The following is a 72,089-nucleotide window of genomic DNA, read 5'->3' on the forward strand; positions in this document are numbered from 1 at the left end:
AATTGGGAGAAGTGGTAAAGAGGGGAGTGTTTTCTTCTAGATTTGTGCTGCTAAGAGAGAGTGTAGGCTAAGCATATGGCTCGCAGCCAGAAAAGGCATCAGATACTATGATGATAAAAGCCTGGTTAATAATATTTAGCACCGACAAAGGGCTTTCAAGGGAAAGACAGACTTTCATCCTGGGAAGCACGGAAGATGCCTCACCTGTTAGCCCCATTGTTGGAGGGCAAAAGTACCCTGCCATGAGTTCCTCTACGCTTTCAGATGCCAGGTGTGACATGGATGGAGGAAGCCACAGGTTTCTAAAGCCGAAAGAGCTGGCAGTCTAATTGCCTGTGAAATGTAGTTTTGGCTCCCAGGGAGTCTCTGTGGCGGTAAACAAACAACAACAACAAAAAAATGAGCACGCTCACCTGTTTGGTACCTGGGAGAAGGGGCAAAGTCTATCCACCCCAAAGGAGAGGAGAGAAAGTGTATTTACCTGTGCCTTTCCCCATTTGCACGCTTCACCGTGTGACAGGTCGTCTCCGTCTGCGGACAGTCCGATGACACTGTCGCGCTCGCACCGGTGGCAAATGCCGTTTATAAGCGTGGAGTGACTGGCTCAAGGTCAGCCACAGCCTGCGGCAGGGACGGAAACACTACCGGGGGCTGCGTGGGTGGGGTCCCACGGCTGAGCTCGGAGCGCTGCCCGGAGCCGGAGCTTACTCGCCCGTCCTCGTCAGGGTTTTTGGCTGAGGGGACAGGGCCAGGGGCAGGTTTTCACGAGGGAGGGGTGGGGGGAAAAGAAGGGCGGGGACGGTGCCACCCCTTGGGCGAGCTCTTGCGAAGCGCCTGGCCGGGGAGCCGCAGTCCGCAGCGGGATCCCTTGGGGGGTACCCCACTCCCCACCCCCCCCCCCCCCACCCCCCTTCAACAGCCGGACGCCGGGGCGGGGGGCGAGGAGGGGAGCGAGCCCCAGCCTCCGCGCACGTCCCCGGGCGCGGGTGTGTGTCTCGCCGCGTGGGTGCGTGCAGCGGTCTTGGATCTGAGCGCGTCCGTGCAGGCGCCGCCTGGCTCTGCGTGTCCGGCTCCGTGCGTGCCTCTGCTCCCGGGTGCGTGTCTCCGCGCGCGTCTGCGTGTGCCTGCGAGTACCTCGCTGCCTCTCCCTCTGCGCGACCGCGCGCGTGTGTGCGCGTGTGTGTGTGTGTGTGCGCGCGGGTGCTCGTACGCTCCCCCCCGCCCTGCATCTCCCCCCGCCTCCCCTCCCCTCCCGTGTCTGTGTCTGTGCGCGGCGGGGAGGGCAGAGCCGGGCGTGCCCGTCCAAGCAGCTCGGTGCCCAGCACCCCCGCGACCGGGACCGGGGCCGGAGCTTCAGCCGCTCCGGGAGCCCCGCGGAACCGCCCGGACGAGCGCGGCCGCCCGGAGGTGCAACAGGAGGCGGGCGGATGGCGGCGGGCGGCGGGCGCTGACGGGCCGAGGGGCTGAGGCGGCGGCGGGTGGGAGCGGGGCGGGATGCGGGCGGAGGAGCCGCTGGCGCTGGCGGCCCCGCGGGCGGGCGGTGGCGGCGAGGCGGAGGCGGAGGCGGCGGGCGAGGAGCGGAGCGGCGGCGGCGGCGGCGGCTGCTGCAGCAGCGAGCGGTTGGTGATCAACATCTCGGGGCTCCGGTTCGAGACGCAGCTGCGGACCCTCTCCCTCTTCCCCGACACGCTGCTGGGGGACCCCAGCCGCCGGGTGCGCTACTTCGACCCGCTCCGCAACGAGTACTTCTTCGACCGCAACCGGCCCAGCTTCGACGCCATCCTCTACTACTACCAGTCCGGGGGGCGGCTCCGCCGGCCGGTCCATGTGCCCCTCGACATCTTCCTGGAGGAGATCCGTTTCTACCAGCTGGGCCAGGAGGCCATCGAGACCTTCCGGGAGGATGAGGGCTTCATTCAGGAGGAGGAGAAGCCCCTGCCCCAGCACCACTTCCAGCGCCAGGTCTGGCTGCTCTTTGAGTACCCCGAGAGCTCCGGGCCGGCGCGAGCCATCGCTATCGTCTCCGTGCTGGTCATCCTCATCTCCATTGTCATCTTCTGCCTAGAGACCCTGCCCGAGTTTCGCCAGGAGCCCAAGGGCACCCAGCCTGGCTTCGGGGAGGCGGCGCTGCCTGGTGAGGAGGCGCTGCTGCTGCCACCGCTGCCACCACCGAGTGGGACTCCGCCACCCCTGCGCCCTGCCATTGGTGCCGGCCCCTTCTTCACCGACCCCTTCTTCCTCATCGAGACCCTGTGCATCATCTGGTTCTCCTTTGAGCTCCTCGTCCGCTTCTTTGCCTGCCCCAGCAAGCCCGAGTTCTCCCGCAACATCATGAACATCATTGATATCGTGGCCATCATCCCCTACTTCATCACCCTGGGCACCGAGCTGGCACAGCAGCAGCAGCAGAAGCAGCAGCCCGGCAGCAGCAGCAACAATGGGGGCCAGCAGCAAGCCATGTCCCTGGCCATCCTCAGAGTCATCCGCCTGGTCCGGGTCTTCAGGATCTTCAAGCTCTCCAGGCACTCCAAGGGGCTGCAGATCTTGGGGAAGACTCTCCAGGCCAGCATGAGGGAGCTGGGCCTCCTCATCTTCTTCCTTTTCATCGGGGTGATCCTCTTCTCCAGTGCTGTCTACTTTGCAGAGACTGATGACCCCGACTCCCTGTTCACCAGCATCCCTGATGCTTTTTGGTGGGCGGTGGTGTCCATGACCACTGTGGGCTACGGGGACATGTATCCCATGACAATTGGTGGCAAGATTGTGGGCTCCTTGTGTGCCATCGCGGGTGTGCTCACCATCGCCCTGCCTGTCCCTGTCATCGTGTCCAACTTCAACTACTTCTACCACCGAGAGACTGATCACGAAGAGCAGTGCCAGTACACCCATGTCACCTGTGGCCAGCAGCAGTCACCCTTCTCTGAGCCCAAGAAGGGGGACAGTAATCAGTCTCTCAGCAAATCTGAATTCCTGGAAGCAGAAGACCTGGAGTCCATGAAATATTCCAACTTCATTCCTCCCAACAACCAGGGTTATAAAGAGAAGAAAATGCTGACAGAGGTGTGATCAGATTTGTTATCCTGGGTTCAGACACGGAGCTGCAAGTTGCTGCACAGCCGTCTTCCTGCTAGCAGCTGGATCTATTCAGCATTTAAACGCCAGACTGTGAATTGTGATACCGTAAACAGAATGATTGTGATAATGGGCTTTTCTGTCCCGATTTGTTGTTTCTCATTACTGTGTGCAGCCATAAATGTTCTTGCTTTAGTCGGTGGAGTGCTAGCTGTCATCCCCCACTCCCTTGTGAATTTCTTTCTCTTTTTGAAGACTGATTTAATCCAATATTTGCTCTGAAACCTATCCTTTCTACTCCACTAGCAGAGAAGCCCTTGCCACTACTTCAGCTGAAGGATTCAGCAGGGAGTAAACAGTTAAAGGGGCTACAAACATCTGGCTTAAGCTGTGCCCTTAGTTCCTGCGCCAGCGCAGTGCCCTTGGCTGTGGGATCAGTCACGCCTGCCATGCCATTGCCTTTGAATAATGGAAATGCTGTAGCCAGCATCACAGTGAGTTCTGAAGCTGTAGGGGAAAGTCAGCAAGCAGATGCCTGCCTTCTTTGCAACCCTTGGCATGCTAAAGATCCTCTTGGTTTGTGTTTCAAAAAAAGGTGCATATATCTAAAAGCTCTTTGCTATTTGTGACTATATAGCGCTTGTCAAAAACAGGCTTATAGAAATCAACAGGCTTGGTGAAGATTCTGTGTTTTGAGCTTATTTCAGCCTTATTTATGCCAGTGCCCTGATGTTAATTGGCTTTTACAGTACCAACTTAATCTCCATAGTGGTAAGTGCCTTCTGATGCAAGGCACATTTGAGTAAATTCATTTGTTGTCTCCACAGTTTATCTCAGCACAATAGCGTTTAATGAGATGTACTTTATGCTTCAGATACCCAGTTCTGTATTCAGGCATGTGAGAGCAAATGACTCCACTGCGTTTTTATTGAAGCATTTGTATAGCTGATGGGAGTTTGCACGCTGGTATTTTGTTGACATTGCTGAAAAATCCTGACCACAGACGACTGCACTTGTACTGTCTGAAGATTGCACTGATTTAGCAGGTCACAGGCATAAATTGCCCCAGGGTAAGTGTGTCAGCATTTGAGATTTAGACTGGCATGGATACAAACTTCCCTAAGCCATCTGCACAAACCCAACAGCATATCCCAGACCTTTCAAGGGAGGGGAGAAACAGCTAGCCTTGAAGAGATGCTTTTGCCAAGGGACCAGAGATTTGCATCTTAAAACGCACATTTTGCTTCCCAGATAATTTAATTTTTTTTAATCAGCTCTGCCTTACATCTGACTTTAAAACGTTTCAAATGCTGCCAGTGGATGAGAAGGAGAAATGGATGCTTTCAGATTCTATTGGTAAATTTTCCTACAAGGAAGAGTCTGTCTTGTATTAAATCTAAGTGTATATTCTGCATTCACATGTGTGCATGTGTATGAAAGCAAAGGCAGTCATTAATGCCTTGCATCATACTGTATGATATGCATATTAGAATGTACTACATATTGCATGTGACACATGTAATACATAAACCAGACATAATATCAAGACGCAAAATATATAGAATACATATTATGTATATGTATATACTATGCTTTTGGACCATAAAGCTAAAAATGCTAAAGGCATATACTTTAATATAGTCGGAGCCGGCTGTAGAACTGGTTGTGAGATGGGATCTGTTTGCATCTTCATTACCCTGTTTGTGTTTCATTGTCTTGAGATCTGGCTCCGTGCCTAGAGTGCTTTTATTGTGGCCTCTCCTCATCTGGGCCCTGGTCATATGGTAGAAGCTGTTTGTGTAAATCCTAACTGCTGCCTCTCTCCAGAGTCCCGTTGTCTTCTCAAAGGTTTTTAATGTGCAGGGTCAGTGCACAACCATCATATTTAAAACCTCTGTTCTCTCTCACTGAAGTTGCTAGCAAAATGCCCCTTGTCTCAGTGACTGCAGGTCAGTCTGGGAGGCACAGGTGGGATGTGGTGAGGGCTCTATAGCTGAGAGGAGTTTGCCTGAATGCGTAGGAGCCTCATCCTCCTTTGGTTCGTCGGGACTGAGGCAACTGCCTGTGCAGGTCTGGGCCTTGGGAGCCGTTCTACATCCCTCGAAGCACGTAACCAGCTGGTGGGTAAGTAATCCTGGTGACTGAGCGGGACCAAGGAGGGATCAGCACGGTGGCATCTCTGTTGATTTGTGTAAAAAGTTGTCTTGGTCATTGAGTTAATTCACTAAAAAGCTGTTTTTGTTCTTAGGTGTGTTTCAGGGTCACTATAATGGAGTCTTTTCTGTGAGTGCAAGAGGGTGACTCTTCTTCCAATTTTGTGTTGTTCTAGCAGATGTACTAGAAACTAGCAAGAGAACCTGCTGTTTAAGAGGGATGTTTCAAGGCTGCTGCTGTCTCTTAGCAGAATGCCCATGTATGGGGTTATTTTATGCCTGACTATATCAGCTGATGAAAGTTTCCCCAAAGTAAGATATAAAAAACTCAGGTTAAGCACAAGTTCAGGAGGAGGCATGAGGCACACTGAGCCTACGTCAGAAAATTCCCGTGATTGTTTCTTCCCTTGGGCCTGACCCCATTGCTCCTGCCAGGCAGGAGCCTTCCCTTCTTAGAACAGGTTGTTCTCCCGACCAGCATGACCGACGGCTGGGCATGGAGAGTCCAGCAAAAAAAAAACCCAAAGCTGTGAGAGAAATTACTGGTAGCATAATCTCAGCATGTCTTGTAAAGATGCTCTCGTGAAGAGATTTCCTGCTCTCAGGTGAAATCCAGCAGTGAGTTTCTAGCTTGAGTGTTGTCTGCACGCTGACATGTGCACGCATGCTCATGCATACACAAAACACCCGTCTGAAGGAGCTTTGCTGCAAACAGACAGCTTTGTACAGTTTTTGCAAGTCACATTTTTCAGTTCTGAAAAGAAAATGCAAATGGAAATGTGTAAAACACGAGTGGTGTTTGCTCCCTGCATTTTCTGTGTTAGAGCGAAGAGAAATATAAAAAGCCAACAGAAACTTGGAAGCTGTAACCTAGGGACTTAGGTTTAGGCGTGTAAATCCCTCCCTAAGCATCTCCTGAAAAGCAACGCGGTGACATCCCAGAGTCATCAATACTATATCTTATAGAACTTCTGGAATTTGACTTTTTTTATTAAGGAGCCTTCAGAATTTTTTTAAGTGACTGAAGTGACATAGCGGTACCCGTGCCATTGACTTTACAGAGGACTCCTGTCGCCAAATCATGGAGATGATTTCAAAAATCTTACCTCGGGTTCTTGGCTCTTAGCACTTGCTCCTGGATGTTCGAAATACAAATCTGTCTGTCTAGCTATTGCCTTCTGAAGGCAGAGCACATCCTCGTGAAGCAAAGTAGGCACCTCCAGGGACTTGTTTCCATAACAACCTCCCAGACTGTTTCTCTCTGCCCTGTGACTTTGGCTACAAGCAAAAGCACTCGTTGAATGTTTTCAGTTCTCGGATATTAGTACCTTATCTTTACAGCTGGTTTCTTTCCTTACCGAAGACGACCCTGTCTTGGGTACATGTACAACTGTCTGCCCAACTCCAGACAGCCAGTTACCATTATTTGAAAGCAAGTGAGTGCAAACCGGGAGGTGGGAAGGGATTTTACCTGTATATCCTTGCACACAGAGAGGTGGGAAGTGTGTGAAGGACAATCTGAGCACTCGGTCAAGGAGCTGAGGGGCAACTGGCCTGTGAATGAGAGTCATCTAGGAGCCCAGTGACAAGGAACACAAGCTAAAGCAGCACATTAAAAAAACAAAAAAAAAAAAAAACAAAAAACCAGAACCTCCTCTTTCAGCTATCTCACTAGAAAATAATTTTGCTCCTGCTCTTTGCTATTGCTAGTGTTTAGAAGAGACTATTCCTCCTTCCTGAATCCTTGCCTGTTCCGTGACAATCAGTTCCCCACATAATGTTCCCACAGGATCTTTTGCACCAAAGCAGGACAGGGCAGAAATCATCTTGTTGGAGGTGGGGAAGGAATGAACGGAAGAATTTTTCTGAGGACATGTTTTTTAATCTGCAACTCATCAATCACAGAAAAGACTGTAAGCGTGGAAGGCATGAAGAGCTGTTTTGTGATATTTCAAAGTCTACATTACTGGTGGATTCCTGCATTTACCTCCAAGATGAAATCCCTATTCTGTTCCTGCTTAGAAAATGTTGCAATTTGGGATTTCTAAGCGTTTTTTTTTTGGTTTGGCCCTGTTCCTTTTGATTCAGCTTTCATGGATAAAAATTCACTGCTACAGCAGCTGTGGAGGTGAAGGTGACTGGATTTGGTGTCCTCCTCTAGGCCCTCTCATTCAGCGTAGAGAGATCCCTATGGAGATAAAGAAGAATGAGCATAAAGGAAATTCAGGGCAGCAAGAGACAGGGTAAGGACTGAAGTGTCTTCCATATTGTGATGGAAAGAACAGCATCAACCCTAAAAGCAAAGGAAAAAACAGTTCCAGTGTCTGCTGCTATAGCAGAAATAGGTAAGGTTTCTTTTTCTTTTGTGAAATTAATAACAAAGAGTTTCTTGCAATTAATGAGGAAGGATTTCCTAATTAAGATTTGCAGCCTAAAGGGAGAATCTGGTTCTAGGTGAAGAAAGAAAGATAATTATAAGCTACAAAAATATAGTATGAGCCAGATCCTCACCATCTGCTGATTCAAGCTGGCAAAACTCCATTTAGTACAACTACCTTGGTTTATACTGGGTTCCAACTTCAATCTTCTACATCAAGTCAAAACATATGTACTATTTGTTAAAATGCTTATTTTTATTTGTTCTTTTCTTAAGGTCCTGTTTACACCAGGGAAAGATCTGCAGATTACAGCAGGAGTTAACCACGGCTTTCCCAAAAGCTCTCATCTGACTTGAGTCCAAGTAAGTCTACCAAACTCAGCAAAGTTAAGCTTCTCTTTAAGTTTATATTGACAAAAACAAGAGCAGTGGCATTTTGTTTGTTTTTCTCAGCGGTGGAAATGTGCAGATAAATTCATAGAGAAGTTTAAATGAGATTCTGCCTTCAGCTGCAGCCCAGCAAGCACAAGATAGCCCTATTTACATTGCTGTAACTGAAAGTCCAGGCTAAGCTCTTCATCTCTGCTCTTTGGAGCTCGCACTCTAGACAAATCCTATTCTGAAGACATATTTTGTAGCCATATTATCAGCAGGCTCACAGTCCAATCCCTGACTTGCAGTCGTCTGCTTTACACATAAAGTTAAGGGGGGGAACAGGTGCTTGCAGGATGAAAAGACTTAATTCTCTGGTAAAACGAACCAGTGAATGCTGAGTGTCCTTAGCTGCCACCAGAGACAGTTGGGGATGAAATTGCCCGCCTGTTACAAGAAGGAGCTCTTCTTGTGCAGGATCAGTTCCTAAGTGAGGCAGGGAGATAAACTCAGGAGAATGTTTTCTGCGGAAAGAAGACAGGAACTGCAGTCACCTTGATTCCCAGAGTAGCTTATGCTGTTAGTGCATGTCAATTCTATACGCCTTGCCCGACTGGCTGGGTTTTCACTTGCTCCAGGGGAGTCTGTCTGGAGCTTGTTGGCTGGCACAAGAGCTTGGATGCTACAGCATAGTTCTACACTCTGAGAAACACATAACTGTCATCAGTGTGAATTTTACATTCTTAATCCTTCACTGGTAAACATTCACCACTGGAATTATCCATGTTGTCTGTAGTGCAATTTAAGAGGGGCTGAAGCAATATATTGAACTTTTCTGTGTACTTCTTCTTAGTGAAAGAAAGGGAAGGATTCACAGGAGGCAAAGTGCTCATCAACTTCCATGCTCACCCTAAAATACTGAAGCCATGTTGCCTATTCATTAGAGATAAGACTCATAGGAAACCTCTGTCATCATACAAAATATCATTGAAAATCCAGTAAGTCCTTCTGTGGTTTCAGTTTCACTAAACGGGTATAAAGATACTTGTTCAGTGGTGCAGTTTTGGAAGCCCTTAGTTAAAAAATGCTATAAATCATAAATGTACCAAAATTACCAATTAAATTACTAAATTTAATTGGTATTGTAGCCACCATTGTTTGTTTAAGTAAAACTGAGGTCTCAATTCTGGTCTCAGCCTGATGTTAGATAAATGTATCCTTAAGGATACGAATGATGTGACTCCTAATTTAAGTGAGAGAAGAATCAGGCCCAGAGAAGAGGGCTGTAAATGCAGATGTCTAGAATAGATCTCTTTAGGTGTTATAGATAAACATTGGTCCATTCACCTAAAAGGTTGTATACAATTTTACACCAACAGAAGATTTAGCTTTTAGAGTTGATATTGGTTTATTCTCTTACATTCTCTAGAGAGAAATTAAATAGTATTTTACAAGAAAACTGGAACATTACAGTCTCCTCTTGCTGCTTGTTGATGCATCTGTTGTTTTCAATTAGCTTGATGGCATCCATTTTCAGGAAACAGATGCTGCCCTCTTTTACATGGGTGCAATTCTGGAATAACTCCACTGACGTCAGTGAAGTGACTCCAAATTTATCCCCAGTGAAAGCAGAATTGGACCACAGACTTTTTGTTTGCTTATCTGCTGCGGTGCTCTCAGGAAGGTGCACCATTAGCATACCATAAGGGGAAGGTGAGCGCCTGTCTGCTGTGCCACGCTCAGCTCTTTTGTGTCCCTGTCATCACAGCCACGTGCCTGGCTGGAGCAGAAGTCAGGCTGGTCTGGGGGGTGTGTGGCCACCAGATTCCCCATGTTGAATGGAGCAGTTGCTGGTCCTAGATTCTTGCCCGCTTTCCCATTTCAATTTCCATCAGCCTCCACTTGCTTGGGTTTGTTTTCCAAGGAGACAGAGATTTTTAAGCTAAAGAAATGTAATTGCAAGTCTTAAGTAATATAATGACAGAAGGGTAGCAGAGGTAGACATGGAGACAAACTCTACCCCTCCTACTGTTTTTTTGCTGTTATGGCTATGTGAAAATCGTTGCAGTCCTGGCAGGTTGGCTATACATCTGCTGGCTTCAGAGTCTCTATTTTCAGGGAATGCTAAGTTTAAACAAATTGAGCTACTTCTCTCCTGCTCTAGCTCGGCTGATCTCAGTCATGCCTTCCCTGAAGCTGGACAGAAAGCTTCGTATAAAAGCCATTAATGTGCTGTATGGAAAAATACCACTTAGGATGGAGCAGATGAGGGTAAACAGAAGAAACAGAGGCCATAAAGAAAGAGTAAATAGGAAGTGTGAGACAGGAGGGAGATTCTTACAGGAGTTCCTCAAGGATTAGTCCTGGGATTATTTAAAATATTAGCAATAATGCTGAGACTATGAAATTTAGCAATGAAGCAACCTAAGTGTCATCATCAAGACTATGGATTAGGACACAGAACTAGATGACTGAATAATTGCCTTGAAGAAATGGAAAGATATGCACAGAAATTAAAATCGTGATGGGGTTTTTGGTGGCAAGCTTATCAGTTAGGGAAGACAGACAAAAAGAAGGATTGTGGGTGCTAAGATCAGCCAGAGTGCCAGTGTCACTTACTGAGCCACCAGAGTAATGCAGCCATAAAAACTGCAGGTGTGAGTCTTTGAAAGGCTCAGAAGGAGCACGTTCAGTACCACCTGGGAAATGTTAATTCTGTAAGGCCTCATCTGGAATGCTCTGTGCATTTTTGGTGACCTAAATTTATTCAGGAAGGATGTATGGAAGAACAGCAAGAATGATCAGGTGAATGGAAACTGCTTTGCAAGAGGTAGCTGGAAGAGCCTGAATTTTCTAGGCCAGCAAAAGGTTGACAAGACGTATAGTTACAAAAATACCAGGGGCAGAGTAGTCAAAAGAGGTAAGAGCTCTTTAAGCTAAAAAGCAATGTTGGTCTTTGAACAATAGAGCATAAACCAGATGTCAATAAATTTACCCTGGAAAGAAGAAGGTGATTTGTAATATAACAGTCAAAGAAGGAGAAATGAAAGCTCATTGCAGGTTGAATAGGAGAAATTAAGGCAAAAAAAAAAAACAGTTTTTTTTTTCAGATAGACTTTTCTAAATTTATGAAAGGGATAATATGGAAGTAGTTACATGTAATTGAAATAGCCTAAGTTCAGTGACTTTGTCTACTAGAATTTTCTCCTACACCTGAGATGTATTTGAGATGCTAAACATGAGAAATTGTAAGATCCTCCCTTATTTCTTCTGTCCTCCAGCTCATTTGCCATACTGCACCCATTGAGCTACAAAATGCCAAACCCTGTTGTCTTTGTTACTTAATACTTTGTGTGTGTGGATAGGAAAGAGAACTAGAGGAGGAGCTTTGAGTCTTGGAAAATGTTTTTTCTCTATGGGACTGGGGGAAGAGAAAGAAGTCCTAGGAGTGGGGTGGGATGAGGCAGGGGATACCAGATCACTCTAGGAGCTACTCTGGGGGCAAAGAAGAAGTTCGTGCCCTTTAAAAAAACACTAATCTCTGTTCGCTGCTCTCCCCCTCAACCTGGAATCTCTGCTGATGTTGTCTGGTCCTTTCTCCCTATCCAAAGCTCTCTAGCTCTATGCTGACCTTCCTCCTTCCTGGGGTCTCTGGTAATTCCTCACTACCGTGAGCTCCTCAGAATCATTGGAACAGTGCATTGCACCTAGATTTGAGAAAAGCCTTGAGCCAGCTCTGCTGCAGCTCAGCCAGGTTATTTGTTTTGGATGCAGAAATCAACAGCAATGCATAATCTTCAACAACTTTAGTTGAATGGAAGGTCAGAGCAGTTGATAACAACGGCCACTCTAACCTGAAGAGTAGTTTCCTATTCCAGTCACTGTTCTGACAGAGACAGAATAAAGCTTCATTAAGAAGAAGGAAACTCTCTTACCTCTTTCAGTTCATTTCATCCTGTGGGAAAGTCACAAAATATCCCCTTAAGCTCATCAGATAGAATAGGCATTGACCAACATGGGAACTTCACCCATCCATCTAACTCCATGTCACAAAAGCACCAAATAGAATTCATCCTTCTACTTTGTCCTTGAGCCTTCTAGATTGTTGCTGCTCTTTGTTCACTTCTGTCAGGTAACCATCATCTTGTGATTTGTATCTATGTTTTGGCTAGCTAGTTCTGCTCTTCAACTTTCAAACAGCTCTGATTTTTCTTCTTTAAGTAGAAAAAAAAAATAAAAAAGCAAAGCAAAGGATATTTTACGAATAACCATGCACATTATGAAAGCATGTGAATACGGACACTACTTGAGCTTTATCAATGACCTTAGAAGGATGGTGCACACAAATCCAGTTGTCCGTAAATTGTTTTAAGGGCTCATCTCAAGTACTTGGCATAATTTCCTGAGTTATGGCAATAAACCAGATTAGAAAGGAATTACAATGAATATAGAATCAGCCAATGAGTTTCATTTGAACCGTGAAAACAGTGTCGCATCTGTTTCTGAGTTCAATTCACTTTGATGGAAGAAACCACCCTCAGCATATGTTTATGTGCTTCTTAATTTACTGTTACAGCGTGTGCTCTGCCATTGCTTGCAGAGCATTTGGTCCTGAGGTGTATAACATATTAATGGTGAAGATCCTCTGCAGCAATCACCACACAAACACAAAGCAAAAAGCTGGTCAAAGGGCTTATACGGTTAAAGGTTAAAATTGTATATACATCTTTGGAGCTTGAAGAAATTTCAAGTGGTGAGAGAGCATTATTGCATTTAGATTTTATAGTAGGAACAGAATAAGGCACAGTTAGCTGTGGAGAGTGGTAGGAAAGCAAGGGCCTAAATGAACAGAACCCATAACTCCTTTAGTACTACAGAACAAATCTTCATATGTTTGGCCCCGGCAACCATGTTTTTCAGCAAGGAGGTGTTGACTTTGACAGGGAGTACAGTTAAAAAGTACAGGAGCAAATCCTACAAGTAAATTATGTAGTAAAGTAGATTCATGTAGTAAGTAGCATGGGAGATGCATTTATTGTGATGCTTCAAGCCAGTCTGATTTATTTGTATAAAGTATTTACACTTTTTTTTTTTTTTTTTTTTTTGGCTTTGCATTGCAAACTAAACAGCTCAGGAACACTCTATCCAGTGTGTGAAACACTAACATGCTCTTAACTTGTGACCAAGTTCTGACCCTGTTTGCCCTTTCCATGCTTCAGTTTTAAACCTTCTTTGGTCAAGACCTGCATTCTCATAATGGGTTTATATTTTTAAGAGTAGTGCTGTCATTAAGCATTAAGGAGCTCTATGCACAGACTCCCTTGTCAGTGACGGAGGAACAGACTTGCTTTGTGTTTGAGTCCCACTTCATTATTGGTGCATAAAATAGAAGGGTGCAGAGTAGATATTTACCTATTGGTTGCGTTTGGTGTCAGACAGCCAAACTTAGAACATCTACTTTATTACAGTAATTTTTCTTTAGATAAGTGCCACAAATACATAGTATATTTCTCAAGCTCTGAATTATGCTTATATTTTAATGTGCCAGAGATAGTACTGTCAGGACTATTCCTTTTAGTACTGTAGACTGTGAGCTTTCATGCTTGCGAAATAACCACCACAAAGCAATCGATCTTCGTAGTCTGCCCTTGGAGATGGCACAGTGACTTTTGGAAACATTTGGGGGGATATTGACTATTTCTTATCCATTAGTCTGCTATTTGATGATCTATTACATTTTTCATAGTGGGCTGCAACCTTTTCTGTAGGACATATTTCCACAGAAAGATGCCTATTCCTCAAAATCAGCAATATTTGTGAGAGGAGTTTCATTTCAGCTCATTTTGATATTCTTTAGAAAATGCATGTTTGGAAAATTTTGTAATGCGCATGATTATTTTCTTAATGTTCTGAAAGTTTTTGCTTTTAAAATTTTTTTTTTAAGGAAATGTATGTAAACAATGTAGAATACAAAATTTTGCATTTATGTCTTTTTTTTTACTTTGATCAGTAATGAAAGATATGATGTGGATTTGTTTTGGTGGTTTTTAGTTTTTCTTTTTTTTTGAAGGGAGGGGATCGTCCTTGGTTTAGGAGAGTTTATTTTTAAGAAACTTTCTCCCAAGCCATGTAGTGGTAGCCATTGGTTGTTCCTGGTTACTAGCAGTGTGGCTCTAGTATTAGTGCCAATACTTCCTTGAATTCAGTTAGGTGATACTCAGATGCTCCAAAGACATTAAATGACAGACCAAATGATATGGATACTACAGCATATATTAGTAGAGACAGAAGGGATGTTCCAGTTTTTTGGCTATTGCTGAGGCCAGTAGTTCTTTCCTGCAGCTGGAAAACCTGCACAGGTAAAAAATTTATTTAATGAGTCCAGACTGCTTTTAGAAAGCAGTCTGACTTGCTAAAACATGTCATTATGAATTCTGAGCTACCCCTGTTTTCACTCAGCGGGTAGTCTTTTAGAATATTTTTCTTTATTCATAGATTATGTAATAGGAAAAAAAAAAAAAGTAAAAAGAACGAAGAAAAAAAGAAAAAATGTTTGCTGATGATTTTCGGGGTGTATTGGGATGAATTGGTAGAAGGTCCTATCTGCAGTGTGCTGTAGCTCACCTCCTTATTTATCTTTTTTCATTGGCTCTTTAAAAAAAACTGCGCAGATTTGTGAACTGCCATTAACACTTAGCTAAGTGGATTTCAGAGATGAGTACTGAGCTCTTCTTTGCATAGTAACCATTAATCAACATTTCCATAGAAGATGTCTGAATATATATTGATCAAGCCAGCTGCAGCTGTGATATAGCTGTGATGGGTTTTGGAGACTGATGCAGCTTTCCTCTCCATCCTCCATCCCCCAATCCTGCAACCTAGGTAGCAAAAAAACCCACCCGCTGGTACTTCTGACCCTGGCATTTCTGCTTATTAGTAAGATGCATCAAAAGGTTGTGTGAAGTTTTTCGCTAGTTAAGAGATGACTTAATAATGAAGGTCTTGTAATTAAATATTGGACTTGGAGTCAACGGTCCCCAGTATTGTCACATGGCCTTTGGATGTCCCCCACAGCTCAGTACCACCGCAATGAAATGGAGGGACAGCACTGCCCCATTTGGTTGCTCCTTTTCCCTAAACCATTTAGAGATGGAGACCTTTTTGAGTATGCTCCATCTCTTCCCTAATACCTATATCTGTCAGGCACAGTTGCAGACCCCTGCTCCCTGAGGACCGTGTGTTGTATTACTTTCACAACAGTAGTAATGAACATATGGACAGTGAGCATCAAACAAACACGGAAAAGCATTTGGCCCTGCACATGAGACTCATGGAATATCCACATGCTAACAAGTCCTGCTGTTACCTAGCTCCATGTTGGCTCTGGGCCAATGCTTTGGCCATGCTGATCTGATTTCTGTTTTTCAGGCTCAGACACAAAATATTCAGTGCAACCCCCTTATTCATGAGTCTCTGTTCCCTTGCAGGCTGCCTTATAATTAAAGGCGTGCCAAATATTTCTATCTGACAAAGGCCAGAGCTGACTTACTGCAATGTAAATTGAAAGCCCGTTGAATGCGACATGGAGATAAGAGGCTGACATCAACTTGTCACAGATAGTCCAAAAGGAGTAAATTTATGCAGGTTTTTCTTTTTTCACCTCTTGAATTGCTATCAGGGACCAAGGTATTAAAGCAGCAGAAGAAAATACGCTGTAGATGGAAGGAGTTCACCATCTCTCTCATAGATTTTCATTAGCTCTCCGAGCACGAAGGTGATTTGGATGCTAGCAGCTCACTGGTACTGAGCAGTCAAACCTCCACTTTGAATCTGGCAAGATAATTCTTTACAGATTTTCACTGGCATTGTTAAGAACTATTCCTCCTAAATGCTATGCTAGTTTTTGTTCCTTTATGGTCTTTCAGAGCAATACGAGGATACATAGAATAGCAATTTTGGCTCCTCATGGTTTATATTTAGTCATATATTGGTGATTCAGAAGCAAGCACAGGCAAAAAGGCCCAGATGAATCCTCTTGCAGATTTCTTCCTGTCCTATAGTGTATTTAGGTTCCTGAGTCACATATTTGGAGAGAGGCCATTGCCATGTCTTTGTGTCCACTATGACGCACAAAGAATTTTCTTGATGGCCGAAATATTTTAACACCCCTACTGATGCAGAGAGTTGGTTTCAGGCAAATGGAGACAAATTCTCAGCTGGTATTCATACATCAGCACATTTTTCTTCTGATGCCAACTAGGCAGGGTGGTACAGAGTGTTTCAGAAGTCTAGTTTTTCAGCTGGTCAGTTTTGCATATGGTTAGGAAATGAGACCTGATATCTTGAAAATTCAGCATCTTGAAGCATAACTGAGGTTCCCATTTGAAAGTCTTTGAGTTTTGACTGTCAGATTTGCCACAGCGCTATACCCATCTGTGGACAGACTAATGCTCACAGGCACATTCTGGGTCTGGATCCAGCATGGATCTGACATTTCATTTTTTCCCATGCCTCAATTTCCCCAACTGTATAAGGGAGAGTCTTTTTTTCCTGAGTATGCAGTTGGTTGTTTATCAGTGATAAGGATCTATAGGAACAATCAATGTATTAATTGGTAAGCTCATTTTTCTCCAGAGAATGCCAATGACCCTTTTTCCTACAGGGAAGCACAAGAGGATGGTGTGAGGCAGGGCTGGGAAAGTTGAACTTAGGTTTGCAGCTGGGGCAGCTGGGTACTGTGGGACCTCCAGTCAGCTTCTCTGCAAGGATGTTTCTGATTTCACATGGTTGTAACCTCCATAAATGGCATCATTATTTTCACAGTTGGAAACAGGATAAATGGGGTGTTGGCCCTCTTTATTTGCCTCAGTGACGTTGCCTCTGTTACTATTTCCCTGTGCCCCTACACCTCTTTCCATGCTTTCCATCAGTAACCATAAACCTGACTACTGGGTCTTCAGGTGACTACAGTGGGAGTGTAAATACTTAACTAATCACTCAGATACTATAAATTTCACTCCCAGAAGTCTGGTAGAAAATAGCATTTTTAAAAATGCCTGTTAAAGCCTAAACGCGCCATAGTCATCAGGAATTTTTTCTAGTGATTTGAGTGAAACAGAGTTGGACCAATAGCAGGCACACTTGAAAAGCCTGCCTCCTGCTCTAAGCTGGATTAGTACTTGACAGTGAAAAAGCTACAGGAGCAAAGGAACCTTTGAATCCAAATAACCCACTTCTGAGGGACTGACAAGCTGTAAATGAACTTGCTGCTTGTATTTACATTGCTGTTTTTGATCACAATCCTTGTCTCCAGGTGATTGTTGCTCTGGTGACCCCCTGAGAATATGACCTGCACCACGCCACTTCCATCCACACCTCCATGCATGAAGTCCACCAAAGCAATGCCTTCCTTCATGGTGTTTTCTTTTAACTCCATGACTTCATCAAAGCATGGCAACTTTCCTATAAATTAATGCAGTTGCTTTCAATTTATTAATGTTTTATGGTGCCAGCCTGATGTGTCTCAGCTATGAAGGCAAAATTCAATATTGCTGCATATGTGGGGCCACAGCTAAGCCTGGGGGGAGGAACAGAGAGAAAGAGAGAAAGGAGAGCTGAGCCAGAGGGGCCCTGGAGACCCTTGGGAGGAGGGGAGAAGTAAGGAGTGGAGATGACTATTACCACTGCCACAACCATGGCAGCAGTTTCCTTGTCCCCAAGCCCCTTTCCACACTTCCCATCAGCAGCTGCAATCCTGGCTTCCTAGGGCTCAGGTACAAGCAGAGCAGACAGCAGGACCATGGCTGTTTTGCTGTCCCCAGCAGCCTGTTGTTCCTAGCAACTGTTGTCTTTGACTCTGCTGTAGACCGAGCTCTAATATTTTGTTGTGATTTTGTTTGCTGGCTCCCTGGATATATCCACACTACAAAAAAACCCCCAACATTTAAAACTGCAATGAAGGTAAACCACTTCAGGCTTTAACAAGGGCTAGCAACTGAAGTCAAAGCTGATAACGATGGTTAGACCAAAGTTGAGTAAACTCAAGTTACTTCATCTTCTCAGCTACTTTAAGCTGAAATAATTGACCTTGGTGATCATTTTCAAATATTTTAATAAGGACAAGCATAACTTGTTGAATTTTATTTTAAAGCCATTAACTCCGCAGTTCTCCCAGAATATTTTTCTTGAAGGGATGCTTTGTTAGTCTAGGGAAAAATCTAAACCCTGTGTCGTAGGATCCTCAAACACCGATGAGAAGGGTTTGAAATCTGATGTACAGTCCAGATGCTAATGTCTGTGATTTGGCTCCATCTTTGACCCATAAATGGGAGAGGATTGCAAAACCGTGTGGGTGTTTTATCAAATAAGCTGGAGCATATGTGCCAAGTGTGTCCATGCATGTGCCTGTAAAGGCTTGTGCCCCCTCCAGTCCATGTTGGGTAGCTGTAGGCTACGCAAGCTCCAAGTTTTTGCAATGATCTTAAGTGGAATGCAAATGATGTGGGAATTAGCAAGGCTGTTAACTAAATTTGGCTTTGTATGATACTTTGAACATATAAAGTGTGTTGTAAGCAATAGCTGATATTAGTTTCAGGCTTACCAAATACAATTTCTCAGTAGTGAAAAGAAGCAGTTGTTCTGGAGGTTGCTGTGTATCTGCTAGGCTAACCCTTTTTGGGGTTAAGCTTACTGTTGCTCAAGCAAAATGCTCACAGAAAGCAGATGGTGATCTTTCTGAGCAAAGACACAGAGGATCAGCTGGTGTGCTGCCATGGGAGAATCTGCAGAAATATGCTGAATTCTGGAAAGCCTAAAAATTCAAGAGGAAAACCTGTGATGTGAAAAAGGCTGCCTTACACTGACTGTAGCTGTCGGAAAGAGCCACCAAAAGCCAGCGAGGAGTTTGTGGGGTGGCACAGTGCCATCCTGTGGGCCACGGGGGTATTTGACAAAGCAACACTTGGATGCGCGACCTGCCCAGCAAAAAGGTGTTGGCAGCTTGTGGCAGAGGTAAGTGTGGCCACGAAGGCTCCATTTGCCTGCCCTGATTTTTAAAGTATATTTAAGTGGTTTCCTTTGCTACTGGAGAGCTACCTAGGTAGCCAGTGCTGGGGTATGTCATGAACCCTCCACAACGTTCATGAAGCTCTACACCCTGGCTGTGCAGGGGATGGGCTCACAGGGCAGAAACCTCTCCTGACAACGGAGATACGGCCTTTTTTATTAAACTGAGCATGGACTGGCACTTTCAAGACATGCAAGAGAGGGCATCTGCTTTTTGTGCAGTGGGCAGGGCCCATGCTGCTGGGAGAGTCCCCTGGCCACCAGGCAACAGAGGAGGCTGGTTTAGGGGTGCATCAGGATGCTCTCCTTGATGCTGTAGCTTCGTGGGACATAGGATTAATGATGCAGAAGATGAAATATGGCTCCAGAGCACTCCTATGAGCATGGAATGAGACCTCCCGCTCTTTGCTCCTTCCTTCTTTCCTGGGTGAGATTTTCCACCAGCAACCTGGCGGATCTGCCTTGTTTTGTCATTTTGACAGTGCATCCTGAAATCACAGTGCTTTGCAAAGACCATGTAAATGCTCAACCCTAGGGGCACCCGGTGGCCAAACTGCTAATGCCTGAAGTTTTGGGGCTCTCTCTGGAGGCAGCTGCAATAGAGGAGAGCACAGAAACAAGGTGTCTAGTATCCTGGATGAGTACCCTCACCCCTGATCTGTTTTAGAAGAGGAAGGAACTGCCCCCTCTGGCTCTTCCCCTTCTGGTGTGATGGGAGAGGAGGCAGTGGTAGTCACCGCACTGGGTGTGGAGCACGGGCTGATGGCATGCTCAGAGCTGGACCTTTGTCTTAAGTCTTTGTGCAATACATGTAGTGAGGTATAGGCTGGTGCGGTTATGCTGGGGAGGCCTGAAGGATAACACAACCTGTCATTTGCCACAGGCATGTGGAGGAATTCAGTGATTTCTGTGGTTTGTGTGTCTCCAGAGCTTGGTGACAGCTGAGGACAAGCACTTAGCCTTGCTACATTGGATTTAAGCACGTAGAAGGGAATGGATGTGGAACTTGGCCACATGACCCATTTTCTGGAGCAAGTCAGTATAGTCTTTGCACAGTGTCATAAAGGACATTAAATCTAACGATGTCCTTATAACTGCTGATGTCAGAATGAAGCAGAACGTTTGCTTCAAAGTTGAGATTCCTCAGGGGTGTTCCAGATGGCTTCTAGGAAGAGAAGTGAGAGCTGCATATGTCCAGCACTGTGTGTGGGTTAAACTGGGGTTTTAATCTGAGGAAGTATTGGGAATTTCCCTGAATATTTTGATTCGCTCAGCCAAGATAAAACTACAATGTCATGTGAGGCAGTGTTGTATGTTTCCATTTGAACTGTAAAATCAGCTGATTTTATACGTTCATTGCATACGTTTTCCTTTGCTGTAGCAGGACACTGGAAGGAGTTTGTAGCTTTATCCTCTCATTAGAAGCAAAGCTGCTCACTTCACAGTTCTGCTGCTCTTTATTGCTTCTGTTTTAAGATGGATACTATAAGTACATTGGATCTGGTTTGTTTAATCACCTCTCTCTTATCCTTCCACAGGATAATAGCCTGGATGCCACATGTGTCTCTTTTATCATAATGGAACCAAGTAAAACTTGCTTCAGTGGAGTTACATCCATTTGAAGTAGCTTCCCCTACATTTTTGATATCCCCAGTGTTTTCAGCTATGACAGCGACACTCAAAGCTTTAAATTATTCTCAGCTAACCTGCCAGTAGTTGTTCCTATGTGTAGATATCCCTCTTACTTACACATACAATGGGATTGCATCTGTCATCATTGATCAGGATTCAAGCGTCTTGCATGGTAGCAGGAGGCAGCAGATTTTTTTTAAAGGTTAAGAATATTGCATGATTTCCAATCATAAATGTAGGAAGTGTCTGAAATGGGGTTGAAAAATTGCACAGGTGAGTGTAGATTCCCATTCCAGAGCACAGTCCATTTTTCCTTGTCACTACTTTCAGAAAGCCTCACTGAGGAGTTAGGACCTATTTACTATGAATTTGGGCATCAGTATCAGGCTGTCAAAATAAAGGGCAATAGGGGATAGAGAGGTGGGTCCCCAAAATTAATCCTTTGCATCCCTCTACACATATATAAGGCCCATCTTTTTAAAAATGGCAGCAACTTAGTAGGTTTTGTTTCTGGATGCCTGCACAAGACCTGCATTCTGCATTTTGAAATTCAGTCCCTTTGGAGTGTCAAGCTAAGCATCTAACGTCACTGGCCACTTTGGAAATTCTTGGTTTAGTTTTGTACTTTATATTCAAATAGTGTTTAAAAGTAAGTAAGCAATAACTAAGTAATGAGTAAATCACAGGCTGGCAGAGAGTACTTTAGTATTTCATCTACCTTATACTTCAACAGTTGCCTTACTTCATTTCAGTTCCTATTAGATACTTTATTACTTTCACATTTATAGTATTATAGGCATAGAAAAATACTCTTTGGTCCATCTGCCTTCTTCTGGTCCAGTCAAAATCTCTCCTATCACATTCTCTGTGTGAGTGATAGTAATCATTATTTTAATGGTGCTTTCAAACACTATTGCAAACCTGGATTTGGCCCCTGGTTTCATGTCAGTCCTTCACTGCTCTATTATACTAGCTAATCCCTCGCTTATTGGAAAGATTTAAAATTACAGTTCTGCTGTCCTGTGGCCATACTGTTTGGGTTTTTCACAATATTTTCAATGTTGAATGACTATGTGGTAATCAGTTATATTTCTGAGCTGCTTTCAGGCACCTGCTTAATGTTGTAGTGTTTGATCCCTGTGGTTACTTTGTTTATAAAACATTTGATGAAAGGTGGTCCAGAAAAATTTAGGTTTGGCCTTTTGGAATTGCAAATACTACAGGAAAATTTTTCATGCTAAACTCAAAAACCTATTTATGTCATCTTTATTTTTATTTATTGGGGTCATTTCTATTGCTGTTAAGTTTTGCATAATCCTTACTTTGGACAGGCAGATTACATTACATACCTTAAACAAGCAGTACTTCCAGTGCAAGAGGAGTCTTGTTTGCTCCTAAGGAGCTTTACTAAATGAATTTACAAACCACAAAGGAGCAGGGATTTTCTCTCTGTAGATCAGGAAACAAACTATAAGGAAGTATATTTTATAACTTCTAAGCAGTTGTTGGGTTATTAATGTACACGGTGGATAAAAGGAGACCCTAGATATCAAATACTGAATATGTAGACTCTCATCCTCTACTCTTTTCCCGTGGAATGTCTTTAATGACTTTGGGGTAGAGCCATATCAGATACATCAGTATAAGGGGAGAATCAGACGAACAAAACCCACTGTGATTGTTCACTCTGGAGGAAAATCCAGTGGTTTTTCATAGGTTCAATTCACGCAGCTGTTGCAGACATCTGTCTCTGCCTGTGGATTGCTTGATGGGGTCTCTGGCTTGTCAAACTCCAAGCAATCACTAGTATCCATTTATTCTTGCACTGAATTTTTGGAAAACTATGAGCTAGCCTTATTCATGCTCTGTAACCCCTGGATTAAAAGCTTCCATCTCCAACATGTAAATATGCAGGAAAAAGCTTACATGAAAGAAAATTCAGTGAGGGAATTTTGCTTTCAAGATTAGCATAAGTTTAGCCTGCAAATCAGAGATTTCTCACAATTTTGTTGAACTCAAATCAAGCAGATGTACATTTTGTTGGTATATCTGGCTTTTTCTTAGAAAACTTTTTGAAGAGCAAACGTATTTTACAAATCCTTGCTTGTAATATTTTACACGTTGTTACATAAATCGTTGCTTAAATATGTAGCTTCTGTGTGAGTGTGAATGTTTATATATATTAATATTTATATAAGCATGCATATTGATGTATTTTATATACCACTGCCATTTCCTCCTTTCTGAATCTAGATAGAATTCTTGATAAATCTTGTTCACTTTGTAGGCTTTGTCCCGTCTCTGATGTCTCTCCCACTTCTTTCTTTTTCCTCCTGTGGTCTTTAGCAAAGTTGCAACCAACCTTCTGGCCCAGGGCTTTCTCACTGGCATCCTCTTTCTATAGCCTGTTCTTGCTCTTCTTTTTCTGGCTACTTGAACCATTGTCAAGCAGCAGCAGGAGTTGCAGAAGTATGACGGCTAGAAAGTGTATGGTCATCATGGTGGAATAAGCTGCTTTCACATTCCTGTACTGAGTGGAAAAAGGAATTGTCTTGGTAGAAAATACTATGTAAAAATATAAACGATGTAAATTCCTTGTAATGCATTTAGGCAGGTACACAATTAGCTTTTTTAAGCTCATGGCTAGCCCTGTCAAATACTCATGCAATTAAATTAAGTCTGGACCTTTTGTTTAGGACTCAGGAGTCCTAAAATGATTAATTTAATATCACGTCCTAACCAGATATCTGTGATGGGCTGGACACCAGGTGCCCACCAGATTTGCTATATCACTCCCCTCCTCAGATGGACAAGGGAGAGAAAATGTAACAAAAGGCTCCTGAGTCAAGATAAGGGCAGGACAAGATCACTCACCAATTACCATCACAGGCAAAACTGACTTCACATGGGTAAGTTAGTTTAATTTATTACCAAGCAAATCAGAGTAGGATAATGAGAAATAAAACCAAATCTTAAAAAACACCTTCCCCCCAACCCTCCCTTCTTCCCGGGCTCAACTTCACTACCAGTTTTCTGTCTCTTACCCCTTTGCAAGTAGCACAGGGGGACAGGGAATGGGGGTTGCAGTCGGTTCATCACCCCTTGTCTCTGCTGCTCCTTCCTCCTTAGGGGGAGGACCCCTCACCCTTTTCCCTGCTCCAGCGTGGGGTCGCTCCCACAGGAGACAGTCCTCCAGGAACTTCTCCAGCGTGAGTCCTTCCCGCGGGCTGCAATTCTTCATGAACTGCCCCAGCGTGGGTCCCCCCACGGGGTCACAAGTCCCACCAGCAAACCTGCTCCAGCGTGGGCTCCTCTCTCCACGGGGCCACAGGTCCTGCCCGGAGCCTGCTCCAGCGTGGGCTTCCCACGGGGTCACAGCCTCCTTTGGGCACATCCCCCTGCTCTGGGGGGGGGCCCTCCCAGGGCTGCAGGTGGAGCTCTGCCCCACCGTGGTCCTCCGTGGGCTGCAGGGGCACAGCCTGCCTCACCGTGCTCTTCACCAGGGGCTGCAGGGGAAGCTGTGCTCTGGCATCTGGAGCACCTCCTCCCCCTCCTTCTGCACTGACCTTGGTTTCTGTAGAGTTGTTTCTCTCACATATTCTCCCTCTTCTCTTTAGCTGCAGTTGCGCAGGGTTTTTCTCCCCCTTCTTAAATGTTACCCCAGAGGTGCCACCACCGTCACTGATGGGCTTGGCCTTGGCCAGCACTGGAGCTGCCTTGGAGCCGGCTGCATCAGACATGGGGGAAGCTTCTAGCAGCTTCTCACAGAAGCCGCCCCTGTAGCTCCCCTCCTACTGAAACCCTGACACACAAACCCAATACGGTATCATATAAGCCATCTGAATATATGGCAGAACAATACAGTATCACATAAGCCAATACAGAACGCATAAGCCATCCTGTGTAAAGAAAAGTGCAGTAGGTAACTTCTAGGGGTATGTTAGACTAGCAGAATTGAGGCTTTGCACTGTTGACATACAGAGGGAAAAGAAATGTAAGTACGGCTTGAGTTGAAGAATTGTGATGTGACTGTTCAGATTGTAACAGACTTTGACCAATTTAGGAAGGCCCAATTGCCACATTTATTCCAGTCACTTCTGTGTTCTCTTTCTTTCTCTTTTGTTGTGAAGGACTGCAGATATTTTTAATAACTTATGAATAGCCCTTTAGGTTTCATGTGTCACCAGCACAGATGGACCTTGCAGACCCAACATATTTTCCATTCATTGCCTCAACAAATAATTTCAGATCTGATTAAAAAAAAAAAAAAAAAAAAAACAAAAAAAACCCACTTACAATTTCCCTTTCTCACTCAGATAGACTTTTCTGACCCTGGCACGGAGAAAGAAGCGTGTAAGCCAAATTGTAAATATAGATCTGTCTTAAAATGACTTAAAACTAGACACCAAGAAAGTGACTATGGGCATTATCAAAGTCCCAGTTACAGTAAAGGTCAGACCTTGGTCTCTGTCCTTGGAGCAGCATAGCACAGCAGTGCATCCTACCAAACTTTGCAACCTTCTAATATTTATCTTTCATCTCATGCAAGAAGAGATGTGTAAGATTCCCAGGAGCTGTAAGAAAAAATCCTCCATAAATCAAATCCAACTAGGCGTCAAGGTAAGCAAAGAAATGTAGCACTTTCCATTGTAGCCAGCTGCAGTTATGTTGACAGGGTATCTCAAATTCAGTCCCTTCAGACATTCTCATTAAGAAATGTACCCTTAGGTTGACATGTCTCAACTGTGATCCATGCAAAATAACACAGTCGTATTGGGCATTTTTTTAACACATAACACTTTTTTTCTTGCTAGGCTGGATTCTGGATGCTGCAAGGGTGCGATGTCCGGATGCTTCAAGAGGTTGTTGCATCTTCTTGCTGTAGAGTTGGTGAAGTTTCCCTGGGTGCAGGGAATACAACATTTATGGACAGAAAACTGGTTTCCTTGCTTTGTGGTTTTCTTGTTGCTGTTGTTTTTTAAAAAAGGGTTAAAACTCTTATGTCCAGGAAACTGAAACTAGATGTGAACAGGGGTTGGAGGGAGGAGGCAGGGAGAATCCCATTAAGAGTCAAAAGTGTTTCATTTCTGGGAAAACTAAATAAAGCAGGATTCAATTGCCAGTGGCTAAAGAGCAGCAGTTTATGAGCTGAAAAGCCCCAGACAAGCATCGAGTCCTGTGGGAAGCTGCAAATTGACACAGGGCACCTCCAAAAGACTCTGTTGTTAAAACTTATTTTAAACCTTTTTTTCAAGTGGAGTATCAAGTCCTGGCAAATGCGTAAGGTCAGCCCTTAGAAGAGAGAGAATCAAACAGATGGCCAAGGTCTGTCCATTTGTCTGCCTGTCTTTTGGCCTTGGATTACTGTGCTATTCAAAACTCTGTTTTCATAACTCAGATAAATGGTAGATGTTTCACATAGCTCTACAAGTACTAATCATCCTGTTCATGCATAATATCTGATATCTAAGGGGTGGGCCCAAACTAGGGATAATTCTCATTTACCTATGAAGTGTCTTGCTTTAGCGTACACACAGTCAATTCTTGTTGTGAACATGAGTCCATTGCCTGCTCTAAAGGAGGTAGTGACTTAGTTTCAGTGGCTGTAGAGCGTCTCACTGAAATAGCACTGTTCGTAGTCTTTCATGTGTTTTAGAAGGCACAATAGCCAGACAGTTTTGAAAATGTAATATAATTGTATGCAGTGTTCTCAGAAAATGCTCTGAAGTCTTCTCCCATTACACCGTTGTGATAAAAAACTTGCTTTTCAAGCTCCACAAGTCCATGCTGTGCTGGAACTGATAGAAGACCCAATTAGCACTGAAAAGCGAAGGGCAGAGAGGGATGCTCTGGCCTGGAATCCCCTCCCTTTGGCAGCAGCAAAGGTCAGTCACACAGCCAAATGTCCATAACCAAAGGTGGATCCACCCTGAGTGTGTTGCCAGATCTCTGCATAGGAGAGTGGGTAGAAAGAATTGATTCTGGGAGGGGAGAGATGGAGAGGAAGAGTGAAGTGAAGGATACCCTGAGTATGACTAGGATTTTCAGAAGGTACTCTTACGGATGCTGGGCATCCAGCTTCCCTAGGACTTTAGCAATAACACCCTCTACATTTTCATGAGTGACTTTTAGCCTGTCTAGCAGCCCTCACAGCCAACACATGAGGGAAAAGACGAAGAAGGCAGCTCACTCTAATTTTGCAGCTCTTGGCACCTGTAACAGGCTAGGACTGTGATACCTCCTCATGGCTGCTGGCAGAGGGTCTGATCCTCTGATGAGCTGTGACTTCCTGACTACTTGTGACTCAAACAGGATTATAAGACTGGGCTTAAAGAAACCCCGAGGCGCCAGCTCCAAAGATGCTTTTGGAGTAGGTCTGCTCAGTAGTCCTCAGCGTGGATGTGAGCCCACAGTTCTTAGGAGACAGCATTCACTCCATGGTCATAACAATACAGAGACCTACTCTACATCTTAGTGCAGGCCAGCTTGCAGCGTGGGACTTCTCTGAGTCACTGTGCATCCTGATCTGTGTGGCAAGGCAGTGTGGCTGACCATGAGTGTGGCTGACCCTTCTTGCAAGGGCAGTTGTCTTCAGAGTCAGCCTAAGTGCAGGCTGCCTTTAGAAAGGTGGGAATATGCTGCAGAAGTAAGTCTATGGATACCTTTCAGATACACAGTATGCAGATCAGAGACTTCAGACCACACTGTGTGCCCTCACAGACAGCAGGGATGTTAGTTACAGGATCACTCTGCTTTTGCTGTGAAACCTTGCTGTGATACATTATTTCAAGGATGGCAGTTGGGATTTTCAGGCCAGATCATCTGGTGAGATAAGTAATTCCAGCTCCCTTATTGGAGCTAGGCTGATTTTTTACAAGTCTGGTCCAACATTTCTGATAAATTGTCAATGGTAGGGTTTTTTGTTTATTTGTCGCACTGGAAACCTGAGGGCTTTCAAATAAAGTCCATGAGGTAAACAGAATTTTTAGATGGAGCCTGCACTTCAGGCTGTTTGCTGTATTCAGACTTTGAGAATACAAGTTCTTTGCAGAGAATCCCACACACGGTGGGAGGAGAGTTTACTGGTCTTGAAAGTTGACCAAGGAAGTGGGACTCAACTGAGCTTGGAACAGCAATCATTGTCCTTTTTGGTGATGCCATAATAGTGCTTGACTCAAATCCAACATTGCACAGGCCAGAACTTGATGAAACCATGTAACTAGATATTTGTGATTGTTCCTACCAGTGTCATCCACTGTTCAGTAGGCTAGACATATGAATAAAATCAGTATTTTTCAAAGTGTGGTATGTTTTTTATGTCAAAAAGACTGGTTGCACTCTCGGACTTCATTAAGTTCATTTGAAATCTCTGATGTGGAATTAATACAGCTGTGCAGCTTCCTTAGGACAGTTCAGAGCCGCTTGCAGAAGCGCACCTTTTCCTCCTCAGAGGTGATTACTGCAGTACTGCAGTGAACACCTGCTACAGAGAAAGATGCAAAGGTCACCTGGCATGTCCTCCTCCTCCCAGTCCTGCAGGGGTGGTCCTTCTCTTCTGTGACAGGGCGGCCAAGGCTGCTCAGCCTTGCATCAGATTGAGGTGATCGCATGGCTAGAGATCAGTATAGTGCTGGGGGGCTGTGGGTGTCTCATCATACCTACTGTTGCTGCCTCAGTCCCCTCCCTGCTCACCTCATGGCCCTACAGATACCAAAGGATGGATGCATTTTAAAGGACTTTCTCCATTTCTATACAATTCTATTCCAGCACTTGTCCAAGAAAATATGTTTGTGAAGGTACCTCTGAGGTGCTATTGCATCTCCCAGATTCTTGTTGGAAACCTAGGCAAAATTGAGCTGACTTGGGTACTTCCCTAAGTGTTGTCACCTCTCAGGAGAGCTAGCTTGCTCCATCTAACTCACCACATCTGGGAATGCACAATGGTAATCTCCAAATTACTCCTCACACCTTTTGCTTGCTGCTTGACTTGGCAGCCACAAAGGTAAGCCCATGTACACAGAATTTATCCACCAGGGAGGCATTCTGTCTGCCTTATAATCACCCTGAAAGAGGGCAATAAGACAGCAGTCAAGGAAAATGCCAGACCCAGTTTCCCTCACTAGGTGCAGTGGTCTGTGTCTTGCTGAATGAAGCAAGGGCAATGGTTCACACACAGCACTTGTTTTCTTCCAGCTTGACACTGTGATAGCGCTGTTATCAGTGAGTATATGTGCTTGTCTGCTCCCAGCCACTCATCCAAACACCTGACAATCTAATGACAGCCTGGCACATCATTATATAAGGTCCTTGGCTGTCTTTATAGTTCCTTGAGCCCTGGACTTTCTCACTTTCAAACCTGAGTTCACACTCACCTTTAGTTTGTCTTACAAAGCCTTTGTTCTCTCAGCTACTGTATTTCAAGCCACAGTCTCAGCCTGACCCCACTTGCCTACTTACTTCACCTCTTCCCCTTTCTTTTAGTCCAGATGATTCTTGTCTCCTGTTTTGAAGGAAAGAGGAAACTTACTGAGTGAAAAAACTGCATTAGAGTGAATGGCACAAATACCACTGAGGAACCAAAACGTGTCTTGGTTCCCATCATTATGGACATTATCACTGCAAGCACTGCAGCAACATGTAGAAATGAGGTTGGTCACAACTGCCAAAGCATTTTACATGTGGATGCATTATGTCCAGGTATGTTATAGGTAATAATATCAGACAAATCATCTTCTGTTCAGCCAAAAAAGATCAATTGTAATTAGTCAAGTTCAGGTTTCAATTCAGATCTAGTCATATCCAATAATAAAAATCCTGTTATTTCCCCATCACCACAACCTCTCCCCCTTTTCTGTTTATTAAGTAAAACACAAAGTAGTCCTACAAAAAACCCCATGTTTTTCCTGTGAAGATGCCCATTTTATCCAGCAGGAAACAAAGATCTGAAGTACTGCCAAGGGAGGAGTGGTCATCATGTCTTTCTCAGGCTGCATGTAGGTGGTCACTCATCAGAATTGTAAATGGATGATGGAGATAGAAGCATTTCTAGTCAGGCTGCAAACTTAGCCCTGATCTTCACTCTTGTAAATTCTTACAGAATAAAAATGTCACCCCATAGAAACACATAATTTTGCACGGAACCATACTGCACTGATGTGTGGTGAGGCTGTATTATCACCGATCACAATTTCCTGCATGCTTCACATTTGTGCCTATGAGACCTGTAGCCATTTTATCCCTGCATGCCAGCACCTTCCCTAATTCTACATCCTTATCTACTAGGACAAGCTGTCTTCTTTTAACAGGACAGCATGACATGCCACCTGGCTCATGGACATAATATGATCTTTGCTATTCTGATGAGGGAAGCAGTCAGAAATTGAGGCTAATGGTCCAGTTGCACAAAAAGAAGGGAAGGACACATTTTCATTTTTAGTGATGCTGAGGGGAAAACAGGTTATTACATGGCTTCCTTCTGAACTCTGGGATTCAGAGTGTCCTGGTAAAAGATACAGCTACTCCAGGACTGGGTCTGTGATCTCCAGAAACCTGTCGTCCTACATTTCCTCAAACATGATGGGAAGTTCTGTGACACCCACTTAGTCTGATTTACTACAGTTTAACAGTTGCATGACAGATAAGCCAAAGAGTTTTCTGATTCAATCAGGTTTAGGGTAAGTTTGGGAGATTGTTTTTGGAGGAAGGATTGAGGAAGGCAGAAGTTGTGCAAAGCTAACATCAGTTGAGCTACATCTCCATAAAGGCCCATAGGGCCTATGGAATATGAGATCATAACTGCATTCATGGGTAATATAGGTATAAAAGAAACAGCAGGAAGAAGGATCAGCAGTGAGAAGTATAAATGTAATAATTTTGAGTACTGAATTTATATTTCCTATTGTAATTGGTTGTCATGGATTAACCCCAGCTGTCAATTAAGCACACACACAGCCACTCACTCACTCTGCCCTTTTCCCCTTGCCAGTGACATGGGGAAGAGAATTGGAAAAAAAATTAAAACTCATGGGTTGAGATAAAGACAGTTTAATAGGACAGAAAATGAAGGGAAAATAATAATCACCATCATAATAATAACAACAACAAAAAAACCAACAAAACAACAACAGCAACAGCAACAGCAACAGCAACAGCATCAGCAATAATAATAATAATAATAATAATAATAATAATAATAATAATAATAATAATAATAATAAAAATAATAGTAGCAGTAATATATACAAGTGATGCACAATACAATTGATCAACACCCACTGACTGATGCCCAGCCACTCCTCAAGCCACGAACCCCCCTGGACCAACTCCCCCTCAGTTTATATAGTGGGCATGATGCCATATGGCATGGAATACCCCTTTGGCTTGGGCAGCTGTCCTTGCTGTGTCCCCTCCCAGCTTCTTGTGCACCCCCAGCCTCTGCTGGCAGGGCAGTATGAGAAGATGAAGAGTCCTTGACTTAGTACCAACACTGCTTAGCAACAACTAAAATGTCAGTGTGTTATCAACTTTATTCTCATCCTAAAACCAAAACACAGTACCAAAACACAATACTATATCAGCTACTAGGAAAAGTAACTTTATTCCAGCCAAAACCAGGACATTGGCTTATTATAATGATTTTCCTAGAAGTGAATTAGAGATCCCAGTAGAGAATATAATTTGGAGAGTCATTGAATTAGAAGAAATTAAATAAAAGACAGACTAGAATTTATCCTATTAAATAACTGTGGCAGAAATTGTGTTGCAGACACAGAATGAAAGCTGACAAATATCCAAAACTGAGTGGTATACACTCATGACTTTTAAGAGAAATAGTGGAATTACTTATGGCACTGTATAATTCACTTAAACTTCTATCGGTGCCTGAAGTCTGGAGAGTAGCAAGCATGCTGTCATTTTTTAAAACAGTTTCCATATGGATATCTAAGGAACTGTGGTCTGGCAGATTTGACATTTGTACTAGGCAAATTAATAGACAATATAACAAATAATTGAATCAACGAATACCTGATAAATGCGAAAAATTTCCTTGGGAAAAGTCAACATGATTTCTGTTAAAAAAAGTTTTGCTTTAGAAAACTAATGTATTTGAAGAGACAACCAAGCACAATGATAATGATGAGTCTATTTGGCTAGGTTAGATTTCCAGAAGGCTCTGGAGTAAACTGTACAGCCATGGGATAAGAGGGAAGATCCTGGCATAGTTAAAAGTGGGAAACAGTGGGCAGACTTTCTGGTGGAGACATGTCACTAAGATGGGATCTGTCCTGAGACTTGTGCCATTCCACACTTTCATAAATTATTTGGCAGAGGAGGTGAGAGGTGAGGTGATCAACTTTGGTGATGACACAAAGCTCTTCAGGGTAGTAAGGAAAAAGACTGACTGTAAAGAGTTGCAGAAGGACCTCACAAGGCTGGGTGACAGTGCAATGAAAATGCAGATAAAATTCTGTGTATGCAAATATAAAGTGATGGATATGGAGCTTCATTCACAGTGATAGGCTCTGAGTTGGTCCTTGCCAATCAGGAATGAGACTATGTAGTTATAATAGATATGCCCATCAAAAGTCATCTCAGCACTCAGTAGCAGTCTAAATACCAAATCAAATATAAGGCTTTGCTAGGAGATTGAGTACCATCTGCAGTCCTGGTACCCCATCTTCAGACTATAACTGGAAGATCTTTGAAGAAAGCAAGGAGGATCATCAATGTAAGCAAAAGCTCTGTTTGAGGAGTGACTGAGTGGGCTGTCACTCTTCCACCTAGAAAAGGGACTATAGGGAAAGTATGACAGAAGTCTAATCATGAATAATGGCATGAAGAGCTTGAGTATGGTTTATGTGTAACCTGTTTCTTCTGGAGTAACTAGACTTGAAGTAATCAAATGAGGCTGCTGGGATCCAAGTTCAAAACACAAAGAAATGTGGGTGGTACTTCATGAAAAGAGAAGCAGAACTGGGGAGCTCATTGACAAAGGGTGGTGAGGAGGCAAGACAGTTACATGGCAATAAGGGGAGACTTGATAAACATTAGTAAAAGAGATTGATTGCAGATTAGTAAATAAATAAAAAGCATCAGGTTCAGTAGACCCTGAGAGCTAGAAAGAGTTAAAAGATAGGCAAGTGTCATATGTTTGTTCTGTTCTTATTTTTCTTTAAGTGTCTGCTTGTGGTCATTTTTTAGTCTTGCTAATATTCATGCAGAAGATTGGCAGAAACAGAAAGCCTATCTAGACTAAAATCAGACCAACTTCAATAGTTAATGATATTAAATGGGATTATATAACTTTGACCCTTTGAAGAGATCTAGATCCGACCTTTTCCAAGCTCTCATGGAGTTAGATAACTGTTTTCCAATCTCTTTTTGATTTACAGATGTTCTAAATATTGTTGGTGGAGATGAGAATATCAGTACAGTAAATACCAGCTTACTGACAATTATCTATTTTTTCTTAGTGACCTTTATGGGCTCCTTAAAACTTGTCCACAGACACTTAAAGAGTCTTGAACAATAGCTTGATGGACATTAGCTGCACTGTGTAGAGTTCATCCTCACTTTTCAAATTTATTGTAGGCAGCAGACATCCACTCTTGGGAAACTAGCAAGTCAGTAGACACAACAGTGAGTCTGAAGCTCATGAAGAAGGGAGATGAGAAGTGCTCACCAGAGACAGATGGGTGCTCTACATTTATTTGTCTTTGTGACTTGGCCAAATTTGTCTTCATTAATTACCATGTCCAAAAAATTGAACTGAAGTGATGTGGTTCTTGGTGACAATATCAGGTAACACAATGTCTGTATAGCACACTCTTGCTCTTTTAAAAGGGAAGAAATCATATTCCATCCCCCAGATCAATCCGAGCCAGTGTGACTGGTGTGTTTGCCTCTGAATGGAGCAGACAATCTGCCTGTGTATTGATTTTGTGCACATTAATATCCCCTATTAGTGCAGGCCATTTCCTGAGCAGTAATTTTCATACTCACAGGGGAATGATTTCCTTGTTTATTAGTTGAAGAATTCACCCTTTACAGTGTGTTTTGATGCTGACCAGAAAATTACCATTTCAAGCAACTTTGTAATAGTCAAAGATGTATCATGTCACCACAATCTCTACTATGCTTGCAGTCAACAAGAGTGGACTGTGAGACCAGTCCTTAAAGTCAGTAAGTTCAGCCAGTCCTGTGGGAGAAGCAAATGCTCACATAAGACTTGTTTTGCTATGATCACTTGATCTTTTTCTCTTGGCATACAATTATGAGGGTGAAGAACCGCAGGACCTCTTCCCCAGTGGTCTGTAGGAAGCAGGTTGGGGACAGTGAGATTCCAAGACTAAGTGTTCAGTAGAGCAAAATATGCCTTTACATTTGCACCTGAATGTTGTTTGTGAGGTGGAGTTGTCTGTGGAGGCTCAGTGTGTACGTCAAGCAGGGGCTGAAGGTAGCATAGGGACACCCCTGTGTTGGGAGAGGTTTAGTGATGATTTGAGGAAGGTGTTAAGGAGATACTGTGTCTCAGGAAATCACCTCCTTTCCTAAACTGCTTCACTATAGAGGTGTGTAGTTGTAGCTTCTTCCAAATCAACTGAATATTGGTTACCTACTGGTTCTGAAGCTGCTTACTTTCTGTCTTCTGAATACTCTGTACACCAAATATAGTTCTTCTGTTGCTTTATATGTCCGTATGGGAATCAAAGCTGGGCACCATTTAAGGAGGGAAGAAAGCATCTAGGACTTTTGTCCATACCATGCACTCCTGATGGTGACCAAGCTGGAAGCACTTCAATTCCAAATTGGAGGCACCATCAAGTGGCAGAGGTGCAAATACATGGCAGTGTATTTGTGGGACCCAACGCTCTGTTGCCTTGTGAGGACCTGCTTTGTACCATGTAGTCCTGCTATGGTTCAGCCTTTGTAGCTCCCTCTGGAATTGCTTCTGCTGTGGTGCCTGGTCTCCTCACTGTCACGGTGGGGCTTTCCCTTTCTGCTAGCTTACAGAACTCCCATTCTCCCAGCAGTGAGCCCGAACACACATGGGGAATCACCAGATCTCTGCATGCCCTGCACAGGCAAACAGTGTCCCTTGAGAGCAAGGTGGCAATAAGCGCACTGAAACTTTGAAATTTTAGATAAGTGATATAAAGGATTGATTGTGCACATATAAATCTTCAGACATATACTGTTGACCAAGTGTGGGACTAAGTTTGGATCCAGCCACACCTACAGTTCTCTTTGAGAAAGAGTTTAGAATGCAAGGGGGGTCCACTCTGAATCTCGTGACTCAACGGGAAGGTCTCCCTGATGGTTTTGTCTGACCCTGTCCTCTATGCAGTAAATACTCAAGTGTACCTTGACATCAAATCTTGTCCAACCACTGTCGCATTTACCATTGAACCTTGTTAACTCACTGCCTTATATCAATAAAAAATATTGTTGCTTCTCTCTTGTGAGTGAAGTGCATGACTCCATCCATGACGAGACAATGGTGAGGCAGGCTGTCCTCCTCCACCCATGGATGTCCACAGTGGAGCAGATCTCCACCTGCAGCCCCGGGAGGACCCAGTGCTGGAGCAAGTGGATGTGCCCAAAGGAGGCTGTGATCCCGTGGGAAGCCCACGCTGGAGCAGGCTCGGGGCAGGACCTGTGGCCCCGTGGAGAGAGGAGCCCACGCTGGAGCAGGTTTGCTGGGGGGACTTGTGACCCCGTGGCGGGACCCACGCTGGAGCAGCCTGTGCCTGAAGGACTGCACCCTGCAGAAGGGACCCACGCTGGAGCAGCTGAAATGCACACAAGAACTGCAGCCCATGGGAAAGACATTGGAGAAGTTCGTGGAGGACTGTCTCCCATGGGAGGGACCCCATGCTGGAGCTGGGGCAGGGTGTGGGGAGGGAGGAGTGGCAGAGACATTGTGTGATGAACTGACTGCAACCCCCATTCCCTGTCCCCCTGTGCTGCTGTGGAGGAGGAGGTATAGAAAATTTGGAATGAAGTTGATCTGGGGGAGAAGGGAGAGGTGGGGAGAAGGTTTTTTTAAGATTTGGGTTTATTTCTATTATCCTACTCTGATTTGATTAGTAATAAACTACATTAATTTTTCCCAAGTTGAGTCTGTTTTGCCTGTGATGGTAATTGGTGAATGATCTCTCCCTGCCATTATCTCAACACACAAACATTTTGTTGTATTTTTTGTGTCCTCTGCCCAACTGAGGAGAGGGACTAATAGAGAGGCTTGGGTGGGCACCTGGTGTCTAGCCAAGGTCAACCCACCACATATCTGTAGCATTAGATATTTCCCATGCAAGTCCCAGCTTTTGAGAGAGTGTCCTTCATATTTCTGAGTGAGCTGCAGGAAGAACCACATCAGGAGCTGCTATTTTGCATAGTTTATCTGTCCTTCCTCTGTATCTCCCTCAAGTCAGAGGCCTCAAGAAGGTTGCAAGGGAGTGCATAGCTTGCCTTACTCCTGCTGGACTGCGCTGCTGTTGGGACATCAGAAGAGTCCATGAAACTTCTTGGCAAAAGTGTCTGCAGTGAGGACAGCAGCACAGGCACATACCTGATGCTGAGAAACCTTTCCCAGAGGCTAGCAGTTGTGTTGGCAGCACCCTTCATTGGTACCTGTGATTTGACCTGTGTTTCGAGAATAGACAGGGACAATTCTGATTGATGCCAGAGTCTTCTGCTCAAGTTTTTAGTCAATCTGCAATTCTGAACCCCGCTCCTGCTTGCCTGCTCCACTGTGACATGCAGAGTTTGGAGCCTACTCTCTTAACTCTGCTGTGGAGTGAGCTAGGATAGCCCCAAATCCCTCTGTCCATCCCTTCCCCTCTAGACAGACTGTAGGAGCAAGCTCACACACATCAGCTGTAGCACAGTGCTTCATAACCCTTATATGACATTATATCCCTTGATCTTTCCAAATGGCCCCTGCCTTTTCCCAGCCCTGATCCTTTCCATTGCCCACCTCTAGTTCCCTTTCTCTCCAGCCTGGCTCGGCTGGGATGAACACAGCCTCCAGGGGAGGGCGCAGGATGCATTCAGAGATGAGCTGGAGAAAGTTTGAATGCCTGATTTTTTGTTCTTCTTCATTATTCTTTTCATCTGCGGTGCTATTTCAGGTGTGCAAATACTTATCTCTACAGAGTCTGCCTCTAAAACATTCTCTAGATTCTTTTCCAGCACAGTCTAAGTAGCTCTTTGCCTTTTTTTTTTTTCTTTTTTTGCTGCTGTTCATGAATTAGGCAGTGTCTACTGAGCTGCCCATACATCTGTCTTTACAGAGCACAGCTGCTTCAAAATTCCCCAAGTGGGACAAGGAAGTTGACGTGGCAGTGTTGGTGACTTCAGTCTTGGACTGTATTCACCTCTCCTTTACTAAATACATTCCAGTGGTAAAAGGTAGGTCCTTTGCCTCACTAGTGTGGGGTGTTAAGCCATTGCTGAAGGGAGTATGGGGTGTCTGCCTGGTGAGATTATCCTTGCAGGGTAACCTGTGGATTTAGAGGACAGGAAAGGTGCATGGGTGACGGGAGGAGAAGAGCGAGTTACTTTACAGGGCTGCTTTGCCAGTAGGTTGAGCTTCTACTGTTCCCTTCCCTTTTCTAATTACATTACATTACATGATCATAGCCATCCTTTCTGGATTTAAAAATGATGGCAGATGTATTCCCCAGCTAATTAGTCTCATGAAAAGTTATATGAAATCTCCTGTTGAATTTGATAGCAGGGGTACTGTTCCAGTTTAAAGGTTATAGGATGACGCAAAAAAAAAGCTAAAGAAAGGTTATCCTTTTCCACTCAGCCTCTGGAATTTGAGTAATTATAGAGCTGACCTTGCCAACATTAAAGCATATGCTTCTGAATGACTGAAAGGAAGCTGTATATGGACAAGGAAATGAAGGAGTGTCACTCATGTGTGAAGTGGACAGGGCTGGGGCCACATGGTAGAAGGCTAAGAACTGTGACACCAAGAATTGTCATGGAGCTCCTTCTCATGACAGAGCAGTGGCATTTAAAGTTTCTCTGGGGAAAAAAAAAAAATTCCTTTCTTCAAACCAGATATATTCTATCTTATTGCACTTCAGAATTTAAAAATTATTATTGCTATTAATCATGGTGGAATGTATTAACATGAAATAACTACAGTACTGTAATACTGTCAACCCTTTTTCATTATTAAATATGATGTCATCTTATAGACAGATCTGTAGCCTAAAGATTTTGCAGCAGGTGTTCTGCTTCTGTGACACTGAAGTCTTTACTCCTTTTAGCTGTGGACTGCATGGACCAAAGCTCTGCTCTGACATCAGCCACTGTGGTGGACATACATCTTTTCTCTAGGGCAGTAGCAGCAGATACCTTTGTTACGGTATTTGACAAATTGTTGGTCCCACGAAGTTGTTTGAAGACAAGCATTCTTGCTAAAAGTCACAAAAAAAAAAAGTGTCACCTGGGCTCATATTCAGAAAGAGAGCACAGAATAACGAGACCCTTTGTGTCTTAACGTATCTGGTGTCAAGAGAGACTCTTTTTCCTTTCCTGTGGCTGTCACAAATGAAGTTAGTCAGATTTTGGTACTGTGGCCCATGGCTGGGGATGCTAGGGACCACAGCAAAGCAGATAATGAGCAGTCAGGGAAGGATGTATGCTAACATAGAAAAGGTGCGAGCCATTACAGAAACTGCTTTCAGTGATTGAAATTCTATTTAGTGCCACTAGGGGATACCCAAACAGCTCCTTAACTTCAGCTTCTTTGAAAATCAGTTGCTAGGAGAAGGGAAAGTATTTGGAGGGAATAGATATTTAGGCACATCTAAAAACTTTCCTTCAGGTTCCAGTAGGAGATGAGTGAACAGAATCACGGGCACACATATTGAAGCAGTGAGCGACAGTGAACTAATCTGACGAGGTCCTCAGATCTAAACACTGTAGCTTTCTCAGTGTCAGAAAGCAGCTGGTTCCTGTGATATCGGGCCAATGTCTCACTGATGGAGCAGCCACGTCATATTGTGAGAGGCTGGAAAAACTGAAGTTGTAGAGGAGAGAGAAGGACATATAAGAAGGCTTAGAGAGGGTACTGGTGGGACATTTCTAGATTTTCTGTTGGCTGGATAGCTGGGATCTGGTGCAAGCCAGATAAGCGGACTTGATTCCAGTCAACATTGCTTGTAGAGTCAGAAGGAGCAGAACAAGCCCACAAAACTCACTGAAGAGCTCATTTCTGAAGTGTGCTGGGGATGTCTAGTAGCAATGGTGGCCTCATGGTGATCCAGGGATTTTTTCGCTCCTCCAGAAAAAGCAAACCTTTCAGACAGGGAACAGTCCAATGATATGATGAAGTTCTCAAGGAGCTAACAAGAAATTGCTACTATTTTACTCCAAAAGTCATGCCAAGTAGGGATAAAAGAGTTTTCTTACCTTGGCCTAACTAGGCTACACCAAATGTACCAGCAGTGCTGCTGCTGAATCTTTCAGTCTCACCACAAATCCTTGTATTGGGGTGGATGTAGGAAACAAATTCCTCTCTGACCACTAGTAACATTCCCTGCTGGGTAGTGTCTCAGTTCTACCAGGAGGACTTTGATGAGGATGGTTCTCCTGTTTTTGTGTGAACTGCATTTTTGGGGATGGTTAAGCTGACAAAGACTTAATCTGACAATTAGAGCAACACAAAGTTCTTTGCTACTAATCTAAGAATTTTTTTAAGGGCACGTGGAACATCTCCTCTTAAGACCCATAGCAGAACTTTGTCTTGGTAAAGTTACTCTCCAGTGGTCTCATCCAACACATGCAGGACTTATGCCCAGGATTCATTCTGGGGCTGTCTTTTCAGTCTGTGCCCTTCCCTTTTAAGACTGCAGTGGCGTGAACGGGATATGTGCCACAAAAAAAGTCTCCAAACAATTTCCTCTAGAGACTGGAGATAACTTCTTTCACAGGGGCTGGTCAGGGCTGCAGCTGGAGGATTCCATGCCAAAAGGCTGAGCTCTGGGATGGATAATAAGTTAATGTGACCTTTCTTTCCAACCAAGGGCAGGCAAACACTCCTTTTCCCTTGGTCCTGCTGACATGGATTTCCCAAGTGATTTTCTTATCTGTTTCTTAGTGTTGTTGTACCTGCCCACCTGAATATCATCTGTATGCTGCTGGCATTAGGACTTGTTTCTGCTCCTCCAAGGGCTGTTTATCAGTGTTGAATAATGCAGCCAGAAGTCTCTAGAGCTCATGTACTGCAAGTCATTAAACTGGACTGACTTTGGCTCCATGCATGGTGAACAAGCTGTTCTTTTTCAAACAGTGATTTATTGTCTTAGATTGTAGTAAATACCGCCCTACAGAACAGGAGTAACTCCAGTTTGCAGCAAGACAGTTTGCTTTAAGGTATATGAGGACATTTTAATTGCTCTCTTGCTTAAATTATGTTAATTTCTCCTCATTGCCTTCTTGATCTCAAAGCAGGATATAGCACATCTGAACATTTTTTTTCTAGCCAATTATGGTGCTTTTTCAGCCACAGGAAGTTTCTCCAGATATGCCTTTGTAATCTTCAAAATTTCTTCCATCTTTTCCTCTTTTTCCCCATGTTTGATCTTCTCTTTTTGTCTTAAAAGCTGTGCCAAATGCTTCCTTGAGTTCTTCCAAATGCAGACTCCCCTTTCATTCTGTTGATTGGTTGTGGCACAGTAAAAGATCATTTTTTTTTCCCTTGTCCAAGGGTTTTTGCGTAAGTTAGCCCTCCCAGAACAGAAGGGATAACTGTAATGGCATTTGTGGCTACGGCTGTCGGTGGGGAAAAAACCCTTTCTTTTGCTCAGTTAGTAGAGTCCTTAGGGCTGTGGACTTTTGCAGAACACCTAACAATAGCACTCAGTTTTTGCAGCATGAGGAAAACATCTGAGGACTGTGATATGTGTGTTGGGGGAGAAGCAAAGTATGGACAAGTGATTCTTCTTACCAACCTTCTTATGGTTGGGGATCTCATTTGCAAAACTCAGCAAAACTGCTTTTCCATAGATTTTCCTGTTATTTTCCATTGTTTTCCCCTTGGTTACATGACATTTTTAAGTATAGTGAGGTTTCTGGGTGTGCTGGGTTTCTGTGGTGAGGTTTGGGGGTTTTTTTGGTAGCAGGGGAGGGGGCTACAGCAGTGCCCCCCGTGAGAAGCTTCTCGAAAGCTCCCCCAGCTCCGGGTCGGACTTGTCTGTGGCCAGGGCCGAGCCGATCGGCGATGGTGGTCGTGCCCCTGCGATAACGTATTTCAGAAGGGGAACGTGCGAGGGGGCTGGAACCTGTGAGGAGGAGCGGTGAGAAGGACGAACACCGAGGTCAGAGGAAGGAAGGAGAAGGAAGGGGGAAGGTGCGGTGGAGCAGGGCCCCCTGTGCCCCGTGGGGAGGCGGCAGCGCCGCCCCCCCTGCCACCCATGGCGGCCGGGGCGGAGTAAAGGCCGACCTGAAGCCTGAGGAGAAAGCCACTCCGGGACAGGCGGCTGCGCTTAAAATAGGCCGGGACCCCGGGGGGAGAAGCGGTCCCTGCTGTGGGGGCTCTGCGCTGGGAGGGCCGCGACACGCGGGGGGGACCCACGCTGGAGCAGCGCGGGAACGGCTGCGGCCCGTGGGGAGGACTCCCGCCGGAGAAGGCTCCCGGAGGCCTGTCTGCGGGGAGAGGGGAGCCCCGGGGAGCAGGGGAGGGGTGTGCGGCGGTCACCCCCCCTCCCGAGGAGGAAGGAGCAGGAGCTGACTGTGACCCCCATCCCCTGCCCCTGCGCTGCCGGGGGAGGAGGGGGAGAGGTGGGGAGCAGAGCTGAGCCCGGGGAGAAGGGAGGGAGGGGGGAGGTGGTTTTGGATGGGGTGGCCGCCTCACCGCCCCCACCTTGTCTGTTAAGCGTTGTCTTTGTTAGCATCTGCATTAGAGTGATGTTTTCTTTTTCTTCCCCTCAGTCTGCCTTTTGCCTGTGACCATAATGGGTGAGCTACCCCTCCCGGTCCTTAGGTGGATTCCTTGAGCCATTCCTGCTCCTGTATTCTACCCCCCATCTCTGCAATGGGGGAGGGAGTGAGCGAGCGGCTGTGTGGTGTGTTGTTGTCACCTGGGCCTAAACCATGACACTGGGAAATAATTCAGCTCACATGTTTTATGCTTGGTTTTTTTTTTTTTTGCATCTATGCATTCAGCTTGATCTGAAGATCCATGAAAGAAGGCTTAACATGGACTGAAAGGTTAATCTCTCTGGTGCCCAAGTGTGCCAGTTAACTGTGCTTGCTGAGAATATCATCCTCGTGGCTGGAAGCTCTGCAGAATGGAGCGCCCCTTTGCTACTGGCACCCATTAGTGGGCAGGGAAACAACTGGCTGGAGCTGTGTGGGGAACTGCAGGTGCCTATGGACCTGCTAGAGAAGGATCACTGCTGCAAGGTGGAACAGGTGACCAGTGAAATTCTTAACTGGTTTTCAGCTTTAAGAGTTTGGCATATTTTTGTTGAAATTAAATTATGTTGGAGGCAGTAAGTCTCAAGAGGAGAGGCAGGTAAATGGCACTCAGTGGGCCCAGGAGGTGAAGTCACCTTGTCCTTGCCCACAGTCTGCAGGGTTAGGTAGTAAAGATGAAGAAAATAACTGGTGTTTCCCCTGGGAGCACTTGCTCTGGGCTTGGTGAAGCTTCCTGTTCCTCTGTAGTGTTTCTCCCAGGATCAATGAGAGCCAGGTCAGGGTCTAGGTTTATGTAGTCCCGTGAAGAAGGACTCTGCTGCAACATCCTTCAGCTGGAGAACCCCAGAGCAGCCTAAATCTGTTGCTCGGTGTCTGCCCACCCTGTGAAGAGGGCACCAAAGATCACGGGAAGTTGGGAGACTGCGTGGCACTTCCCTTCCATGGCTCCAGAGGTAACTCGAGTTTCTTGCGGTTCTGGGCAAAAAAATCAATACTGGGGCAATCAAAATTCAAGGAAGGCAACCCTGCAGAGTCAAACCTGCTTTCTTTTGCACTGGACAGCATCTGGCAAGGAGGGTCACAGGAATATGAGGCCACTCTTTGGTAAATATTGCACTGTATTTGAGAAAGGATGAGTACATTTAGGTAAGTGCTCAAGTAAACAGGACATCTACATTTGGCTGAATTTGCAGCTAACTTAAAGGAAGACTCTTCCCTGAAGGCTCACAACTACTCTCTGAGTTGAGACAGTGGCTTTTCTGGGGGTGTTTGACCTCTCCTCTACCAGTGGCTTGCCTTTCCGTTGCACTCCTGCCAAGAAGTCAGGGTAGGTTTTTCCTCCCCTGCAACTCTAAGTGAGGGATGGATCAGCTTATTTCTAACAAGTGACCATGGCCATTTTAAGTGGCTCCCCCTTTCCATTGGTGTCTTCTCAACGAGTGATGAGGATGAAATCTGGCTGGGGGTAATCTGTGGGCAAACCACAGATTTGACAGATGTGCTAGGATTTTAACCTGTGGGAGTCTGCAGTCTGTACATCTGTCTGTGTTGACTTCTCCCTGCTCCAGTACATCCCACCAACTCAACTGTTGAGCCCTTTCCATACTGTTTGTTGACCAGTGTCAGGGCAAAGTAGGTCAGCTAACTTGGAGACCATCTCTGGTTAGCCTCCAGCAAGGTTACCAATGCAGTTTTGGCCACTGGAGGGCTCCAGTTTCATTTCACAAATATGACAGAAGGATTCTAAAAATTACCATTGTAGTGGGCCAGAGGTCTGGTTTAAAATTCTGCAGACGCCTCATGCCTTATCCTAATGCTTGGGCATGCAAATTGAAAATGGGATGTCCAGCTTCCTGCATCACAAACAATTGAGAATCTGGGACACTTGGTTACAATGACTTGGGCTATTACAGTGGTTTTCTCAGCCTCCCAAAGTCTGTGTCTGTGCCAGTTGCTCAAGGATGTGCCCATTTTTTGTGAGAAGGAGCATTGGCACTGGAGAACAGAGGCAGGAGGTGTGTGGAGGTAGAGAACCGTGGGAGAAGCAAAGATAGATCCATGCCACTTCTGTGAGATGCTTTTGTCAAGGGCTGGGCAGGGGTAGGAAAGGAAGGAATCCCCAGATTGCACCTGCTTGAATTTATTAAAATTCTGTCTGTTTTTCTCTTCTCCCCTCATTGAGGGACCAGTGCAGCACAGCAGTGAATCAGAGGAAGCTTTTATTCATTGCAGAGCACTGCAATGAATTAATTGTGTGTCCTTGAAGGAACCCCATGTTTTGTAGCTGACCCTGAGCTTTAGCTTCAGGAACGCTTTTTTTTCCCTTCTTTTTTTATTCCCCTCCCTCAGCTTTAGTCCTATTTTTAGAGCTTGCTGTTTTCTCAGGGGCTCCAGAGTCTATTTTTAAAAGACTTCGCAAGCTGCCAAACCATTGTTATTTTCTCTAGGGTGGTGTCAAAATGATGCCTATAGTAAATGTGTCTAGTATTTGCAATAGGTATTGTTTTAAAGCAGAAAAACATGACTGTTAAATGTGAAAAATGCTTTTGCAAATGCAGCACTGTTGTGAAGCGCTTTATTTCCACAGAGCATCTTTTTGCTTGCCTCATGACTTTCCCCTTTTCTGAACCACCGTTGGTCTGACCGTCAAATTGCTCACTGCTGCATGAACCTGATCTGTACATTATTAGATCATCTAGAGTGACTGTAAATCAGGTTTGGTCCAAGTCTTGCAACACATCAAATGTTTTTATGAAGTTTTTTATTGCCTTTTATATTGGGAATGAGTTAACAGCCCAGCTCAGAAAGCAATGTAAGGAAGAGTTTGAAGGACTTAAAATATCAACAGTAGCAAATATGAGTAGTAAGCATAATAATAGCAATTTTGGTGGTATTTCTCAAATGAATCTGGGATAAACACAGCTTCCTTCTACCTGTGGGGAGGGGAAAAAAAAAATAAATTAAAAAGTCAGGAACAGTTATATAAAGATGTGGGAGCAGATGTACTGCTGGTGTAAGTTGGCACTGCTCCACCAATGTCAGTCAAACTAGTTGATGTGGGGGAGGGAACATTTGTCTGCAAGGGAAGCTAGTCTCACATTTACCAGTGAGCTGTGGTGGCTTCATAAACTACCACACATCAGCTGAACACAGTATTTGCCCATGTCATACTCTGACCCCCTCAGAAATGTGAGCAACAATGTCTACATTGAATCTCTTTCATAGATGCTTAAGCCAATGTCTCGTCTATACTGCCTGCTGCAGACAACACTGCCAAAGAGGACAATTCTCTTCAACCCATGTGCAGTTGTTCCTTGAGCTGTAATAGCTCAGCTGTGCCTTTGAGCACTGAGTTTACAGACCATGGACTCCTCGTTCAGCTTCTTGTGTGAATACCATGGGAGGACTGAGGGAATGTCTCCGTGGGAGGTGGTGAGCCACCCTTCTTCAGAATCGCAAGGGCATTTAGAAACCTAAACCTCCTTCTTCCGGTAGAATTTGAGATCATAAACAGTTTTGCACATTTGAACCCTCATATGCACTAAGGGTGCTGGGCAAGGAAATAATGCACAGCGCACAAGAATGGCTGTTATTTGCAAAGTCCTTGCTTGGAGTCCTTTCCCTGACCCATGAAACATCCAGGAGCTTCACAAGCTGGTGGTATTCATTTTGGTTATAAACCTCCAAGGAATATCTCTTCCATGAATTTCTACAGCTGCCTGCTGAACCCTTGTAAACTATTACCATCCACAGCATCCTGCAGCAAGGAGTTGTACAACTCATCTCTCCCAGGTGGAGAGTCACCTCATCTTGCTTGGACCTGTCCAAATCCATCCAGTTTCAGTTCATGAAAGGCCCGTGTCAAGTTTATCAGGAGACCTGTGAACTTTTATCAACCTAACCTGAGACTTGCGTTTGTAACCAAACCAGAGGAGTTTTGCCTAGGCTTGCATTTCATTGCAGATGCCTTACACTCTTATAATCCCACTCGGCAAAGAACAATCATTTGGAAGCCCCCAAGAAAACTGCCTGACTTCAAGTTATTTTGGCACCAGCCCTCTGCACCATACCCTGAACTTTGGAAGCCACTGATTCTGGTTTGAGCTCGTTGACTGGTTTTGAAGGTACAACTGCCATAGCAGATGGCTGTGAGTTTAGCAGGGAATTTATTCAGATCTATGCATAAACCAGGATGTCTTTCCTTTGAAGGAATGGCAATCAAGAGCACTCTCATGTACCCACCCACATCTGCACACCAACATCCCAGTGCAACGAGGTGACCAAGGAGTGGAAGAGACAGCCTGTCTGTCACACACCGACTCTTCTGCGCTGCTTTACCCCACAGTCTGTGCCAGCTCAGCAGGGCTGTTGGCTCCATCTGCACTGCTGAACAGTGGAGGTGCTTCATGAATAGATGAACCTGCTCTGTTCATAGGGGAATAGGGCTGAAATCGTGCAGAGCCTCTATCTTGGGCATATCCTTTTAGATACCCTTCACAACCTGTGCCCAGTCAGCAGCTGCTGTTGTACTTCCATTGCAGACTGGGTGTCAGTGGTTTGTAGCACTGCTTTTGTGAAGTAGTGGTTTGCAGGAGGCTCAAAGTCTGATGGGATTCAAAGGGTCAGGACAGGAGGGACGGGAATAATTCACTCTATTCTCCTGGGAAACAGTACTATGTTAGATGGTGTTGCAGTGAAGATGACTGAACACAGAGAAAGCTGTAAACTCTCGAGAAGCTTCCTCTAAAGTGTCTGTTTTGTAAAAGCTAAGCAACTCCACCATGCGCTGATGCAGATGTGAAGGACCCTTGGTCAGATCCTGTGATGACTCAGCAAAGATACCAGCAGGTAGTGGGATCTGAGCTGCCAGCAACTTGACTTCTTCCTCTGCCCCTAGAGTAACTGCATTAATTTTTATCTTTAAATAATCCTGCTACTTGGAAAAAAAACACCAATGGTACCAGCTCTGAGTCTTGCCAGCGTATTTGTATGCTGGTGCATTTAAGAGTAAAGCTGTTGGAGTTCAGTAAGTATAAAGCAGCACTTGATAAGTGAAGTAGTGGTAGTAGTAGGCTATTTAGATAAGAGAAAGGGAGGTATGGTATGCTGTCAGTAAGTACTTGGCACCTTTCAGTATTGGCCTCAAATGAGGTTGGCTCAGGCTGTTTTTAAACCACTGGATTTCCTGCAAGTTAAATTCCTTTCCCTAGACTTGAAGGACATATCAGTGTTACCTGCCCAATGGGAGGCAGATTTAGATAATGAAGTGTACTTTGCTGCTGATCCCTTCTTATCACTACAGCATTTGAAGAACATATCTGCTAAGTGATATGACTCATATATCACCTCTGTTTGTCCTTTTCATCCCAGGCTGTGGTTGCACAATTAATGACTGCTGATATGGGATCCGTGCAGTATTGGATGATCCAGCAGGGCCAGCTGGGTCTGAAACAAGGTATGAACATTTATCACTTTTCTCAACTTTTGATACATGCTAGTGGGAGGAAGAAGGATATCACCTGCTCTGACATAAAGTTTGATGTAATGGAATTGACCTCATACATTTTGGGGTGCATTTGAATGGGCATAGTGACTTTATAAGCTTCTGCTATGTGGTTGTGCCATTTTTGTTTTAGCACCAGGAGTCTTAAGAACAAATTTGCAGTGTCACTACACAGGATATAGACTCTTTCTATGTACTATTCTTGTGCCTATAGTGTAGTGGGTATGTATCAGAGATAGATTTGAAGTGTGGGTAGAAACCTGTGAGGCACCCCTTGATCTGTCATGACCTGGAGTTCTACAGTTTCTTGCTGAACCATGCAAACATGCTAACACTTGGGCACGGATTTAGGGCCATCTTTAAGAGATGGCACTGGCATAGCTGTTGCTCCACAGCTCCCTAGTTGCTTTATTCCACAAAGATACGATCCCTGTGACCAAACCAGTGCTCTGCCTGTTCACTTGTTTCCAGTCTCTCTTTGACAGATGTCTGCACATAACCCAAACACTCACTTGCTCCCCTGAAGTACAGGGCAGAAGCTTTTAATTCAGTTTCTAATCAAGCTCTTTGTTCAGATCTGTGTGCAAACAACCTCTGCTTGTCAGACTGCAGTTTCTGGGTTACTGCTCTGCAGAGCCTGTGCCAGCGTTTCAGGGGAATTAGTTAGCTTCTAGGTAATGGGTTACCTCTTTGCTTCCAGCTGCTAGAGAGCACGGCAAGAAGCTAAAAATACATTTGAGCCAACACCTAGTGTCACTTCTCCACGTGAGGGGTTTGTTAAGTTGCTACAGGGATATTAAGCAATTGCACAGGGAGGGGACATAACCCTTATTTCTTCTGAATACAGGGGGAGGTGACCATGAGAAAAATCCTGCTATGAAGAGACTGTGGAGCCTCGTGCTTTCATGCCTGTGTTGAAAAAGTGTGCAGCTAAATACTCACAGATTTAGACTAGCCAATCATGTGTGAATGCTATTTTTAGAAAGCACAGCACAGAAATATGGCACATGCATCACATGTGAATTTGGAAAGTGCAGTCTATTTTTGGAGCCTGTTTGCATATGTGCTGAGTCAAGGTTTGCACACAGAGCAAGCCTGTACCTAACATCTCTTAAATCTGCTTTAGCAAGGTTGTTAGCTTTCAAGCAATTTGTGGGTCCCACAGAATCCTTTGTCCCTCTGATTTTACTAGCATCTCAGCATTGCAGAGAGATTAATTAGAAAAGCCAAAAAATTAATTGAGCAAGGGAGCAAGAAGAAAAAGGGAAACAATGTAGAGTTAAAAGGGTATGGATTCTGCAAAAGTAATAGCTAGGTAAGCACAGAAACACCAGAAAAGCATTAAAAAGTATGGAAAGGCAGGAATGGCTCTGAGAGAAGCTAGGAAGTTTACACCTTATTTTATATTTGCTAAAGCAAACCTATATATAGGCAGAAGTCCCTAGAGAAAACAGGTATCAGAGAAAGAAACTGGAGCAGCATTGCATGAATTAGCCAGCCCCAGCTTTGTGGGCATGGAAGAAAAGCCCCTAGGTTACTAGGACTTGTCAGGCTGCACAGCAAAGGAATGCTAGCTGAGGATAAAAGACTGCCTGGTTGTTGTTGATCTCAGTGGATGGACTCTGTTCTGCAGGACACAACCTTTTACAGACTGCCTTCCAGAGCCGTACTGCTGTCCTCACAACTGATGGAAACTAAAATAGAGATTGCTGTATGGCCTGAGGTTTTGCCTAGCAAGTGATGCTTCTCTATCAACTATTTCCAGGAGGCAAAGACCTCAAATGCTGGAGGAAATTGGGCTGCTGCAGACTGCTGTGGTCATTAGGGAGGACTTCAGGTCCTTGTCTTCTCCTGTCCTGGACTCCAATGCTACAGTTTACCTTCTGCTGGTGAGAAGCAGCAGCACAAATCTGCAGTGGGAATGGTGCTGATGGGGAGGCTCTGTCCACTCAGGTCTGGCGATGGAGAACCTCCTTGGTCCTGCGTGCATGGAAATCGGGTTGCAGGCACAGAGAACATGGTGCTAGCACACCAGGAGGCACACCAGCCAGACAGGAGAGGGGCTGGAACGTGGCTGGGCAAAGGCCAGGGCAAGGCTATTCTTTGAGAGCAGTTGGTTACCACTGCCACTGAGAGCTGGATGAAGCAGGACGTGGGGAGGTTGAGTGAGCAACACCCAGTGTCCTGCCTCACAGCCAGCGCAGCACAGAGCTCAGCAGAAATCGATCTGGGACACGGCACAACCTGAGCTGGACTGTTTCTCTTTACCTGCCCCTTCTGACTTGCCAGCAAGCCTCCTGACTCAGAGAGTAGCTGTGGTATGAAACCACAAGGCAACCCTACAGCTCTGCTCTGGGGAAGTGCACATGACGTACATGCAGCTCGCTGGAGCCGTTCCCGCAGTTCAGGAAAAGGCAGGGTGCCTTGTTTGGAAGGACCAAGATGGATTCCTGTTCAAATGAAAATCAGGAACTGAGCGGAGTCAGGCAGTATTCACAACTTTCACTCATAGAGCTCTGGGGGGAAGGGAAGGTGTTTTTACACTAAAGAAGATGGGAAGGACAGCAAGAGCAATCTGAGGATTAGCTCGTTGGTGGAGATCCAGATGAGGTCCAGAGCAGGAACATCACATATCCTCCACATCAAAACCAACCCTGCAGAGTTTGTAGTGATGTTTTAAAGCCCTTGTCCTGGTGAGGATGGCTGTAGAGATCGACCCAAGTGCCATCTAGTGATCTAAAAGCATAAATAAGTGGTATTCCAGCCAAATGACCGTGCCACACTGCAGCAAATGCTCCACACAGTTTAGTCTGGAAAAGCAGAGAAGCAGCCTGTGTTGATGAGGTAGATGTCCACTGAGCAGACAGCACTTTCCTGAAGGCCAAGTCTAGTGATGTGCAGCAGAATGGTTTGACACCAGACATATGAACAGTTCAGCTGAGTTCGTTCAGCTAAACCCCACAGAATCTGCACTACTGCAGAATGCACAGAGTTCTTGTGTTCCCCAAATGTGGGCATCAAATGCAAACCCTTCTGTTGCAACCTACATGAAAGATGACAAGCTCTACCCATGAGCATCAGGCATCAGGTTTTATACATTCCCCCAAAAGCCTTCTGAGGTCGCAGGTGTAGAAGCATTTGACTAATATCTTATTGTGTTTTCCTCTGATGATAGTACTAGATCACCCTAGAGGCTGCCTTTCAGAGGTTAGTAGTGCTTTCTGAAACCTTCAGAATTCTGAAGCCATCAGTTGCAGTGTTGGTTTGGCTCTTGCATAGCTGCTTAGCACATGTATGGCGCATTGTCTGTAGGACTGTGGGTAGACAGCACAGCAGCAAGGGGGAAAGACATCAGCCCTGTTTTCCTGATCCACTGGCAGAAATGGCACTGCCACCATGCATCCTCTTATAGGCTGCTGGAGAGGAATGAGGAGCTTCAGCAGTGTAAGGTGGAAGAGCCTTGGAGCACAGGCTGCTGAGGAAAAGGGAGCAGCAGTACCCTGACACAGTTAGCATCCCTCTTGCACTGATAACACCATGCCATGCAGCAGGATACAGTGAAGAGGTAGGATTCATTCTGATCTCTGTAGGGGGGGGGGGACTGTTGACTCAATTTGCTTATTCAGTTGCTAGAGTCATAGATGTCAACACAGATATCAACATAAGAACTGACACATACCTATAAACAGGGTAAGCCACAGCATGAAGTATGCCTCGAAGACTGCCTCCCGTGCGTGCACTCCTGGTGCCTTTAATCCTGATGGAGCTAGACACACAGGGTCTTTTCTGGGCCCTTCTCTGCCCAGGTACATGTGGTTAGGAAGAGTCTGCTGAAGTGATATATATCCCATCTTTCTTATAATCAGAGAAAATAAAAAGTGAAATCCACTCCATCAAAGAAAAATAAACAAAAATGTTTGAAATACACATGGAATTAGGGATCTCAAGCCTTCGTCTTGAAGGTGAGCCTGAGTTTAAAAGCAGAATGGCTTAAAACAAAAACAAAAAATGCAAATGTTGATATCGTTTCTGTCGTGGTTTGAGCCTGGTCATCGACCAACCCCCGCAGCTGGTCGCCCTCCCTTCCCCCTCCCCACCTGGGAATGGGGGAGGGAATTAGAGGGGTGAAGGGAGACTCGCAGGCTGAGATAGGAACAGTTTAATAATGGTAATAAAACAAGAACAATTGCAATAATAGGAAAAAAAAAATATAAACAGGCAATGCACAATGCAATTGCTCACCACCTGCTGACCAATACCCAGCCTGTTCCCGGCCAGCGACCCCGAAATACCAAGATCCCGCAATCGCAAACTCAGAAGTGAGAGAGAGAGAGAGAGAGAGAGACCTCCTTCCCGACCACCCCTCCTTTATATAGTGAGCATGACGTTCCATGATATGGAATATTTCCCTGGTCAGTTAGGGTCAGGTGCTGTGGCCGTGCTCCCTCCCTGCTCCCTGTGCCCTGGTGCACGGGCAGGACATGGGGAGTCGGAGAGTCCTTGAAGTCTCGGTAACAGGTGAAACCATCAGTGTGCTGTCAGCATTCTTCTCATACCAAACCCAAAGCTAAATCCAAAACACAGCACTCTTCTAGTCCACAGGAAGGAATATTAACTCTATTTCAGCCCAAACCAGGACAATTTCCAGATTTGGAAAGTAGATACCAGTCAAAAAAATGCCAACATAACAATGCCTACAAAACAAAACAAATCAGAATTCCAGTCCAATTTTCAGTGTATGCTAACAAAGGCTTGAACACATATCCAAAATCTCTGGAAAGGCAGAAGAAAATCATGCAGGTCTCCACTTTTAAGCAGTTCTACTAGAAACCCTTTTCTTTTTGACACCTTTTGTTCTTCATGAAACCAAACAGAGCGCAGAAAGCAGCATTTTTCTAGATCTTAGTTTGGACTGGTTTGTGATTAAAACCACTTAAGTTCATAACCTGCCTTTCTGCAGCCATAGATCCCCATCCCTAGAGCCTAGGTTGACTCTAAACATAACTTGGAACTGTTGGAAATCTGAGGGGTCATTTAATTCAATACTCGGGCTCATGTCCAGGAACTCTGATGAACTTAACATGAGATTCATGCTTGTAATCAAATCTAAGCAGAGATCAGTTTTGCCTGGGTTTTAGTTTCACGTAAGAAGGTACCCACCTTTCCACCTGTCTTCACCTTGACCAGGCAGTGGAACATTCAGCTATCTCCCTGCATATCATCAGTATCTTTTCAGGTTACATAGCCAGCCTCCTTGTCCTGAAACTAGTAACCTACCCATTTGTGCTTCATTCTTATAAAATTTACTTATTCTGGTTAGTGTTCCCTGCAGCTGACATGGTCGGCTCTGTTCAAGGAATGACTGTCCGCCCAGATGGTAGCAAGCTTGACAAGGACTCTTCTCAGAGCTATGTACAAATCATACAGCCTTCTCTTGGATGGATTAGAGTCAACAGCACCATAATTGCAAACCCACACACCCACCTCTGCAAACTATCATTCCAAAGCTGTGCAGGAAAACAGAATGCCTGCCTGACCCACACAAGTCTGCCGTGCCAACAAACCTCACTGGCTGTAAACAGGATTAGAGATAATCAATTATTAGCATTATTCATACAATGTTTCTTGTTCTTAGCATCAGAGTGGTCAGTTTCTACTGGAGAAACTGAGGTACAGAAAATCAAAATGGTTTTTAGATGTCAGACATACATTCAGGAACAGAACATTGGACAGTGACTGCACCATGTACAGAAGTGATGCTTTTAGTGTTAATTCAGTGTCTTCTGTAACGCTTTGCAAAAATAATGTGAACGAATACTTGTGTTTGCATCCTCTCTACTCTCAGATTGTCTTAACTGCCTGACCACTTGTGTCTGAAAAAGTGTGCCACAAGCTCAGGGGACTCTATGGTGCTCATAAATATGAGATTATCAATAAACTGTTATTTAAAATCTTAGTTACATTAGTTTGCATGGATTGGATATATAAATTGCATGGTCTGTTCTGTTTCTGGATTGCTGAATGTCTCAGACTCTTGCTGGTCTGGAAGAAATAGTCTCATCAATACATTGAAGATGGACTTCCTTTGGGTATTGTGAATGACTTTGAATGTACTGCTTCTTTGAACTGTCTGACTACTAGACTTCTTTTTTAAAAAAACAGTTAATTCACAAGGTTGAAAACCAGAGCTTGACTAATAGGTCTCAGAAGTAATGAGGCTCTTTGGCATAGGATTTTTGTTTTTAAAACAAATGCCACTCTTAATTGTGTTAATAGCAGTGGTAAATGTGCACACTGGGTACCTCTCTCTTGTGAAGACATAGTAAAATCTTCTGGTCCTTGACACACAGCAGCTCTTCCAGAGCAAGGAGGTTTGAAATAAATAAGCAGTGAGCTTCCTAGGGCATCCCACACATGCCTGGGGACTTACAGACATGGCATGTGGCACTCTCCTGAAGCAGTAGCTGAAAGCCAAAGCAGGGACATCCTTGGCCACCTCAGATGGCATCAGATGTCCATGATTAAGAAGCCAAACTGAACCATGGAGATGCCTTTGATAGCCAGCGGAGCAAAGAGAGAACTTCTGCTTGTTTGAAGCAGGCTTTGGCTGGTGGTCAGCTCGGTCACTGGCCTCCAGGAGTCTGCACTGGCTGGATTTCCTCTGATTGCAGACCAAGCTTAAACAACCAGCCTGCATTATAGACACAGTCACAGGCATGGGCTTCATCTTGAGCTCACCCTCTCCTCAGCTGAGATGACAAATGAGGTTGTGTAAATATAAGCCTGCCCCTGTTCTCACTGATAAGAAAAGGAAGAATGAAAATAAGGACAAATGAGCCACATAGATAGACTGGTAGCAGTCTGGGGAATATGTTTTGGAATATCATTGCTGCGCAGCCCAGTCAGGTGGAAAATACTGGTTGGTACTTTGGTCAGATGTACATCTGGAATTTCATGTATAAAACCAGCTATAGCAGCCCTTTTTCATGACTACTGTTGCGGTTTGAGCCTGGTTGGCAGACAAACACCATGCAGCCACTCACTCCCCCTTCTCTTCCAGCAATGAGAAGGGACAGATTAGCCAGGCTTGGGGTTCAGGATAGGACTGGTAGGGGCAGATCACCCATTATGGTCACGAGCAAAAGGCAGACTCGTTAGGGGAAGAAAAAAAAGAACATGCATTTATTACAGACACTAACAACAACACTTAACAGAGTAGGCCAGTGAGAAGCATTGCCACATCTTGAGAACACCTTCACCCCACCCCTCCCTTCTTCCTGGGCTCAGCTCTGCTCCCGATATCTCTACCTCCTCCCCCAGTGGTGCAGGGGCAGGGAATGGGGGGTGCAGGCAGTGCTGCCGCTTCTGCCATCTGCGGTGGGGGGAGCTTCTGGAATTTCTTCCCCCTGCTCCATCGTAGTTTCCCTCTCACAGGAGACAGTCCTCCACAAACTTTCTCCAACTGGAGTCCCTCCCACGGCTGCAGCCCTTCCTGAGCTGCTCTGGCGTGGGACACCCCCACATGCTGCAATCCTCCCAGCGCTGAACTACAACAGCGGGGGCTACCTGCTACCTTTTCCCACAAGACCTCGGCCTTCTTCAGACAGAGCACCTTGATCATCCAGGTGAAATGAAACACAGGCCATAAATCAGTGTCTGCTCCACCGTAGATCTCCATGGGTGGCAGGGGGGGCTGCCCTGCCGTCTCCCCACAGGATACAGGGGGGTCTCTGCTCTGGCACACCTCCCCCCCTCCTTTCTTCCTCAGTTCCTCCACTGACCTTGGTGTTCACGCAGCTGCAGCAACTCCTCCTCACCAGTCCCCCTGCACGTCACCACGTCCCTTCTTAAATACGTTATCGCAGGGGTGCAGCTGATGGGCTCAGTTTTGGTGCAGAGGTGGAGCTGACTTGGAGCTGGGGGATCTTTGAGAAGCTTCTCACAGGGGCCGCCCCTATAGCCCCCTCCCCTGCTACCAAAACACCTCACCACTCACTCAAACCCAGGACACTAGGTCTAAAATATACTCCATATTGTGAAAGTCTGTTGGTTATGTGTGGTTTTTCACTGAGAATTATAACCTAGCAAAAAGTATATTGGTGCCATATGCACAGCAGAAGTCTACTACTAGTGATGGTAGCAAAGTAGGCCATTTTGAACACTACACTGATTTTGCCTCCTGGGTTATTTTGTCTGATGAATATGTGAATAATATATGAACAATAACTAAGCTCATTTCAACATTTGGCAAGAGACACAACTCTGACATGCTGGTCTTAATATTTGGCATGGTAGTGGTTCTACTGAAGCTGATGAAAATCCAGTGCTATGTGAAGCTGTTCCAGAGCGTGCATCCTTTGGGTGACAGAACTGGTGACAACCTCCACTCGGTGGCACCTGTGTCTGCAAGTGGCCCATTAAATACCTCCATGGTTAAGGGCAATAGAGATGAGCTGCTGTAGAGGCATGGATCCAGCAAAGAGAAGTTGAAGCACATCAGGAGCATTGTTGACTTCATTAAGACCATGTGTGTGTTTAAACAGCTGCTTGAAAGCCCTGTTGGATTAAGCCTCACATATCTTATAAAGAGCCCTGAATGTTGAGGTTCATCTCTGAACACAACTTGATTTGGTTTAAGCCATCCATCATATTGAAATAAGACTGTCGTTGGGTAGGAGATTTCACTATTTTTATGGCTATGTGTAATATTTTCCCCTCTCACCAAAGTGCCCTTCTGAGTGTTAAATATGTAAGTTTCCCGCTTCCCTGGGTCTGAAGGAGCAGAGGAGGCTGTCCGGGTGCAGTGCCTTTTCCCAGTTTATACAAGCAGCGCTGATGGGATGGTGGAAATGGCCGGACAGTAAACTGGCAACGACCAGCCTGCAGATGTCCTTTTGCAAGCCGCACATCAGCAGGCTGATGCGGAACAGGAACTTTGTGTTTACACAGCTCACCATCTGCATCAAAGTGGCAAGATCCTCCCACTGGTGTGTACAAACTGGAATGCTGCCCCCATTTAATTCGTTGAAGCCTTCTGAGAAACCAAACTCTTCTCACTACTCTGACATTATCTTTTTCTTCCCCAGGAGAGCTGCTGTAATCTGGACCTGCATGACACAGTTGTAACCATTTAATGCTAGAAAGATCAAGGAAATGAAGCAATAAATGGAAATCAAGGACTCATTTTATTAGGTAACCTGCTGAAGTTTCATGATGAAAAGTTTTATGCATCCTGTTGGTCTCTCTAGACTCTGCCTAAGGAAGAGCCATTAGTTAAAACAAAACTAAGACTTTTTTTTTTTTTTTTTTTTCCCTTAGGTAGTGAAGGCAAGAATGAGTCATGGTCAGTCGTTGTAGTCAAGTATGCAATCATCAGAGGATTAAACCATGTCACAGATGATGACAAGGCCATCAGTTACAGGGCTCAATTAAACACTACAGCCTCCACGGACTTAATCACAGCCAGGTGACATATTAAGCATGGCTTGTCCCTCTATGCAGTTACAAAGGTGATGATTGTAATTGTTTCAGTGAAGATATCTTCATCAGGTAGTATGCTAATGCTGCAGTTTTCCTCGCAAAGGCTAACAAGATCCTTTAATGGTTTCACAAGGAAACTTAAGCTACAGAATGGAAAGAACCATGAAGTAGTATCTCCAGATGATGCCACACTTTGCCTATTTACTGTTTTTTTTTTCAAGTCTGCAGTGACGGAGAGGATTGTAAAGAAGAACATGTATGATGCCTAATAGGTTAGTTGTACAGGAACTTCTTTAGCTCGGGCTCGTATCTTTGTTTGCTGGGTAGGAGTTCTGAAACTTGCCTGCTCTTAAACCAGTTGAAACACAGTGTTATTTATCCCTCTCAGACAGGGTCAGATCTAAAAGCTCTACAGACATCTATTCTGAGCCAAGCATGGTGGCATCTGTTAGTTCCCTCAGCACAACTCTTCCCACTTTCTGCCCCTGTCCTGCATCTCTGTGACATGGGAAGGCAGGGGGACCGTGAAGTTGCCAGTTCTTCCCTGACACGTTGGTGAGTGTCTGTGAGGTCAAGTTGTTGCTGTCGGAAGCATCCCAGACTGAGCCTCTGCCCAGGTGGGGCTTGCTAGATCCTTCTCTCCTCACGACCCATCCATTATTATCTCTCTTCTTTTGTGGATTTGGGCCTGCCAAAGAAGTCTTTGCTCTTTGCATTTTTCTGCTTGTTTTTAATTATTCTTTTAATCCTTGAAAAATAGATAATTATTCTGCACTCCATGTCTAGCTGAAACAAATGCTATCTCCTTTTTCCCTTACACCTGCTTTTCAAGACCTGAAATGATACCATAGCTCCAGTGTTTCTCAATGTGCTTAAATGCAGTAAAGATGTTTTCTTCTTAAACAATTTTTACCCATTCTGCTCCCCTCTGACAAATAAAGGTATCTTTTCAAATGTAAAACAAGCAGTTCTTTTTCTTCATACTGGTGAGTGGTTTTATACCAGGATTGCTCCCAGAGAGAGTTACCAAAATCTTCAGGGAAGTGGCCCCGCCTTCTGTTTGTGAAGGCTTACATCCTCCTTTTAGAAGCAGCAACTTTATGTATTTTGCCCTTAGCTTGACAGTTTGCTGGAGAAATCAAGGCGCTGGCTCCAAAGAGTACCCCTGTCAGCACCCATTGCGCCAGGCACTAGCAATCTGTACCTGCAACCAGCTTTCACAAAGCCATGATTGCCTCTTTTTCATGAGACTTCTGCTTCTACGTAGATGTGAGAAGCTCATGTAGACACCCCCCAAGCCCTCATTTACCAGTCCAAAAACCACTGGTAGAAGTAACATGTGTGGACCTGCCATGGTGGTCCTGCCTGCGGTGCAGGTATTCTCTGCGGTGTAGAGCAGAGGTGATACAACAACTTTTGGTGCAAGCGGTGTTCCTCTGTGCATGTCTTCACCTAGCACTTCATCCCTCCTCAACTCAGCATCAGCCTGAGCTGTCTAAGTAGTAAAGGGATTCCTTGGAGTTTTGAGAAACTTTTTTTCTTGTTTTCTACTTCAGCCACAAGGCTGAGGTACTTACTTATGGCAAGTTTCTATACCACATTTTGGTGAATATGTAGACTTTGGATGCTCTGACCCTTCTTTCAGCTCATTTCATGACCTAATTCCCACTCAGCATTAAGACTCAAGACAGAAATACCCTGAAGAACATGAGGAAAACTGAAGTGCATGCTGCTTGCACTGGGCTCAAGGGCTCCCAGCATTTGAGTTGCTGGAAACACGTTTTTTTGTAGACTCTGGGTTTTGCTTAGTGACGGGGGGGTATACATTGTACTTTTTTGCATGTTACTGTTTTAAGAAAGACAATTTTAAATTATGATAATTTTCAGTCTAAAACTTGGGTTAAAATCCCAATTGATTTCACATGTTTCAACTGCCTCATTCTAGGTGTCTGTAAATAAACCAAAGGAGCAATGGAATTTGGGTCATCCTATGGATATGCCACTGTACACACCAAATCTCAGCATATGCCCAAATATAAGCTTGTCTAATTCTCCATTCAGATTTGCAGAAACCACAAGTAGAGCATGAAGGATGACTTTGACCTATCATAGAACAAATCCTGGTGAAGAAAATATGTTTCACTTTGAAGAGAATAAAACTGATGCTTAGCAAGATACTTGTGAGAAACCTTCAGAAAGACAGGATAAGTCTAGTGAAAAGTGGGAGCAGGTCACAAAGTCCCTGTGCACATACAGTTTAACAAGCCAGCACAACCTCTTTGCACTTTTCCTCATCTTAAGAAAACCTGACTGAGGTTTCTTACACTGATGGAATTTTCTTATCCATAGTGGGAGTTGTTTACTGTTACACATTTGCAGAAGGTGTGAAAGAGCTTTTGTAGAAACGATGCTGGTAGTGAGGTAATTAAAGGCATGGTGATGAATGTGACAGGCCTGCCCTGCTAGCTCTCAGCACTGGATTCACAGCTGTACAGCGCTTGTGCTTCCTGCACCTACGCTGAATCATAGAATCACAGTGTTGTGGTTTGAACTCATAGTGCAACTGAACACCACACAGCCGCTCACTTCCCCCTTCCCCCTCCAGAGATGAGAAGGGAAAAATAAGTCAGACCTGGGATTTGAGATAGGACATGGAGGGGCACCTCCCATTCACCCATTATGGTCACAGGCAAAAGGCAGGCTTGTTAGGGGAAGAAAAAAAGAACATGGATTTATTACAGACACTAAAAACAACACATAACAGAGTAGGCCAGTGAGAAGCATTGCCACATCTTGAGCACACCTTCCCCCCACCCCTCCCTTCTTCCCGGGCTCAGCTCTGCTCCTGATATCTCTACCTCCCCCCCCAGCAGCGCAGGGGCAGGCATTGGGGGGGTGCAGTCAGTGCTGCCTCTCCTTCCATCTTCGGGGGGAGGGGGGGGGAGCTTCTGGAAGTTGTTCCCCCTGCTCCATCGTGGTTCCCCTCTCACAGGAGACAGTCCTCCACAAACTTTCTCTGACATGAGTCCCTCTCATGGGCCACAGCATTCCTCATGTTGCTCTGGTGTGGGACACCAGCTTTCTCTAACTGGATTCCCTCCCACGGCTGCAGCCCTTCCTGAGCTGCTCCGGCGTGGGACACCCCCACATGCTGCAATCCTCCCTTTCCACAGATCTGCTCTCCAGCCAGGTAGATCCCAGTCTGTGCTGTACTCCTGGATTATGTTATCCCAGGAGCAAGACCTTACACTTGTCCTTGTTGAACTTCATAAGGTTCTTGTTAGCCCACTCATCCAGCCTATCCAGGCTCTCCCTTCTGAAGTGTCCTCTTCCCCACGCAGGTTGGTATCATCATCAAACTTCATCAGGGTACACTTGATCCCATCATCCAGATCACTTATGAAGCTGAAGGCCTCCTGTCCCTAATCCTTCTGCTCCCCCACCCCTGCGATTCATTCCTGCCCATCTCCCAGTTTCCCAGGCAGAATAAGAAATAGGAGGCACAGCCTGAGGTTCCACTGTCATTCTGCTGTGCTCATGACTAGGCAGCTCCTTCCTTTCAGCCTGAGGAAAAAGAGGTGAGGGTAGCTCTGCTGGCAGTTCCCATCCTCCTACTCTTGTCACAGACCCCAAAGGCAGAGATATGGTATTCATTTTACTTTGCAGGGTGGCAACTCCCAGTCCTACTATCTGTTAAATCTTGTAGTGGAATTTGAAGGATTAGACTTGGAGGCTGATGTAAGTGGCTGATAATGAATGAGTAAGCAGCAAACAATGGACCCAGCTTGGTTGAGGGGAGCACGTTTGTCTGCCGGGGACCAACTCCACTCTGCTGTTGTGGTCTGAGAGTCTGATACTCTGCAGAGGGTGCTTGCAGCGGGAAGCCGGCCTGGATATGTTATTTACTTCCTCTCCATGGTCTGGCAGACTGAAAAACCTTTGGGAGTGCACTAAGAGTGTGCATGTGTATTAGAGGACTAGCCCATCTTCTTCTGCTGGAACTAAATATTCCACAGGCAGCATCTGAACTCCTTGGCTGAAAGGCAAGAGGCAAAGTCCTTTGCAACAGGTCCTGACTAACTGGGAGCTAGGATGGGAACCTAAGTAATGCTTGTCTCCTGTCAAGTTATATTGTTTTGACCTCCAGAGTCCCTCACTGAACCTCTGCCTCCTGCACTGTTCCTTGATTTCTACCCTGTTCTGTGTTGGGTAGTCTTGCCTGTACCGCACCAATCTTGCCAGCTGCTAGAGCCTGAGCTGTTGGAGACAGGCTTAGGAAAACACTACTTTGTTTCCTCAATAATGAGTTAATGTCAGTTCTCGATCCATTTTATGATCACTAACTAACCTGTAATTCAGAGCTTCTGTGAGCCTATTAGCTGATCTTGAACAGCTTCTGGTACTGCAGTCCCAGCCCTCACTACACTGCACTGACCACAGCTGTCCCCTTGCTGGAGTCTCAAATTTTGGCCCTGGTCAGTAAAATTCAGTAACTCTAGAAGATCATTTTTCTGTTTGGTCTTCCGAGCTTGCATGGAATTGGTATTGCCGATTACCCAATATTCCCTAGAAATTTGGTGATACTGTTATTATAGCCCCAGAGTATTGAATTATCTCCTTCTCTGCTCTGTGGGGAACAATTTTGCCCTAGTCCTATTCCAGTTCTGCCAAAATCCTGAAACTCCCTTTGAAAAAATGCAGTTTTCATTTCTAGTTTGCATTAGGGATAACACCACAGAGTGAGGGAGGTGGGGAAGGGTGTTATTTGGTGTTGGCAGCTGCCAGGCTCTTCCTCTTCCCTCCTCTGGTGCTGGGGGGTAGGACAGCTAGATGGTGCTCCATACACAGTGTGTAGTACAGCCACTAACTCATCCTGAGATTCGATGCAAAGATACATGATCAGTTTAAATGCTGGGACATGCCCACAGAAGCAATACAGCAGAATGTGATTACAACGGTCTTTGCATACATCAGGTCAGTCTGAACTGGAGATATATGTGTATGCGTATGTGCATGTGCATGTGAATGTATATATATACACATATATTCACACACACACGTCCCTTTTTGTCTGCAAGCAGCTAATGTGACTGCATTTGCAGCACAACTGGATGTTATGAGCTTCTTGTGTTAGTGGTTGAATTCATGGCTTTGTTTTGACAGATGTCATCCTGAAAGAAGGTCTACACAGGACCTTGGGGTAGAAATTAATTAGTACAGGTCTCATATGCCATTCATTCAAACCTGAGTAGGCTTCTGGAAAAAAGGTTAAAGTACAAAGGACCAACTAGGTGTGTCTTCCTCCCATCTGAGAATCACACAACAGTGCAAGCTGCAGGGATCAAGACAATTCACATTCCTTTGGGAATCAGCTATCTATGTATTTTGTCAGAATTTGAGAGTATTCTGAGCAAGTAGCTCAACTCCAGGCTACTAGGTACCCCCTTGCCCATGATGCCAGAGGTTTCCTCTGCTGGAAATTTTTCTGCTTGTGTTGCCAGAAATTAAAGAGTTATTGTCCTCTTCCCTTTGGAATTACACATTTATGTCAGTCATCACTGTGGCGTGTCCTGTCAGAAATGAGACCCATTTCTTTATCCTATTGGGAGTCCACTGCCAGAAATTTAATGAATATGTTCTTCCAGCTGAGGAAGTCCCATGGATTTTTTTTTTTTTCTTGGCAAGTCATACGGTCAAATTCTTGTGTATGTGTTTTTCTGCTTCACACTAAACTCTGCTTTCTAAACTTTGCTTTGCAGAGGTGTTGTTTTTACATCTTTTCACTCTAAGCTGTCTGTTTTCCACATGACAGCCTTTCTTTCACTCTAATGTGTTTTAAGTAGCTCAATGATAAGCCAGTATAGCAGCTGTCAAAGGGCTAATATTTTCCTTTCTGCAGCACGCAACAGAAGTCAGAGAACAAGAAGGACAAAGGAGAATCTTTGCATTCAGTACATAAACAAAACAAAACAAAACAAAAGACAAATGAGTGGCAGTGCAAGAATTTCAGCCAACTTTCACTGTTTTCCAGGGGGCAGAATCAACTTGAAAAATCAACTGGAAAAATACAGGCAAACATTGTCATGCAGAGCATTCCTATTAGTGACAGATATGCTGAGCATTAGACCAGTAATTTACAAATCTTCCTTGATTTATGCTGCTTAGGAGGATTTGCTGAATTTATTTTAATTTCTTATTATTTTTTCTCTTGAAATACCTATGAGCAGTAATTCACAAATTCAAAAGCCCAGTAAGAGAGGTCATTTAACATTTTTTTTAGCTAGCACCATGCTTGGACTGATGGCGTCAAGGACTACATGAAGAAGTATTAGCTTTTATTAGGCCAGCTGATAAAACTGGAAAACACAGGCAAGCTTTTTGACACATAGTCCCTTTATCAAACTGAGTACTATATTTATTATCATGTTACTCTAACGTAATATTACTGTAAATCTACAGAAATCAATTGAGTTACATTAGCATAATATTAGGGTACCCCAGCAGTAAATCAGGCCAGGAGTTGTTGTGGTTGATGAGCTCTGAAGCAGAACTTTATTTCCTGCAACCGTCAGGGTGATGGATTGTGCATCAAATTTTACCTCCTCTGCTGCCCGTTTATTTCTAAATGGCCCTTCACGAAACAGAAAAATAGGGCATATCATATCCTTCCACACAAGCTAGAGCTTTTCTGAATTGAGTCAAGATGACAAACAAGGTCCTTGATCCTGCTGGATTTGACAAAAAGGCTGTGTCTGTTTCAGTAAACCCGCAGGTGTCTGAGAGTGTTCCTGGGCGCTGGAAAGTGACCGTGCGCTAGCAAATCCCTGCAGGCACCCAGGAGTGAACTTGATCTGTCCTAACTAGCGCTCTGGTTTTGCATGTAGCCATCTCACGTCAGTGGACACGATCATTTGCAGGTGCCAATGTAGGTCCTTCCATGGCAGTTGGCATCTGTTCCCGAGAATGCTGCTGGTCGGTCTAGCACAGTGCAGATGTAACCAAATTATCTGAGGACAAAAGTGTAGCAGAACAGTCAGAATCTCCCGTACATCACCCACCCACAAGGATCAGTTCTGAAGCTGGGGGGGGGTTTGGTTCAGTATCTCCTGTTCAACCTCTGCCATTTCAAAACTGCACGTTTTATAACGCAGCTGCCCTAGCTTGCTGGAGGAGGAGAACATCCAGATGCGGGTCCACGCTCACTCTTTCATGTTGTCTGGGTGGACTGGGCACAAGTAGGGCTGAGCCATTGCTACCCACTCTACCAGCAAGTAGTCTACCTGATCTTGGCCCTTCTTTAGCACTGGGAAGACACTTGGAGCCAGAGCTGCCCCTCTGCTACAGTCACTGATCAGATGGGAAGTGCATGGTTAATGGCTCTCCATACCTGACTCACATAATTTCCCTACCTCAAAGTGTAATTAGTCCTGTCTCTCAAGTGTCCCTGATGGATACGTAACATATTCAGTTTTACACTTCTTACCAGATAGTTGAAGGGGATTTCAGCAAGTAGGAAGATGAGGCAGCAGGGCACATGGATATATAGTTGTAATGATGGTGACAGGGAGATCTACAGACAAAATGAAAAGGGTTAAAAAGAGAGTTCAGGGTGAAAGATGATGGCAAGGTGGCAGATCACAGAGACGAATGTGAGCTCCAATTTAGTGTGGAAAGCCAGGGAATCTTGTATCATCTATTTGGTATAAGGAGAATGCTATGGTTTGAAGGCATTTAGATGGTGGAAACTTTGAAGAAAAACAATGTTTACTGAAGTCAGGCAGACAGAGACACCTGTATCTGAGGGGAGTGAGTACGTGAGCAGCAAGGTTAGATCTAACAGGCTTAAATTTCAGGCTGAGGACTACAGTGACCAGGCAAAAAAGACCTGGAAGGACTGGGTAAAGTTATGTAAGGATGAAGCTTTTGCATTTCATGTCTTGAGACACTATAAATGGAAGGAATTCTCTGGCATAGTGTAAACTGCAAGTATAGAAAGGGGGTGACTAAAACTGAAGGTGAAAGGATTAGGATGGATGTCCAGAGATGCCATGAATATAAAGGTTCATCCCACGTGCCACACAAAGCTTCGCTCCTCCTCTTGCATGTCAAATTCTTGTTGAATACTGAGCCCCAGCTCCTGGACTTTATAAATAGTGCCTATAGGTGGTAAGCCTGCATCCCTGTGGTGAGGTCTGAGAACATAGATTCATGTTTCTTCACAGCAGGTATTTGATTTTACAACCTCCTTTCATGATCTTTAAAGGCATTATAAGACACAGCTTGGGAATTTTAGTCTGCAGAAATTGCTCCTGCAAGCCTGAGCTCGAGCCTTATGACTGTCCAAACCAAATACCAAACACCAAACCACCATTTTTATTTTTATTTTTATTTTTATTTTTATTTTTATTTTTATTTTTATTTTTATTTTTATTTTTATTTTTATTTTTATTTTTATTTTTATTTTTATTTTTATTTTATTTTATTTTTATTTTATTTTTATTTTTATTTTTATTTTTATTTTTTATTATTATTATTTTCTCTCAGCCACAAAAGTGCTCAGGAGCCCAGATAGTAAGGCCTGGAATTCAGGCTGAAAATACAGCAAACTATTCAGACTGCTTCCTTGACAGGTCACAGGAAAGACAGAGATCTTTTATGTTGTGTTTTAAATCTTTTTACAGTATAAGACTTTAAAGAATATTATCACTGAAAAACAGAGGTCTGAAAAGTTGAGAAATGCTGGAACTGGAGTCATCTGTGCTACAGAGAGGGTTCAAAACCTTTGCAGTGGGACAGAAACAAGATCTGAAGATTCCCCCTGATGTACCAGAGCTAGTGGCTGGGACAGTCACCAGAAATGTGGAAGACCTGGGGATGAGGTCTTGCTCTGCCTCTCCAGCATCCTCTGTAAGTGCCCCCACCCCGGAGCCATTACTATCTCTCACTCCTTCCTACTGCAGCTGCTCCACTTTCCATAAATAATTAAATATTAATTGAGGCAGGGACCTGAACCTCAGTTTCCCACATCCTGTGTGAACGCCTGAACAACAGCACTGTCAAATCAATCTCTTGCAAAACACTCTTCTCTCTCAGCAAGTGTTTAAGTATTTATGCAGGTTAGATACGCTCAAGCAGGGAAAACTGTGAAAGACCTGCCCTGGGTTAGAGCATAACCTTTGGATGGGGAGAGGGTCTTTGCTCATGTATGAGAGAGATAGGAGATTCCATCTGAAGTTCCCTGACTAATCCAGGTGTTGAGAAATAAACCCACTTGTTATGTAGGTGGTTAGTCACGGAAAATACGCTCTTTCACACCCCTTTTTACCAGGGTTTTCCTCTGGATCCAAGAGCTCTGTCTCTCCAGAGCGTTCATTAAATGAAAACATTCCCATGAAAGGTTTCTTTTTGTCATAGCCATATTTTCTAACAGCAAGTCCTTTGCTGAAACTCCTTAACAAGCAATACAAACTAGGGCTTGCTGCAGCCGGGCATCCCAGCTAAATGACCAGCAAGCCACATACATGAGCTTACCATCCTCTGCTTAAGCCTTCTGCAGGGAACAGAAATGTCATTCTTTACCGGGGAAGACACAGGGAGGGGATCCCAGTTTCTACCTCCTGGATTTCCTATCTGTGCCTGGAAGGAGAGCACGGCTTAAGGGTTAGAGCTGTGGTTGCAGACAGAACGTCTAAACACAGACTTGGCGTATCCTGAGAAACAAAACAAGAGTCAGCTCAGTCGTATCAGTGACCGGGTTAAATTTCCAGCCTTGACTGTAGCGACCTCATCTGCAAAGCAGGATGCTGCCTCCCTGACCCCTTCAAGTGAGGGCAGAGGTTTTGAGCTGTAATAAAGGTGGTGAATTGCAGCAGGGGATTAAAGTTACTTAGAACAATAGATGAAAGAGGATACAAAGTTGTTCACCTCTGTCTAAAGACAACCTGCATTTCATTTATGGCTTCTGTCTGACTGTAGCTGTGTGTCTGTCATGTCTAAACTGAGAGACTCATGAGTTCTGCCATGGCCACCAGGTTTGCAAATTGGCTAGAAGGACGAGAGGAAAGTGAGCATAGGAAAAGATAGAGTGAGAGGAGGTATTAGTGAAAAATATAGTAGTAATGTAGAGGACACACAGAATGAAAGAAATTTCATTCAGGATGACAGAAAATAACAGAAACCTTCTAGCAAATGGAGCTAAACTATTTTATAGCTTTTTTCCTGGGAAAGGCACCGGAGATGAACCCCACATGCTGTGCAGCAGAATGGGGCATGCCCCAATCCACCTTCTGGCCATGCCTCAGAAGGAGCTACATCTGGGCTCCTTAGCCCCCACCCTCGCTCATCATGGTGCCCAGAGATCCCGTGGCATGGGCAGCTGTGCTGGAGTTCCCCTGCTCCCTGGGCTGCCAGGGGCTGGTATGCCGGGGGGGGTCACAACTCTCCTCTGCACAAGGGAGCCAAGGGGTGAGGCAGGAGCACGCTACAAGACCCCAGATCCAAGTGGCAGCAAAGCAGCAAGCAGCAGCGTGGCTCTTGGTGGGTTTGCTCAGCCTCAGAAGTGGCACTGCGGAAGGGAACAACAGAACTGGGGTAGGAATGGGTGAGGAGGAGGATGGCAGCAGCAGTGGTCCTGCTGTGTGGTGCCAGGAGAGGGGAGGGAGTGACAATTGTCAGGGCTTGAGCATGAATTAGGAGGTGGTGACAGCTAAGGTAGGAGTTAGAGAGCGGCACAGGGGGAAAGGAAGAGAGTACCTGGGAGTACAATATTACCAGCTTATGAGGCTCAGGAATGAAATAACTGGTCTGATCTCAAAACTTAATTGGTCCCAAACAAAACTGCAAATGGGGGTGACCCTTTTAGCACCAAGCAGACAACTGCACACCTGCAAAAAACGTAGATCTACCCTTGTCATGGGTTGATTGTAAAGCTAGAATGTGCTTCTCTGAGGGGACAGATGCCCTGTGCTCCAGTTTTAAGTCGCAGTTCTTGAAAGGACCATTGGAGCAGAACAGATCAGCCATCCTGGTGGTAGATTTTAACTGGATAGAGAGCTCAGACCCTAAGGTACCAAGACATGCTGTTGGAGCAAACAGAGCCTCAGTTCACACATCATTGCCTTGGGTTTCCCACTTAGAGATTCAAAGCCTTCATGGGGATGCTTTGCACAACCTGCTGTTTGACATGCCCAGAGGTGGCAGTCTGATGGGGACCTGTTTGATACCCAGTCAGGATACTGGTGCAGGTAAGCAAAAAGGTCATGGCAAAAGGGGATGCAGGATATACTGAGTTTAACCCTGAGAAGGAGGAAGGAAGGGAGACTGAGACTGCAAGCCTATCTGATGAAAATGTAAAGGGGGAGCCAGGAGACAGTGGAAGAGGGTCTGCAGCAGGGTGGGGTGGGGAGGAAGGTGAATTTGGGTAAATGACCCTGGGAAATGGAAGAGAAAGGCTGGGGATGAGAACTGATTGAGAGAAGGGTGCAGATGAGGGTGCAGGGGAGACATGGACTGTGCAGAGCCAAACCTTTGTATGGCTAAATGAAGAGCCTGGTGCTCAGAGGAAGAGCCCAAAGGAAAATTCAGGGTGTGCAAAGGAAAGATGGCAACGTTGGAAGCACATGGGGCAAGCAGGCTCTGCTCTTGCAGGGAATGGGGACATGCTACTGTGCCAGTCACAGTACTTTTACCTCCATGAGAGTGAACAAAGCTGAGAGACAGATGTTTTATCAGTCCTCTGATGGTGGGAAGTACCTTTGAAACCTACTGATAAAGTGTTTGGTGTATTCACCATCCAAGCGCCTGTGCTAGGAGACTAGTATATCCAGGCTCCTTTGTTCCTAGAGAGAGGGACCTCCAGAGTAGGGGCAGAAGGAAGGTAGTGATTCAGTGCAAATAAATTAGACCCTTGCTTTGATTCAACTGCTAGAGAATTCACTCCCCTTATGGGAAAACATCATCCTAATATAACACTAAGCTACAAATATCCCCTTCTCTGTTGTAACACAATACATCCCATACTGACCAGGTTATCTATTACAGCTGTTTGTTAATAGTGCTTGGTCCTTTTATTGGCATTATCTGCCTCGTGTAAACAAGACATGCAAACCATAGACCAGAACAAAAGGCTTCCTAATCCAGTCTAAATGTAAAACTGCCACATGTGGTCTTGTTCCCACTGATGCCAGCGATAACTTTCTTGCTGACTTCAGCAGGAGCAGACTCCAGGCTTTCTAAAAGTAACCTCCAGAAACATCTTCAGAGAACATTCTTCTCTTCCCCTCAGCCGCAAAGCTGTTGTTGTTCTTCAAGGACAAATACACAAAGTCACTAGGAAAAAATGCTGTAACAGTGCTTCAGAAGTTCACTCTCCAGGAGAGTGAGTAAAGTATATTTCCTTTGAGTCTCAGGCTACACATTACCTTCAGAGAAAGCTGCAGAAGTGGGAACAGCTCTCCCAGGACCCAATGGCAGTTGGTTTATAGGATGTGTTTTAAATCTCCTTGGAGCTTTGAACATCAAAAGTGTCTTTGAGTGCCTGCTCTGAAATTCTCCTGCAGGTGGGACAAACTCGTGACCTCAGCAGGTAGAAGGCATCTGATCAGGGGGTGTCTAGGCCATGCAACCCTATGGCTGCAGGTCAGAAGACCATGTGGCAAGTGGTTCAGAGCCTCTTTCCAAATGGGTTGCAGGCAGTTGGGAAAACAGCACTTAATTAATTCAACAGTGAAATTTTCTGCACATTTTTAATGCTGCTAATAATCAGCTAACATTTTAAGCCTTTACCTTTGAGGTTTTAATATTGTCAGGATCTACACCCACTTTTGCCAAAAGAAAAATTCATTACAGATTTTTTGTTGAACTTGCATTCTCAGAAATCAACACATCAACTCCCCCTTCCCCCAGGAATATTCTGTCCTTCAAAACCCAGTTTCTCCGTGACAGAGCTTGCCAGAACAGCATGGATTTTCAGTATTTTCTGTGTTTTAAACCTCCAATAATCCTGTCTGATGGTAGAAATAGTGAATCTTTTGGCATTCAAAGGATTGTTTCAGGGCAGATGGGCACCTTGTCTTCTCACGGAAGACTTCACTTGTGCTCCCTCATCATCCATGGCCGATCAGTTGTCATTTTGGGACATAAAAACACACCTCTGGTGAATCAAGAGATTCAGGGGTGGAAGTAATAAAAGGGAAGCTTTTGTACATGGCAGGCTGGATACAGAAGGGTAGGGTGGTGGCAGAGGCAGAGATGCAGCTAGTCGCATTACATCTCAATTCTTTACATTACAGAGCATGTTTCATTGGGTAGAAATGCTGGGGAAAGAAAGGGCAATGACCATTCCTAGCTCCTGTCCCTTCTTCCTGGTAAATCTATCCCTGAGTGAGAAAGCTAGATCTTTTCATGAGGCATTGCAGAAAAATCAAATGTGGTAGAACAATATTTTGGTCCATAGGACAAAGTTGCCCTTAGGCAGTGTTAACTTGTCTTACTGACATTTAAATGGCCTAAATCAAGGTGACAGAGATGTTAGTGGCATTATGTGAAGAACTGCTCTGTAGGAATGAGTTGTTCTTTAGAAAAATTTATATTCAGAATTAAGCATAAGTGGGTTTAACATGAGGCTCACATGTCATCATTTTCTAGCTCTTATTATCTGTGGTGTGACTAATGCAGGATTACTCTTCATCTGTGCTCATGACTAACTTATCTCTGTCCTGTATCCCGCCATAAAGCCTTGTTCCAAATTGCCACTTATAACCTTAATTGCTGCTCTGTCTCCCAGAGAAACAAGGCACACGTGATTGTGTTCAGTCTCTTCTCTCCCATCCTGGGGACAGCGTTTGGGCATTTCTCAGAGAGGGGGAAACTACAGATTCCTCTACTTGGGAAAACTAGCTCACAAGGAGTACTGTCTGCTGGCTTGCTTTTCTCTACCATTCTCTACACGTGATATTGTTTGAATGCTTTTAAATTCCTCAAACAAGTATTGAGGATGAACGCAATTGTTTGTGCATTTAATGTTGGATAAGAATGCAGTTGATGAGAGTGCAATGAATCTACAGAAGAAAAATGCAGAGTTGGAGTGGTTGACTTTTTCCTTCTTCTATGGGTTTTATTCTGCCAGAAGATGCTTCAGAATCTCTGTTATTAGACGCCAGACTGGTCAAAACTAATAGCAAATATGTTATTAAGTATGGTTCTTCACTGCTCAGGGACAGAAGTAGTGAATGAGTGCTAGACCATTTCCACACTGAATTTCATGATGTACATTAAAGATATCTTCAGCATTGTGAGAATGGACATAAAGTAAAGCTGGGGAAAATGAATTCTGAAGAAAAAATAAAATTTTTACGTCTACTTACTCTTGGATAACTGTTGGCTAACCTAGAGCATTTTACAGGTTGAAAAGTAGGAACAACATTTATTCCAACATACAAATTTTGCAAAAAGTATAAATAAGTTCCTGGCAAAAAATGGAAGAAAAAATTAGAAACATTTATTCTGAGAATCAGACTTAGATTTGAGGCCCAGATTCAGGCACATGCTTATTAAGCAAGTTTTTAACCTTAACCATTTGAGCAGATACTACATAAACTAATTGATCTGTTATTTAAAATTGCGTATGTTCTAAAGCGTCTTGGTTAGAAGAATCCTGAGACAGTTGCTATTAAATATGTCTGCACTCTGATTAGCTAAATCCATCCAATTTCAGAACAGTTTTTTGCAGAACTTGTTAACCCTATCATGTTCAATACAAAGTTTTCATGCTAGAAGATAATATGTATTAATCGTTGTTTAATCCATCACTCTTTGATTAAAGTATAAGTAGAGCCTTTGAAATTCTATCTGAAACATAGGACAGTGTGTTTTTTTTCCACATGCAGTAAAAGAAAGGATTAAATATTGGCCTGCCAAATCCAAATTTAAAGGAAGGAAGGGAAAGAAGGGGAACTATTGTTCACATTTCCATTACCTTCTGGTTTCAAACCAAAATGGTAAATAAATAAATAAATAAACAAACAAACATATTCTTTCATGCAAACCTGAGTAGGAGTTCACTCTTTTTGATAACAATTACTTCAATTAGCCCCTTATCTTGCAAAGCTTAGCTGTGTGCCTGAATCATGTGAGGCTTGATATTCATGCTGAAGGTTAAATCCACTTATCAGGGCTTGCAGTGCTGAGCTTTCTTGTGCAAAGGAAAGGCAGCAGACATATAGACAGAGTTTAGTGAAATGTTGAAAATGGCAGGATGCAAGGATGATGAGAAAAGAGGTGAAAAAATCACATGCTGACAAGGACTTGTGAGTAGGTGGGTGGTTGAGCTCAGCCTCCAAGTGAGCATGACTAGAAAGGAGGCTAATTACTTTCATTTGTCTGGCACGGTGCCTGTGTAAGATATCAAAGGGTACAAATAAAAGTTGTAAGTTGTCCAATCTCCGTGAAAAACAGACAGTTCTAAGACTCAGAGGACTTTGATTCAGAGGCTAAAAAG

General features: G+C 44.6%; 1 protein-coding gene across 3 annotated transcripts; it reads left to right on the forward strand.

Annotated features, from left to right (window-relative positions):
• The first annotated feature begins 1,494 nt into the window (after nucleotides 1-1,494).
• On the forward strand, nucleotides 1,495-27,970 carry KCNA6 (potassium voltage-gated channel subfamily A member 6). 3 transcript variants are annotated; one of them, XM_042795442.1, is made up of 4 exons: nucleotides 1,495-5,196; nucleotides 5,321-7,570; nucleotides 7,879-7,965; nucleotides 25,485-27,970. In XM_042795442.1, the coding sequence occupies exon 1, from the start codon at nucleotides 1,495-1,497 to the stop codon at nucleotides 3,064-3,066; it is 1,572 nt and encodes a 523-aa protein (XP_042651376.1). In that variant the 3' UTR covers nucleotides 3,067-5,196; nucleotides 5,321-7,570; nucleotides 7,879-7,965; nucleotides 25,485-27,970. The 3 variants fall into 3 exon arrangements, with proteins under 3 accessions (XP_042651376.1, XP_042651375.1, XP_032850945.2); XM_042795441.1 differs by having other exon boundaries at nucleotides 1,495-7,570; XM_032995054.2 differs by lacking the exon at nucleotides 5,321-7,570.
• Nucleotides 27,971-72,089: the final 44,119 nt, after the last annotated feature.

This window comes from Tyto alba, unplaced genomic scaffold (assembly GCF_018691265.1).
Source record: "Tyto alba isolate M040663 unplaced genomic scaffold, T.alba_DEE_v4.0 Super-Scaffold_21, whole genome shotgun sequence".
NCBI lineage: Eukaryota > Metazoa > Chordata > Aves > Strigiformes > Tytonidae > Tyto > Tyto alba.

Bases quoted from the DNA above. Each gene is read 5' to 3' on its own strand.
- KCNA6 (XM_042795441.1), top strand. From the start codon at position 1,495: ATGCGGGCGGAGGAGCCGCTGGCGCTGGCGGCCCCGCGGGCGGGCGGT.